Here is a 72,089-nt window from a genome sequence, read left to right as displayed (position 1 = left end):
TCCCTTCTCTCCTGCCTTTTGCCGTGCCTGCAAAAGCAGCCTGTGACCGGCATTGCAGATTCTGTTGTTAGCTTGAGGTAAACTCTAGTCCCCTGGACCACAATTGCAGCCACCTCCGCATATCTTCCATAACGACCCTTGGAAATGCACTCACAGGTAGCTGCTTTGATGCAGAGGATGTTTTTGGTAGAATTCCCAGGGATGCCTTTAAAATGAGTTTGGATTTTCAAAAATTCTAGCCATCCATCAGTGCATGGAATCTAACTCTCAGGATACCATTCATGATGTCCCAGTACAGATGGGGAGCTTTTTTCTTTATTGATGCTAATCTGCTTAACAATTATAGCTGCCTTTGAACCTGCCTTGCCTGTAGCTTTAAATTCTCACTCCCACTCTTTCTCTTTCCAAACCAGCCATTTTTCATGCATGCCCACTCTCTCTCACTATAACTCCAGTGAATAGCAGTAAGCAGTGTCCGTGCCATAGCCCAGTTGTTATGGTCACTTGAAGTTTCTTCCACAAAATTCTTACATTAGAATTCAACTTCACTCAGGTGTTTGGAACACAGGTGGAAAACAGCCAGAAAAAAAATTTTTTATTTATTTATTTATTTATTTATTTATTTGAAATGTAAGACAAGTGGTATCTAGCCCAGATTCCAGTCCAACCTTGGCTCCCCTCTGAGCCAGCGAACACAGTCTTTAGTATCTGCCTTTCTATCAGCGTCCTGTTCTTGCACGCTCCCACTGTGGTCAGAAGGGAGAGAGAAATGCCAGTTCTTAGCTTGCTTTCCTTGTTTTTCGTTTTTTCGTTTTTGTTTTTTGTTTTTTTTTTTTTTTCATTCTGAGACTCCAGTCTATAGAATGATGCCACCCACATTCAAGGTGGGTCTTCCTACCACAATTAAATATCTCTGAACATAATAGGGCAGGCAACCCATAGGGTTGTCTCTTAGACGATACCATTGCATACTCCCAACAGAGCAGATGGGTCTTTCTATCCTGAAGATTCACATATCACCACCTGACTCCAGCTATAACTAAATGGTTTTCCCTTCTCTCTTCTCCCATTTCTCCCACTGTTGAACTTCTCACCTTTGACCTCAGGCCTGTAGTAGTTCTTTACCTGGTAGAACTTATTTTAGTTCCTTCTCTGTATAGCATATACAATTGAACTCTGGGCTGGGATGATGGCTCAGTGGCTAAAGGTGCTTGCAAACAAGACTGATGGACATGAGTTTGACCCCCAGGATGGTGGAAAGAGGAAACCAACTCCTGCAAACTGTCTCCTGACCTCCATGTGTGCACTGTGACATATACATGCCCGTTCTCATACACATACGGACACACAATAAATACATAATACATGTAATGAATTCAAAGTGATTCTTCTGCACTAAAAGTGATTATACATTCAATGTGCTTTTGAACATAAAAAGTACGTAAGTCCAGGCATCCTAAGCCCCATCCCCCACATTTTCACACCACTGAGGTCATTAATACCATCAGCTCTCCACATCTGGTTTTGACACCTGTTTAAACACTTCACATATACACTTGTGTCCCTTCGCTCTAACAGAAATTAGATGAAACTGCAGACGGTTGATCTGGGCTTCCTTCCTGAGATCTAACACATGGTTCGTAGACATAGATCACGTCTCTGTTCTAGCCAGACAATGAATTGTCTCTCCCTTATCTTCCAAAGGCTCCCTTTGTCTACATCTGCTACATCTGCACGTCTGCCCAGCTCAGGCTGACCCCTCTTGCTCTTGCTTTGGCGATACCAACCAGCTTTCTGCTTCACCAGTGTCCCCTCCCTCCTGCCCGTGCTTTTGAATAGAAGATCCTTTTGTCCGGCTCACTCCTCTCCCTCAGTATATTTTCTGTAGCGATATATATAAAAAAAAGATTCCCGAGGCTGAAAACCGTACTCAGAAACATGTTTATTTTGTTCACTGTTCTGGTGACTGCAAGACCAGGGTGGGGCAGATTCCTCTGCCCAGGCTTCACAGGGGCTCCTGGCTACGTCACAGGCTGCATCACAGAACAGTAACCATCCAAATGTCTAATGAACCAAGTGCTGGTGTTACAACAGTCTACTTGAGAGAGAATCAACAGACTGAGACCAGCATCAATGCCTTTCAAAGATGGTACCTACAAACATTTAACTACATCCTAACAGACCATATCATATAACACTGCCACCCTGAAGACTAAACTCTGTCACCTGAATCTTAGGGAGCAAATTGAATCGGACCCAAAGCACTCCAAAAAGCCTGTGCTCAGTTGCTTTCCTTCCTCCTAAGGCCCTGTCACATCATAGGACCCACTGCGTTTCCTCACTCGCCGGTAGGCACTAGGAAGGCATAGAAAATGTGTTCTGGAAGGTAGCATGTAGTATAGGCACACAGTAGGCATTCAGATAGTGTTGCCTTACAGGTGATTCCACTAGACTCCTCCCAGGAACTTAGTAACAACTTGTCATCATCTGCCCCAGGGCTCTCTCTGTTTTCACTCATTCCTGGTTGATCTTTCTCTCCCCATTTATGCCCCCATCCCCCCATTTACGTGCCCCGATGGTTCCCCTCCTCTCTGACTCCCTGTGTACATGTCTACTTGTCTGCTTCTACCCCAGGTCGCTCACTCCCCTAACCCCCCCCCCCCCAATAAGTCCCCTTGTACCAGATCTGTTGCATGGCATAATTCCTTGGGGGCACACCTCGGGGGTAGCCTGCTAGGTACGCCCTCACCGCACTCTACTTCATAACAATTAGAACTTGAATAAACAGAGAGGTGGATGAATAATAAAAGAGCAAGTGCCTGGCACATACTTAGGTATTACTCTTGATGATATAAAAAAAGAAAAAAAAATCTAATCAGTAATTCCAGGTAGCTCTGCTGCCCAAATGCAACCCAAGTCAGTTCAATTGTCCCTGTCACCACAGCTTCCACCCTGGCCCGAGGGCCATGTCCCTTTGTTGGGTCACCGGGGCTTCCTTTTAAGGGAATCTTTGTGTTCCCACTCCTGTTTCAACAGAATCTGTCCCATTCCTCACACTGTCCAGACAAATCTTTAAGAATTGCTAATCAGATATTAATTCCCTGTTCAAATCCCTTGCTGGCTTTCTCCTGCACTTGGCTGAAGCCCCCACCACCCCCCACCCCAGCCTGTCAACCTTGCATGCCTTAGAAATGCAGCGACCCCACGTCCCCTGTGTTCTCATGCCCCAATTACACTGGCCATGTTATTGTCCTGGGAACCTGTTAGGCTTGTCCTGCCCCAGGGCCTTTTCATTTGCTGGTCCCCTCAGCCTGGAATAATTTTCCTTCCCATCTCCACATGGTTGGCAGCTGCTTGTCATCTGGAACAGAGCTTTAATGTCACTCCTTAACTGATCTTGAGTTTCTGAAGGTACTCATGAAGGTAGCTATGCTTTGCTTAGTGACACACCATAGAATCTCGCAGGCCCTGGAACCATTTTTACCTTTCCTACACCTCCCACTGAAACCTACAACAATTGTCTTCCCAGTGTGCAGAACAGATCCGACTACAGTAGATCGCAGTAATGAATTGCCAAGTGATTGAATGAACCTGATTTTCAGTGTGAGAGAATAGAAACCCACCTATCTTGAGGACAAACATTTTAAGTTCTGTCTCTTCTCTGGAATTGTCTAAGCTGTTGGTCTTGATGAAGATAAGAGCCTGGGGCTGGAGTGATGGCTTGGAGGTTCAGAACACTTGTTGCTCTTGAGGAGACCCCAAGTTTGGTTCCTAGCAATCAAACAGCACTAATAGGCCAGGGTGACTCCAGTTCACGGGGTCTGACGCCCTCTTCTGACCGATGTGGGCACTGCATGCATAGAGCCAATCACCCGTACGCATTAATAAAAACAAATAAATGTTTAAAACAAAATAAAGTAAGAGCATGCTTTGCTGTTTGCAGTCCTGGGCCCCGTGGGATGTAGATGGACTAATGGATATGAAAATTCACATTAAGCAGAGTAGTAGTGATGTGCGTTATTACCTCAAGCATAGGTGAATCATTTCACTGACCTGCACCGGTCTCTTTGCTCTAAAAACAAAACGGATCTTTGGCTTGTAGCCGCATTTCTACCCAGGAAATCCTTCAGGGCTTAGAGTGGAAAAGCCCTCTGAGGAAGCCGCACCGCCCACTCCCCGCCCCCAGGAAGGCCCTGCACGGAGCATCAGCATCGCCTTCATAGAGGCCTCTAGCTCAACAGCCTGAAGATCTCCTGTCTGCCGTGGGTTGAAAGCGCCTCTAACAACAGAGGCAAACGTCTGTGGGCCCCCGCTCGCTGAGGGCTCTGGATCACAGTTAATGAAAGAGCAGCACACTCTCATTATTTATTCATCAATTTTTTTTTTTTTCATGGCGTCAGACTGGCTGAAACTGGGTATAGCCCCTTCTATTTATATGTTGCAAACCACCAACCATTCTTAACCAGTGAGCCCATCAAGCATTTGTGGCTGTTTGGGCCTCGGGTTCCTTCTTGAAAATAAGTACACTGAGATGTTACAGAAATGGAAACCGAAGGGGGGAAAACAGACAAACAAACCCTTCTAGTGCGGATGGAGGGGTTATCCACATAAGATAATAAACAGATGCCCGATTCTTTACTCTGGAGCAGCCCCGAGTCCCGATTAAAGAACTCCAAAGGATCGTGAATCTCGGTGTTTCTTGTGCCCACAGAATGCTTCCATCATGCTGGCTGTGTAACGGCGTTATAATAAATGAGTTGAAACACACGGATTCATCAACACGTCCTTAACCACTTCCAGTGCCAGCACACAGGCAAAGGCAACCTGTGCTCCGCCATTGATTCCCACATTGTCTTTGATTTAACTTGCACTTCTTCCATATCAGATTTCTAAAGGTGAGGCTATGTGGTGAATATTCTATTAGATATCTTAAAAACTTTAAGTTCTCATGGCTTAATAAATACAATTTTAATATATATTGGAACGTTCTAGATGAAACTTTCTGGTCTTAATTTTGTGGTTTAGTTTTTTTCTGCTATCTCTCTATTTACCTATTAGGATTTTTACAAAGAGCAATTGCTGATTTCTGATTTTTATTCTATTTTTCATTTGGTGTACACAGTTCATAAATTTAAGAAATTTAAGTTTTTAATACATTTTAAAAAGATAATATAAAACAGAATTATCCTTTCTTTTTTTCCTGGGTGTGTGTTTACAATGACATTGCTCAAGATTTACCTTGTCTGAAAATGTACTATCATCTGTCTAGATGTGTTCCACGATTTAATCATCTCAGACCCAGATCCCTTATTGCTCCTAGCTATTAAATACAACACAATCATAGTTTCTTATATGTCTTAGAGCCAATCTTTCACAAGGTCTTTCAGATAAATTCCTAGGAGAAAACACAGTCCAGGGTGAGTGTGAAAAGGTTTTAAGGCTCTTCTAATAGAGTTTCAAATGTGTCTCAATAAAAAGAAATCCCTCTGGGTTTATGCTCAGATGTGTTACTCTCATTAGTAATTATCAAATATTTGCTGGTAGTTTTTTTTTCTTCTCTACTTCACAATGGCCTTCACATTTTTACCATTTTGGGTGTAGGACGATATAAAGATTGATTATACACTTCAATTATTCATTTAATTCTGCAAAGGAATATTGAATGATTTGGCCATTTTAAATTGATTATATCCATTTTCTTCATCAACAGTATTAACAGTCTCATGCATGTGGATCTGGTTTCCGTTCCTTTTCTTTTCTTCCTTTCACCATTAGCCTGTTACTTTCTCTTCCATTCACAATTCATCTTTATCTCAGTGTTACTATTGATGTGATAAAACACCTTGACCAAAAGTAAATTGAGGAAGAAAGGGTTTATTTGTTTCATGCTTACACACCACTGTTCACCACTGAAGGAAGTCAAGATAGGAACTCAAAACAGAGCAGGAACCTGGAAGCAGGAGCTGCTGCAGAGGCCATGGAGGGGTGCTGCTTACTGGCTTGCTCCCTGTGGCTTGTTCAGCCTGCTTTCTTGTTAGAACCCAGGACCACCAGCCCACCTACAATGAGTTGAGCCTTCCCACATCAATCACTAATCAAGACCATGCCCCACAGGTGTAGGCATACTTTTGTGAGCTACTTTATTGAGTTCATTTATCTACCATCCTTCCAACCCTTATTCCACCCTAATTCCTTCCAACTTCCCAACACTAGGTATGAGAGAAAGGCGGTTAGAGGGGAAAGAGATAGCAGATCTCTTTAGACTACTTTCTGCTGATTAGGGACATTGAGTTCCTTGCGGGCAAGTCCAGTCTTCATTGTCAGAATATCTCCAATCAGCAACCAGAAATTCAACAAACAGCAACAATCCAACAATAGCAAAAACAGCAGCAGGGGCAGCTGTGGCAGGGGCAGCTGTGGCAGGGGCAGCCGTGGCAGGGGCAGCAGCAGGGGCAGCAGCAGGGGCAGCAGCAGGGGCAGCAGCAGGGGCAGCAGCAGAGGTAGGGGCAGTAGCAGGGGCCACAGCAGCAGCAGCAGAGGTAGGGGCAGCAGCAGGGGCCACAGCAGCAGGGGCAGCAGCAGCAGGGGTGGCGGCAGCAGCAGCGGCAGCAGCCACCACAGGCCCTCTGAAGCTCTCACATTTATACCATGTCTCAAGAGTCCTTAGAACTCCAAATGTAAACTATCTGCAGCTGGCAAAACTCATGCCCGTCCTAAAGCACGAGGCAAATCACAGTGGCTGTGGACAACCTGAAGCAGCCCCACGTCTCACACTTGGGATTAAAACAAAGAAAACATTTGCATAACATAACTCGGTTTTAAAGAAACCAAAATTCTCACTACATTTCCCCCTTTTAGTACCAAAATGGCATTTTCTCTAACATGGAAACACCATATAAAATAAGAACAATTATGAGAACTATTGGGTAAGAGTTTTATTTACAATGTCCATCCACTGGCATTTGGCTACTTTGGAGTAAGTACTCCACTATCTCTCCTATCTCGCTGAGTCCAAAGTTTTGTACCTAAATCACATTCTTATTATAACCTGCAATTATCAACCTAAAAACATCCTTTAGCCCCCAAATACCACTTTCTTAGATCATTTGCAGCTTAAGCATTTGTGTCTTTATTACTACTTGTTTGTCAATTTTCTTTTTGTATCGGATAACAAGGAAAACTGTAAGACAATGATCTAGTCTCCAACCCCACCAGAGACCTGAGAAGGAAAAATTTTACCCGAGTCAACAGAAGTACGAAGCAAGCAGCTTCCAAAATTATAGAACTGACAGACTGCCGCCTACCTGGACAGTTATCCAAGGTTCCGCTGTATCAGTGGGGTATCCATCACTGGCCGACAGGCCACAAACTTTTCTGTGAGGCAGGGCTTTTAAAGGGCTGGCCTACCTTGTCTCAGCAAAGTTGGGCAGTCAACTTCCTAGTGACCTGCTTGTCCATAGTTTGGACAGCATGCTGTCAGCCGTTGAGGCCAGGGCAGCGTTTTGCCCAGTGGCCATCTTTTACCACAATTGAAACAAACGCCGGGTTGAAGTTTCTTGATGCCCATCATCTTTGGAGTGAATTGGGGTGCTGTTGTGTTTCTCTGTCAGAGAAGCCTTTTATTATTAAACCATCTTAAACGTCACATTCTGTACATCTCTGAAGTGTTTGAGGACCACCTACCTATCTAAAATGTATCTAAGTAGACAAATGTTCCTTGTTTCTAGCTATTTATATATGTAAATACTGTATTTACATATACTGGATTTGCATATACTGGAGGCTAAATAAAGCTTGCTTCTGTAATTAACAAAACCAGTACCTAGCAAGACTAAAGCTTGATTATTATGGGTGACTAACTACTAACTTCCCTTTCTTAATTATCCTAAACAGTTTACAATAGCAGCTTTCATAGAACCAGAGCTATACATTACTTTTTAAAATGAGTTGCATTCAAGTTACATGCACATATACCTTAAACAAGAGTTAAATCATGTAAACAGTATGTTGTAGCAAATATAACCTTAAATTTCTATCAATATACAATAATCCATGCCAAAATAAAGTATTTGAGACTTGTTGCTTTTTTTAGTCTGAAAAGAAATGCAATAAACCATCTTTCTTTTTTCTTTTTCAAGGAGATACAACATTCTTTTCTGTAGTTATATCCCTACTGTCCCCAAAGGCAAAGAACCATAAACACCAGTGGTTACTTTGTCAGCAACACTTAATTGCAGTTTTTCTGCCTGTTTGTTACCTCCTGTCTGACCAGGGGGGAACAGCTCGGGTTTTGTGTGTTTTTTTTTTTTTTTTTTTTTTTTCTGCTTGGCCCCACACCCCTCATTTCATTTCCCAATGGCAAGATATTACTTTATATGCCCCCCTTGGACCTACACTAGTTTGTTCAATGGCATCCCTTGCCACAGTGTGTCTGTAAACCCCGGGGAAGGCCTAGGCATTCTTTTGGAGACCCCATTGCCACCATAAATGGCTTATTTGAATCTATAGTGGAAAGTACTGTATCTCTTGTGGTTACCATATCAGGCATTTTGAGATCCGAGGCTTTTAGCCTCACAGCTTCTTTGTAAATGGCCAAATTCACCATAATTAAAGCACCTGGCATTTTGATATCTGAGACCTCTAGCTATAGCTTGTCCTATGACACTGGCCTGATGCTCATGAGAGCCAATGCCAATCATATCTCTTATACACTCATCCATTGGCACTGTGTATGCCCTTCAGTGGCCTAATAACTCTTTTACATTCAGTATTCACATCCTCAAATGCCAAGCTCTCTATTAACCCCAGTCTGGTGTTAGCGTCTGATATGGCTTTGTTTATACCAATCTTTGCAAGAAATTTGTGAAGGGTTCCTCAAAGCCTTGCAAAATCTTAGTGAATGAGGTACATCTTTTCCTGGACTCCTCAACTTTGTCCTAAGTTCTTAAATCCACCAAGCAATGCTGTTCTAGAGTGGTACCATCAAATCAAACCAGTACTTGTAGGTCAGAATCCCACCCATCACCAAGCAACTGCTCTTTTTTTAAAATTTTTATTATTTTTATTATTTTCTTTATTTACATTACAAATGCTATCCCAAAAGTTCCCTATACCCCCCCCCNCCCCTNCTCCCCTACCCACCCACTCCCACTACTTGGCCCAGGCCTTCCCTTGTGCTGGGTCATATAAAGTTTGCAAGACCAAGGGGCCTCTCTTCCCAGTGATGGCCGATTAGGCCATCTTCTGCTACATATGCAGCTAGAGACACAAGCTCAGGGGGTACTGGTTAGTTCGTATTGTTAGGAGCAACTGCTCTTTAACAGCATTCATCCCCCTTGCTCCGTTTCATTATTCAATACTCATGGCTTGGCTCTCCATTCTTGTTCATCCGTTGTTCCACAAAAACTTTGGAATGATTTTTGTCAAATCCCAGAAGCAATATCTAGGAGCAAGCTGTTGATGGAATTTATACCGAAGGCCAGCCAGTGCTCGGGCCTCGCCCTTCAAAGTGAATTTTGGGAGAATCGGTGTCTCTATTGTACTGAAGCCTTCCTTCCAGGATTTTGCCCTCTAAGCATTTGGCAAGGTCCTTTATAACCACTGGACGGGTTTTGTGCTCGACCTATGAGGAAAGAGCTATGCTGTACCTCCTCAGTAAGTGTGGTCATCCCACTTCCTTGATACTGTTTGGGTCACCTGGCGTCTTACTTTTCCTCTGAAACATCAATCCTCACTCTGTACCTTCTATGGTTTTTGTTTGATTTGTTTACTTCTGAATCCTACTTCTGTATGCAATTGTTTTTTTTTTTTTTTAAGATTTACTTATCTTTATTTTATGCACACATGCGTTTTGCCTCTTCTATGTCTGTTTACCACGTGCATGCCTGGTGCCCAGGGAAGCCAGAAAGGGGCATCAGATCTTCTGAAACTGCAATTATAGACAATTGTGAATTCAGCCCCATGTCCTCTGTAAGAGCAGCGGGTGTCTTAAGGGCTGGTCCTCCTCCCCAGCCCCTCAGCAGGATTTCTTTCAGACAAGTGAAATTTGCCTATGTCTACTTATACAAAACCGTGTTTGATTTTTACTCTGTCTTCTTTTCTCCCTTGCCTTCTCGTGTGTGTGTGTGTGTGTGTGTGTGTGTGTGTGTGTATGTGTGTTTAAAGATTAGTTGCCATTTAACGTCATGCTTTTGCTTCTACTACAGGAGAATTTCAGTTTTACACCCTTTTAAACTTACCTGCTATCATGATCTGCACTGGACGCTGCAGTTGGTGTCTCCTTGGATGAAAAGGGGACTTTCAGAATGTTTTCACTTCGATTTATCTTGCCTACAAATCTTCCCTGATTTTTATAATTACATTCTTTGATATTCAACACAGATAAATATTATTAAATCACTGTGTAGTTTTATATAAGCCTTATGCTTTCATTTTTAGAAGTATTTACATTTGTAGTCTATTTTTAATGTATTTTACTGGTTTCAGCATTATTCCACTGCCCCTGTTACTGAGTCAGGAGAGAGACACAGGACTTTAAGGGATGAAGTCCTTCACGCTAGAGCCTGGCTGAAGTCCCTTGCCAGTTAAGAAGAGAAGAATTCCAGTGCAATTAACATTTGGTGTGAAGGTTGCCTTAGAGATATTTCCAAATAAGACTTAAACAAAAGCAATGAATCATGCCTAAAGCCTGCACATATATGAAGTTGGGTATGGTCCCATTTCTTTCCCAGATGTGCATTTTCTGGATATCTCACAAACAAGATTATTACATTCTGTTTACAATGGAATTTCTATCTAGGGCTTTATCTTATCTGTCATAATCTTATCCAGTACACCCCAGGAACCACCCATGGTCATTTACATTTCTCAGTGACTTTTTGAAGATTCTGTGGTGTGTGTGTGTGTGTGTGTGTGTGTGTGTGTGTGTGTGTGTGTATAAGCAAAGCCCTGCTCTGAGAAGCCCATACACTTACCCTTTTCCTGAACAGATTTCTAGTAATCCCTGTGCTTAAATCAGTGGTTCTCAACCTGTGAATCAAGACATCTTTGCGAGGTGAGATGGACCCTGTCCCAGGGATTATCTAAAACTATCAGAAAATACTTATAATACGTAACAGTACCAGAATGGCAGTTGCAAAGTAGCAATGGAAGTAATTGTATGGTTGGGGGTCATCACATGAGGAACTGTATTAAAGGGTTTCAGCATTAGGAAGGTTGAGAACCACTGGGTTAAAAACATGCTAGAATTTCCTTGTAATAAACTGCAGCCCTGCTTCATACTGGCTGCTCTGAAGTTCTTTTCTGTGGTGACCCCGGGACTCCTGTCTTCACCTGAGTGAATGCCTTTGGAAATAACTGCTCAGGCTACTGCAGGTGACAGTTGGGAGCTGTGCCCCCCTCCCATGTCCCACAGCCACCGACAACACCCGAGGTTGGTTTACTGATCTATATCTAGGGGGTTTTTAATAAAGCATCCTATGGCTAACATTTGTGCCATCCTTCAGTGTATTACCTTGCAATTACACTCCATTACAATGAGTTAAACAGGGATCCTTGCATCACAAGCATCGTGCCTTACAGGTCCGAGAACTCCGCTCTCATCTTCTAGTGCTCAACTCGACAGAGAGAAAAATCTTACGTCACATATTTCAGAAAAGTATTTTAGAATAACGTACAGTATATAGTTCACCTCTTTGGGTTGACCCAAGAAAATTGACAGCTCTCCCCTTTATCCCTAACATACAACAATTTTATACTAAGATCTTTCTCTTTGAGATTATTTTTTTTTTAAAAAAAGAAATCTATTTTATTTATTCATTTAAGATAGAGTCTTACCAGGCAGCCACAGCTGGCCTAGCCCTCATTGTCGGGAATGTTGGTTTTAATATGGTCAGATGCCAACATTCCATTTTTAAGCAGAGCCTTTTTATCCTGTGCCTCTTGGAAGGGAGATGATTATCTGGTTCATCTTTACAAGGCAGAGGCTGGAGAGCAGCCGAGCCCCTTGGAAATATTGGGACACATTGGATTCATTAAGTATAGTCACCCAGAAGGCTGTAGGAGAGAGCCCGCTGTGATTAAAGAAGAACCTCAGACTTGTAACTGCTGTTGAACGGCAGACCTCAGGATTTAAAACCTGTTCCTTAGTATTAATCTCCACTCTGCCAAGCCCAGATCTATGGCTCTCTGCTTCCTCTAACTTATATCCAATGTTAGGGTTAAACACCCAGTTTGTCCCAGTAAGGTTCTTCCAGATCGATACACCAACTATTATTACCCTCAGACCTGAAAACACCAATTCATCCATCCACCCCCTAGGCTTCCTGACATGTCGACATCTTTGTGCTTCTGGGATGTCTTCTGAGTTTGTGCCCACCGCTCTTTTAATTGCCTTTGGTCAGACATCAGGTGAAGTCCCTTTTCTGAGTCTCTGAAATGACACGCAATCTCCCTCTTCAGCTCCCTCATCCCTGTACTCCACACCCTGATGTCTCGGGCTGGCCTCTTCAAGACACACGCATCATTGGATGATGTTGGATAGCAACTGAAGTGGAGTCTGAGGTTACCAGGGGAAGCAGCCAAGACAGTGCTGCATTGATAAGCCTGGGAATTCCACAGTCTAGGTGTATCTGATGTATTTGGATTTACAATGTTTTCCATTGAAGATGGCTTTGTTGAAGGAAGAGAATTATCCTAGAATTCTTTATGTTGTTTCTTTTCGTCCACCATCCCAGTGCTAGGATCTGAAGTTCAGGCCTTGCGCGTGCTAGGCAAGTCTCTTCCTGCACCATTCATTTCTCCAGACCTTTTGAATTTTTACTTTGTGGCAGAATCTTAGTCACTGTATCCAAGTGGGCTTTACGGTTACTCTGTAGCTCAGGCAGGCTTTGATCTTACAATCCTCCACCTTCAGCTTTCAGTTTGTTTCCTAAGTACTTGAGTCTTTTCCTTGACTCCTTTTGAATAAGTTACCAATGAAAACCAATGACTTTTGTGCTTACAGCCAAAGCCACCAGCTTGTATGGCAGCAATCTGTTAATTTGGTTATCTGAAGCTTTTGCCTTTGTCAAAGGGCATGCTGAGGATCTGCTTTATGAGGCTCACCCAGTCTAGAACTCTAGTTTGATGCCACAGCTCCTCTCCCTGGAATTACCCAGCTCTGGACGCCTTGCATCCTCCTTTCCCTTTCACATGAGGAAGACCTCCACAGGACATCCTTTCCTGCCCTGCAACTTTCTCATCGGCACTCAGTTCCCAGAGCTGCTATAGACCTCATACTTTGCAGGACACATTATTCCTCAATGCAGCTGTGAACATTAAAAAAAATAAAATAAAATAAATAAATAAATAAATAAATAAATAAATAAAAGCCCACAACACAGCTGTCAAGCATAAACCCCAGAAAGGGCCAGCAGTGTGTTTTCTAGTGGGAGAATCCAAGAAACAAAGCTATCTAAGTGTTTGTGACTAAATCTAGAGTTTCCAGTACAGTAATTAAATTCCTGTGCTGCAAAGGGTGAGAGTTTAATTATGTTCTGCTTAGACGTGCTCAGGAACAGAACTCCTAATCTTTCCTGTGACATATCAAAAGCCTTTGCTGTGCCAGGAGAAGGCACTAAATCTGACTGTCCGCTACCATAGCTGCTGTCTGCTGACTGAGTCTCTTGTCAGAAAACATGGGGTTTTCCAGGTCCTCTTCGTCTTCTCTCTGGCTCCCCTTTCCCTGATTGACCTCTCTAGGGATGGAGAAGGCTGGGTAGAACAACTGCCAGACTGAAGGCCGTGTGACTCGGAGACCCTGATGTAGTAGTGACGTGTCTCCATGCTTTGATATTATCCCCAGCAAGCAAAACTAAGGCACAAAGGGTTTGTTTTGGCCTAGGCTTCAAAGGTACAGTCCACTGTGGCAGCTGGTCACATCTGCAATCAGGAAGCAGAGATCAATGAATGTCACTGCTCCGTTTGTGCCATCTAGGACCGGGGCCTACGGAATGGTCCCACCTACATTTAGGCTTTTCCTACCTCAGCCTAATCTAGATATTCCCTTACAGGTGTTCCTGGTGCCTCATTTCCCAGAAGACTCTAAATCTTGACTCTAAATATTAACCAGCACACTTGGTGTTGTGCCTGCTGTGACCTTGGGCATCTGTGGTCTGAATTCTCAGCTTCTAGCTACAGCCGCTCTGCATGCTGCAGTCTTTTGTCTTGACCCTGGCTTCTGCCCGTCCATCATCTCTCTGCCCTGTTTGCTTCCATTCAGATGGGCACATACGATAAGCCTCAGATCCCTCCCAGGATCAGTGGAGTGCAGGAAGCCAGTGCTGAGCTGAGCTGTCACTTACCATCCCCCTGGTATGTTTGCCCTTACACTGTGATCTGCCAGACATGAAGACTGGGTAATTCTCACTGAAGCATCTCCAGGGTATGTCCAGCATCTCTTGACATTCTTGGACTTTCTGAAACCTGCCTGTCTAGATGTTTTATCTTCCTTGTTTGAGGAAAAAAAAAATAAAAAGAGAAAAGCAAGAATAGATACACATATCTGTCTCTCTTTCCTTCATACATGAGATTCTTGGTGTTCCTTAAAAGCTCCACCTCACTTCCTTGCCTCATTCATATGTTTGAACCATGTTACTTTGGGTGGTTGTAACCTTCAGGTTTATTTTCCTAAAGAGTTGCAGCGTCTCTACCATCCGTCTCTTCTTGTCATGATAAGTTAGCAGTAGCCACAGAGTTCGGGATGGTCGAGCCTGTCCCATGTCAGATGACAAAAGACAAGGATTAACCTTTTGTCATGATAACCCTGAGACAGCAGACGGAGTTTGTTATTGTCAGGCAATCCTTGAAGCTACTAAACCATGGCCCTGCATGGAAACTGTCGGTCCTGAATCTTAGGGAATGGGATATATTTTTTCATGCTTTCGCTGACCAGAAAGGACATGTGCCCTTCCTGAGGGGTATGATACATTGAGTAAGTGTCTCTGCTAACCCTTCCTGGTGCAAAGCCAAGACTAATGGGGCCTGGTTAGGTTTGAAAGTAGGATTCATTACCATCACGCACACTTTCATGTGCAATTACGTTTAGTCCACAGCATATTATTCATATGTGGCTTGCCGAGTAGACATAAGAATCTATTCTGAATCTAAATGCTAACGCCCAAGTGACAACAAGATCATCAATATGGGACAGAGTGGTGACATCAAGGGCAAAGACAAGAATGAGGTATACACTGAGCTGTTCTGTGATTTCCCCCTACCCCCCAAAGGTGTTGAAGAAGCCCTTGGACTTCTGAATGTAACCTTATTTAAAACAAGGTCCCTGCAGAGGATCCCTCAAAGACAAGGTCATCAGACCAACACTTAATCCAGCAGGACTATGTCTTTGTAGATTAGAAATTCACATGCAAATAGGCAGGTACCAATGGAAGGCAATGTGCAGAGGCAATGTGCAGAGGCAGGAGAATTCCATGTAGAGATGGAGGATTCCATGTAGAGCAGTCTATTCACAAACCTATAGAAAGGCAGGGCAGAGGCCTGGGATTCAGTCTCACTTGAAGCTACTGAAGGAACCCCTGTTACTGATGCCTTTGACCTCAGACATCTATCTGACTCCCAGAACTACAAGACAGCAATATCTTGTCTTAATTCCTCGGGCTTTTAGTAATGCAAGCTTAGTAAACATGGAGGGGTGGGCAGAAGGGTGTGATGGCTTGCATAGGAAATGCTGCCAGAGGCTTGCGTATTTCAATACTTGGTCCCTGGATGCTAGCACTATTGGGGGAATATATGGACCCTTTGGAGCTTGGGCTTGTCTGGCACTTGTAGATACAGGGCTGCAGGAATGGGACCAGAGAGTTATAGCTTAGCCTTCATGAACCAAGCTCTGTGCTTTCTAGTCCTCTAAGGTGTAAGCAAGCAATCGCCACAGTGCTCGCTAACACAGCCCAAGTCTACTACAGCTGCTGCATCCTGCCTGACCCACTCTGATGGTCAGAGCCCTCTCATGTCCATTTTTCTTCCCTTAAGTTGCATTTTGCCAGGTGATTTGTAGCAAATGCCAGAGACCGCCACTGTTAATCACATTCCTTTCTAGGGAAAAGATGGGGCTCAACATGATGAAGAATCAGTTCCCTGGGTGATGGACAGCTGGCACCACCTTACTTCCTGCAATTTGCTCTACTTGAAATACAAGGGAAGCCCATGATAACAGGAAGTCAAAGGTCCACCATGTCTTCCACCATGCAGAACCCTCCCCTGCTACATCACCCCGCTGCATTTCCTGACCCTGCTTCTTAAAACTCTTAGTTATGTGGCCCCTCCGCAGCTGTAGATTCATGAGATTTACAGCAACTTAGAACTTCTTTCCAGTGTGTCCATACTCGAAAGCAAAACCCCAGCATGAACAGCATTAGTAGACATGGCTTTTCTGGCTGCAGGATGGGGGAAGTCTCGTTTGTTCAAATCTCTGCAGACAAGGAAGCAGAGGGTTAGATTGGAAACAACTCAGAGCATGGTTTTCAGGGCATGCCTCTAGTGGCCTGTATCGGCCACCTTGGCTCTACATCCCACAGGATCCATTACTACACAAAAAAATCCACACATCACCAATTCTAGGGCCCAAGTGTTCAAACACATAAGCCTGTGGGGGAACATTTCACATCAAACCACAGCAGCCCCCAACTCTTGTATTAACTGTGTTGATTCTCTGTCCAGTGGTTAATATGTAAGGATACACATGCAGGGGGAAAACTGGAATGAATCCTTTTATAACACATGGCCACCTACACACAACAGAGGGAAGGGGCCTGCAGGACTTCTCAGGCTGTGCTTTGAGCTATGGGAAGTACCGCCATGCCTCTGCGGCTCAGAGCTGTTTCCTGTAAAATGATCCTAGTGATAAACCCCACAACCCCATCCCCAGATCGGGGATTCTGGGCAACTGAAAAGAGCGAGGGCTGTTACTATCAGAGGCCAGCGTTCACAGGGCCAAACAGTCTTTATAAATGTCCAGATGTTCAGATAAAAAAAAAAGGGGGGGGGGAGAGAAGCCTTCTCTCCAACAGGCAGAGTTGACGGCCACATAAATAGTGGCGGCGCTGCTAAATCTGTCTGCGTTTCACACCCAATAATTTCAGACACCCTTCCTGGAACCTCAACCTTAAATTGGAGTGTGATACTCAGCACAGCCGGTTCCTGTTGGCTGAGGGCAGGTGTGAACAGAGAAGAGATGGGGCTGAGCACGTCCATTGCCTTCTTCTCCTCTCCTTTGATAATCACTCAAGGCCCCTGGGCTTTTGAATCATCTGTGTTCCTGTACTTGATGCTGGCCCTGAGGTTCGGGGGCGTTGTACAAGGCCATGAAGCTTTCCAAACTCAGTGCCAGACATGAGGCTTTGAGAACACAACTTGCAAACTCTGCCCCAAGGACGGTGGCCCGGGTGCTCTTTGGTGCCTCACTATTCTGCAGAGCAATGAGTTATTTTGTGCTGCCGAAGACCCGCATGAGTTTGGAATGGTAGACTCATAAAACACTGATTTATAATTAAATTAGACCTCCAGAGAGTGTCCCCAGTTATATCTATTTGGCTTTCTCTGGCTTTTTATTTATTTTTTTGAAGGCCTCACAAACAAACTGAATGGAAATTTCACTTAAGAGATTGTTGCCATAAAAATTTTATGGGGCCATCTCAGTGGCCAGGGGACTGTTAAACATCCCTACAGGGAGAAAAGCAAACACAATTAGACACAGTAAGGTTCTCTGTTTGGAGGGCAAAAGCCAAAGTCACAGGAAAGGTCACATCCACAGACCCGTGGCAATCACGTGGCTTGAACTGGATTTTTACGATGGAAGATTCGGCTTAAAAACCTTCCAGGTTCTGGCATTCTATTTGGATTTTCCTTTCTTCTAAGCCAATAACAAACAAACACACAAACAAACAAGCCACCTAACTTCTCTCTCTTTCATTTCATTATCCCTTTCAAACTGTTTTTCACTGTAGCAAAGTAAATGTGACATGTGCCACTGTGACTGTTAAAACGTTTCTCTGGAGACATGGCCTCTATGTACAGCTCAGGCCAGCTTTGGACTCATAGACTTCTGGAATGGGGATCCCAGCATGCTCTACCACACCCCATGAGGTGACACTCATGCCTTGTGGAGCTATCACTACCACCCGTGCATCTTCCAAACTCAGCTCACAAGCCTGAAATGTCAGCGTATTAAGCGCTCAGCTCTCAGCCTTGCTTCCCCAGGCTCCTGACAAGAACGATAATACCCCCGTCTCTGTGACTCTGATTGCTCCAGTGTGCCCCGTGTGTATCCACTCTGGCTTGTCCATTGTCCTTATTCATCTCGTGTTTAGGCAGGCATGTCAGTGTAGTTTCTGACACTACTAGGGGACAGAATCTCACAGCAAACTCCTTGTTAATCTCTGGCTCTTACAAGCTGTCCACCCTGTCTTCCCCAAAGATGCCTGTGAGTTAGTATTATGGATCTATCATGCTTATTACATATCTGTAATACTTGAGAGCAGTAGTATAGATATATTGTAGATATAGCCGTTGGGAGTGAGTTCCACATCTTTGCCTTTTGATCAGTTGTGGTTTTCTAGAACAGTCTCCTTCTGTCACAAAGAGAAATTTCATTGATGAGGGGTGTGTATAAGGTCAAATATTTAGATTGTAGTTAGGGGTTAAGCTGGTTTATCAATGTATCAGTTTAGGTTATCTTCCAAGATCCATGACTTTACTTTGCCTTAGTACTTGGTTAAGTTTCCAGTACCTGGCATGGTTTCCCTCTTGTTGAGCAGGTCCTATGTACTGGCTAGTCTTGTGTGTCAACTTGACACAGCTGGAGTTATCACAAGGAAAGGAGTTTCAGTTGAAAAAAGGCCTCCATGAGACCCAGCTGTAAGGCATTTTCTCAATAAGTGATCAAGGAGGGGAATGCCCATGGTGGGTGGTGCTATCTCTGGGCTGGTAGACTTGGGTTCTATAAGAAAACAAGCTGAGCAAACCAGGGGAAGCAAGCCAGTAAGCAATATCCCTCCAAGGCCTCTGCATCAACTCCTGCTTCCTGACCTGCTTGAGTTCAGTCCTGACATCCTTTGGTGATGAACAGCAATGTGGAAGGTTTAAGATGAATAAACCCTTTCCTCCCCAGCTTGCTTCTTGGTCATGATGTTTGTGCAGGAATAGAAACCCTGACTAAGACATCCTAAGTCTAATTAGAAAGCTATTGGTTACCTACAAAGTGTGTGCCATTGCTGTGGCCTTTGTGTTATAGTGTGTGTGTCATTGCTGTGGCCTTTGTGTTATAGTGTGTGTGCCATTGCTGTGGCCTTTGTGTTATAGTGTGTGTGCCATTGCTGTGGCCTTTGTGTTATGGTGCAATGCTGGTCATGGTTGTGGTTCATAGGTGTCATAGCTGGGTAGTGCTGTTGGTTGCTTCTCTCCTTTGGAAACTTGCATGGAGCCTTCTGGTACCATGAAAGCCAGTCCTCAGGGAGGGGCCATTCAGGTCAGTTCCAGCTCAGGGATCTGTGGGCCCTGGGTCTGAAGTTCATGGTGTCTTCATTAATTGGGATTCACCTTTCACCTTTGGGGCAAACAAGGGAAATACGAATAGCCTGTAATTATCTGGGATTCTCTTCGACAGCACTGACCAACTCAAAAGAGGACTTTTCATGCCTAGTGTTGGGGATTTTGTTAAATGGTCTTTGGTTCTTAGGAGAAACAGAATAGGGAGCTCTTAAAACAAAGCCAAAAGCTTCTGCCTATATTTGACTTTCAGACTAAGCACATATATTATGCAGTCAACAAACACTTGAAAATACAGCCTCTATGCTATAAACAAACACATGTACTGTCTTTGTCCCTGAATATTTTCAATCCCTAGTTGGTTGAGTTTGCAGATGCAGAGGGCCGACTGTGCCCCGTCTGTTGCTTCTCTTACAACATCAACAGCAGATCCTTTTACTGGAGCTAATGGAGTTTTGCATTTTTAGCGACGAGATGGGAACCTCAGAGACCGTGGACAGCTATGTGACAAGAAGTGTCTGGTTGAGTGATCAAGGTGACATACATGGAAAAGCTCCTAGGGAGAGAGACTAGCACGAGCAAGTGCAGAGACCTGGGGAGTAATGGCATGTTCTTGGGGAATGACTGAGTTGTGACAATGAGGCTTAAGACTGCATCTTCAGGGGGTTCACACCTGAAAAGACATGGGAAGGAAATGCAGATGCACATGGGGGAATAACTTCGAGCCCTAGGTGAGGAGGGGACCTAATGAGGGGTAATTCTAATGGGGGGGGCAGTGAGGGGTTATAATTCTAAGCAGGGGGTGGGAGGGAACAAAGAAAGGTAATACTGAGCGTGGGGCCCAGTGTGGGGTGATTCCAAGCAGGAGGCCCAGTGAAGGGTGATTCTGAGCACGGGGCACTGTGGGGGCTGGTTCTGAGCATGGGGGCCCATGAGGGGTGATTCAAAGTCACGACCTACTTTTGTGCCTGCTAAAATCCTCAAGTCATTTTAACACTTCTAATCAGGTTGCTGCATCTAACCTCTTTCTCCATGAACGTTCACAAGTCCCCACTCTGGCAGAGGTCAAGGATGGAAAGGTGTGACTTCATCTTCTCTCCCCCATGCTTCTGTTCTGTTCTTCCTTTATCTTCTCTTTATAAAGTGTCACTTTGTTTTTACAGTTCCCAGTGTGCGGGAAGCTCTAAGTGAGTAGTGTTGCTTGAACTGAACTCAAGTCCTCCCCTTCAGTTCCTCTTCCTCTTTCTCCTCTTCCTTCTCCTTTCCTCTTCCTTCCCTTTCTTCTCCTCCTATCCCCCATCCTTGTAGCATTCACTTTACTTTCAGGAGTCTTCTCTCTGCCTAGTCTTAAGTCTTTCTAAGCCACCAGGGATATTGAATCAATTATGGTTTCTCAAGGACAAAGGCGTTTCTGTTGCCTGCATCTCAGCATCCTGATGGAAAGTATCCAGCTCTTTTGATGGAATAGATGCCCTCAGGACAGGATCCAAGGGATTCAGGACAGAATCCAAGGGCTAGAAGGTTATTCATAAGTGAATTTTCTGAAATTGAAGGTAATTTAGTGTAGCAAGTGTACTTCTCTCAGAATTCAGCACACACACACCCACCCACCCACCCACACACACACACACACACACACACACACGTATACACAAAATTTTCTGGTGAAAGTAACCTACCTGTAAGACTTTGTGTGAGATGTGTAACAGTGGTTGTTCACAAGCTCTGCACACAATCCACTTCTGTCAATGTCTCTTAATGTGCCAGAGTTGAAAGAGTGGATGACAACCTCCTACTCTGACATATGACGTAGGAGGAACAGTCTCATGCGACCAGGCCTTCAATTACAGACTCTGATATTCTATATAAAACAAAACAAAACACCACCACCCACATCTTCCGAATGCAATGGAATAAGTAACTAGTCTGTGCTGAAGAATTGCTCATTCAGACACCCTGATCCCACACCACATCACAAACATGCTGGTGGCCAGAGGTGACCTGTGTGGAAACTGAGACTAGAAAAGACAATATGAAATTTTTCAATACTTGAAAAATTGTAACAAATTTCTGGAAATTAAGCAAAATATTAATAATCTTGTGTTCCTTAATTAACCAAGCAGTGCTTGGGAACACAGGTGTGAAGGATAAAGTCCCCTATCGCTTCCAAGGGTTTTCTGACATTGTCATTTGTCTCAAGAATTTTTATACCCAGTCAGAGACTTCATCCCCTCATGGTGACCAAAGGCATAGTGAAGACATTTATAAAAGTCAGTGATGGAGATAGGGTCTTGGAAGCTGGGTTTTTCTGTGCCAAGAACTGGACTTCTTAGGATTACGTTTCTTTTTTCTTTCATTTTCTTCTTTTTATTTATTCCCTCATAAAATACATCCCAACTGCAGTTTCTGCGCCCTCTCCTCCTCCCTCCTCCCCCATCTCTCCACTCTTCCAGGTCTACCCCTCCTCTGTTTCCCCTCGAAAAAGAGCAAAGCTCCCAGGGATATCAACCAAACTAGGCTTAACAAGATGCAATAAGACTAGGTACAAACCTTAATATTAAGTCTGGACAAGGCAACTCAGTAGGAAGAAAAGGGCCCCAAGAGCAGGCAGAAGAGTCAGAGAATCCCCACTCCCACTGTTAGAAGCCCCCCAAGAACACCAAGCTATGCCACCATAACATACATACAAAGGAGCATGGGCTTAGTTGATTCTTTAAGACCATATTTCTTGACTGCTAAAAGATTCAGGTCTGCTCAACATGGAGGACTGTAGCTTTTTCATCCCAATTCAGATAAAGGTCTGTGGTCAGTACAGAACAATTAGACAGGGTAGGATTTGCGGCAGAGACTGGTAAGAACTTCTAAGGAACAAATGCCTGCCTCACCACTGGGCCAAAACAGCAGCAAGGACAGGCAAAGCTTGAGCCACAGCAGTTTGTCTCTTGTTTTTAGGTAGAACCCTCAAAAAGCTATGAGCCTCCAATGAGTTTCCATCTCTGGCTTACAGAAAGGAGCCTTGTATAACAGATGAAATAATGTGGTCTGGCTTATGAGGAAGAAGGTGCACAATGACTATATATATATATATATATATATATATATATATATATATATATAATGTTGACCAAATGGTTTCCATGTGCTTAATGAACCAGAACCTAACTAGTATGTAAACCTATTCTAGAGGTAACTCTTAGCACAAGGAGGAGTCTCAGCCAGTCACAGCAGATGAACAGCCAGCCCCTGCTAGAGGGGCTAAAAGCTGCCAAAACATAACTACATAGGTCGAATACCAGCTGCAGCCAATCAGGTTGCTTTTGCATGTTTTCCTGTTTTCTGGAATGAAGGCAGGCTATATTGGGCAGGGTATTTGAATCCATATTCTGTTCAGGTTAGTTAGTGACTTGTTTTCCTGTTCAGATAAATTCTGCTAATTCAAGCCATCTAACTGTTTTTCAAACGTTATGAGATTGGCAGGTGACTAGAGTCCTTACTCTTTCTTCAAGCCAAATGAATCCCGGGTGTCTGACAAGCTGAGTGATGAAGCTTCTTGGATGGCATGATGAAGGGGCAAGACATGACGCTTCCCTTTGGGGTAGCATATGTGTGTGTTTACATGAATGCTGTGTGTGCATCTATGTGTTCAAGTTAGGTATTTGCAAGCAATTGATATTTGCATGTGGGCACACAGCTGGGGTGTTGTACTGGATAGTTTTGTGTCAACTTGACACAGGCTGGAGTTATCACAGAGAAAAGAGCTTCAGTTGAGAAAATGCCTCCATGAGATCCAGCTGTAAGGCATTTTCTCAATTAGTGATCAAGGGGGAAAGGCCCTTGTGGGTGGGACCATCCCTGGGCTGGTAGTCTTGGGATCTATAAGAGAGCACGCTGAGCAAGCCAGGGGAAGCAAGCCAGTAAAGAACATCCCTCCATGGCCTCTGCATCAGCTCCTGCTCCCTGACCTGCTTGAGTTCCAGTCCTGACTTCCTTTGGTGATCAACAACAGTGTGGAAGTGTAAGCTGAATAAACCCTTTCCTCCCCAACTTGCTTCTTGGTCATGATGTTTGTACAAGAATAGAAACCCTGACTAAGACAGGTGTATATGCATATAGCATGTATATATGTCTGCCTGTGGTATGTGCACATATGCATCTGTATAATTTGTGAGGATGAGAGTGTGTGCATGTACACATGCATCTGTGTTTAGGAGGGGCCTTAAGTTCTATGTCAAGCACATAATTCTCATACCCCAAGCTTTCTATCCTTTTTTTTTTTTTTTTTTTGCTGCAAACCATCCCAAGCCTACTGACCCTTCAAAGCTAGGCTTGAACACGTGGACAAGATGATTCCTCCTTAGGAGTACTTCTGACCATTTTAAAAAAAATATGTCTTGGAAATGAAGACAATCATGGCTTTTCACTCCGTGTTGTTAGATTTTATATTTAAAGTAATGCAGTTACTGCTTGCGCCACGGGGCAGGGCAGCCAGGGACTGGCTGTCATCCTACAAGACTGGTGAAGTGCATGCATGTGAAGTTCATGGCCTGTGCAATGTGAGGCAATGTGGGGAAAGCATCTGAAAGTCTAATGCCTGGAGCACTTGAAAAATCAGAGCGCATGTGAGAACACCCACAATACTGCTATAAGCCCGATGGCTCAATACACAAAAACGCAGTATAGGGACCCAAATTAGAAAAAAAATTATGTAACATTATGGAAGATTACTTTCGAACTATGTGGAGCAACATTTGAGCATATGTGGATTCTATGTTTACATGTTGTCCTGTCCCTGTGATGTCCCAATATGCCAATGCAAACATCCCCAAATCCAAAACAAGACAGCAATCTGCAGCTCTTCCGGTCAAAAGCAGTTCGGGTATGGGCCATTCAACTCATGTTTTGTTACCCATTGCCCAGAGAAAAGGATGAGTGAGGACAGTTATCAGAGCAGATTCTGAAGAAGAGGAGAAGAGAGAGCAGGCTTGGCTCTTAAGTCAAGAGCAGTAGAAGCAAGTCAGACAGCGTTCTGCCTAAATACGGGAATGCCTCCCGTCACTCAGACGTGAAGCGTGCACTTCAGGTGAATCGCTTTCCTTGGAAGTCAGTCTGCCAGGGATTTGCCCTAAAGGGCTGGTCAGGGCATCACAGAGAAGCCTGACTGGGGTTCCATGGTTCCTGTCATCACCGCAGTGCTGGGGTTTGATGAATTTTCCATGCCGTGTAAATTTAAACAGGACTATGACCCACTTTTTCCCCGTCTTTTACATTTTTTTCCTGGCCTGTTAACAAAGATTTAATGACCTACTAATGCTCGAGGCGCTCTTTAAAAAACACCGTCGGATTAACACTTGGTTTCTAAAAAATTAATCTTTCTTTGGTTTGTTGCCCTTTCCCTCCGGGAAGATGCAAGGCTGGTTCATCTCCCTACCTTGGGTTTAAGAGCCCCGCCTTGGTGAAGGAAGACTGGCGTGGCACTGAGGCCCACTTCAAACATTCAAGCAACGGAGAGCTGGTGATTTTGCACTTAGGAAAGACCTTATTCCTCTAGTGTCACACCACCACACTCTCCCCTTTCCGAAGACTCTGTGCTAGCCAAGGACAGGTGGGGCTAGCTGCAGCCAGCCAGAGCCGCCGTGCCTTGTAAGATTTTCTCCCCATGGAGTTGCGTGGAGAGAGAGTCCATAGTCTCTCAAGAGAGGTAGATTTCTTCAGATTAGGGACCTGATCAGTATGCAGCATGCCTTACTCTGATTGGAAGAACATGCTGAGTTCTTCCAAGATTTGTGAAAATCTCTCTTGTAGAGGGAGGGAGGGCCTAGAGAGAGCCTGTGCTTCTTATTTGTGGAAGCATTTCAATACCCCACCCCCCTCCGCCCCTGCCCTGCTCCCTGGCCCCAAGGTAGTCACGAATTCATGGCCTTTTCTGTGCAAGGTAAAGGTTCTAACCCTAGGCTATGTCCCCAGGACAACCACAGATTACCTTTCAATCTAGTCAGCCATGATTTAGAGATCTTCAAATGAGGGAAGAATATAGGAGAGTCGTTGGGCATCTATGCAACCGTCTGCCTAGCTCTGGTAAATTCTGCAAAGATGGGAATCTACAAAATTCTCCCCTATCTTTTCCAAACGTCTAAGTATCATTCACTGCTAAACAGTCCCGGTACTTTTCTCTCCACTTCAGGTTGGAGATCCTCTTGGCTCTCTCAGAGCTCCCACAGCTGAAGAGGGGCCTGTTAAATGAAAATGTCTCTCAGTTGCCCTCCCCACCATTCCCCACCAGGCTGCATGCTTCCCAGTGGCGCCTTCATCCTTATGTTCCTCCCACGGCATGCGGTGGGAATGCTTGTTAATTGGCAGGTGGTGGGTGGTTTGTGGAATGAACAGATTCACAAATCTCTCTTGATTCCTTCACTCAACGTGTCCTCCTTCCAATCAGAGCGAGGCAGGCTGCATGCAGATCAGGTCCCTGGAGAAGGATGTTTAAACACTCCAGGCTCCAAAGCAGCTTTTCTTGTTAGCTAAGAGGAGACTTTATTGTTAGGCATCTTTGTTCTTAGAATGGTTTTTAGGCTTTTTTTTTTTTTTTCTCATTAGAAGAGCCAACATCTGCTTTAAAATCAGGTTGAAAGTAGAATGAATGTCTGGATTGTTATTGCAAGTTCCTGCAGAACTCAATGGTTTCATGGCTGTAAATGCTGATGTTCTTGGCTTTATCCCAGGCCATTGTTAGTCTTCTGTAAGTGGTCGAAGAATTTCTGAGAGAATGTAAAAGAAAGTTAGAATAAATTTAATCATATTTTGCACCCCCCCCCCATCAATGAGTAAAAGTTTCTGTACATACCTGTCACCCTAGAGAACCAAGGATGGGAAATGCACAGTGGGCAAGCACCAAGGCTACTTCTGACTAGTTGGTTAGAATTATGACAGAGGCGGTAACAATAAACCAACAAATTAACAAAAATGTGGTTTGTCCTGTGGCCGTGTATAGACACAGCTAAGTAGAACTGTGCTAGGGAATTAGAAATTTGGGTGATGGCGATCAACGGCTTGTTGGGTTCCAAAGTAATGCTTAAAGGGAAATGAGTGGTTTTATGCCTGAATCCAAATTATAGAGTTCTCAGCCAAAGTGCCACTGACTGTTGACCTTGGATTGGAGATGGAGACATAACAAGAAGGCAGGGAGATCATCCCATGCCTGTGGTCACACAAGGTTTATACAGAATATTGTCTGGCAAAATGGTAGAGTCGTAGAGTATGTGGACAGTGGAAAAGGCTTTGCATTTGGTGTCTAGAGTCCTGGGTCATTTTTCTGGCTTTGTAACCCTCCAGCTCCCTCCTCTGAGACCCTTGGCTCACCTTCCTGCCATGGAGTTTGCTCTTACAGCACAGTTCATTGTATAAACATATGTGTTCCCTTTATGTCCTCTGGGTCAGAGCTGTTCTGCTCTTTGGCCACCCAGTGCCTAGCAAGTGGCAGGCAGCAGAAGGCTCTGCATGCATTGGGGGTATGCTTTGAAATGAAGGAGTTAGAGAAGATCTTGGATTATGGTTAGTTTTAATTATCAGTTTGACACAATCTAGAATCACCAGGGAAGAGAGTCTCCAAGAAGGGAGGGTACTTTGGGTTGGTACATGGGTATACCTGTGTGGATTATAGTATGAATTTAATTGGCATGAAGGACCTAGCCCATTATGAGTGACACTATTCCCTAGGCAGGGCATTTGGAATGGTAGCAGTGGAGTAGGCATGCTTACATTTGTTTTCTATCTGTCCTTGAGTGTGAGGTGATGGCTGTCTTAAATTTCTACCTTGACTTTCTCACAATGGTGGACTTTCAGCCAGATCAACCCTTTCTTCCTAGAGCTTCTTGTCAGAATATTCATCCCAGCAACAGAAATGAAATAGAGCTAACTGCTGACCTTTCAATGTAAAGAGTCTCCAAATCAGAACTTCAAGCACAGACTTTAAATTTTAGGTTGAGTAGCTTTTTAAGGAGAAAGTTGTGTTCTGTGTAGGACCCCCCCATGTAGAGGGCAGTTACTTAGTCTCAGTGCCTGATACATACCGTCAGATTCCTGTGTCCTGTGTCAGAGACTCACTGCCCCTCTCTTGACAACCACAGTTTCTGGCAGTGGATTTCACACATCCTCTTTCTGACTATCATACTTCTTCTCATGTCTTAATATTTTTTCTCAACTCGGGCAGATTTAGTGGTTCTACTTTAGAAAGATATGCTAAATGTCTGTTTTACACACACACACACACACACACACGGAAAGGGGGAGAAGGAAAGAAAGAGAGCTTTTTACTACTCGAAATATTACCCATTTAACCTAAATGTCTTAAAGAATAGCCCTCCAATGTCTCCAATTCTCCCTCGTCTCTCTCAGCCCTCTTCAGTCTACTGCTCTCTTGCTTTGAGCCCTTAGAGCAGCACCAAATGAACTTAGGGATAGATTCTTGTGCAAACAAACAGAATTCTCTCACATTTTAAAAAGTCTCAGTTCTCAGCACATCTTCCTCAACAATATCCGTAAAAAGAAAATCAGGATTCCTTAAGGTTTCAACACCCAGCCAGCTCTCCCCTATTCATCACTCCTGTGCAAACCCACACCCACATTTGCAGCTGTCTGATTCCTCATGGCCTTTGGGATAACTTGAAGCCTACTCAACACAACCCAAAGCAGCGCATTGTATTTCTTTCTGCCACAAAACATTTTAATCCTTTCCCTCTCCCTCCTTCTCCCTCTCCCTCTCCCTCTCCCTCTCCCCCCACTCTGTGTGTGTGTGTGTGTGTGTGTACGCGCGCGCACGTGCATATGCGCACACCTGCGCATTTTGTGCACACATGCATGCACGTGTGCTTATGGAGGTCTTTGACCATAGCCCAGTTATCCTTGAATATTGAATTATTCAAGCATGATTTCTTCTTTCCTGTAGCCTCCTGAAGTTATTTGTCCTTTTCTTCAAGTATCTTTTGTAGATATGGCTTCATGATCAGAAATTTCTATAGCCTGTTTTGTTTTGTTTTTTTAATCAGAAACATTTTTTATGTTTCCTTAAAGGATGGCAGTTTTTCTGGGTATAGTAATTTATGTTGGTAGTTGTGTTTCAGATCTTGAAATACATTATTACAGATCCTCCTGGTTTTTACTGGTTTTGATTCAGAATGTGCTGTTATTTTCATGCACCTGTCTCTGTGTGAGATTCAGTGTTTTCTGAAAAAAAAATAATAGACTTGCTTTATTCTGTATATTTAGTATTTTAATTATACTATGAGAAGGGCTTCTTTTCTTGTCTGGTTGATGTTCTAAATGTCTACTGTGCCTGAATGGGTACTTACTTCATTCTTTACACTTGACAACTTTTTTGCTATGATTTTATTGAGAAATATTTTCAATGTCGTTATCATACAGGTCTTCTCCTTGTATAGATATGATTCACAGACTTGGTCTTTTCTTAGTGTCCCATTAGAGTTCTCATGCTCTGTTCACACTTCCTTATCAGTTCATCTCTGTTGTCTGAATGTCCCAACTCCTCTACTTTGTTTGACGTCCTGATATTTAGAATGGATTACCACAACACATTCTGTGGGGAAGGTTTTCCATGGAGCCCTCAGTTTGACTGGCTGAGGTTTTTATTTCCAGCATTTCAGTGTGTAGCATTTTTATCTCTTTATTGAATTCTGCTTTTATTTTCTTAGTCACTTTCTTATTTTATCCAGCTGTTTATGTTCTCTCAGAATTTATTTAGGAATTTGTGTCTGCTTTGATTTCTTTGAATATAATTATAGCAATTCATTTGAATTTTTAGGGATTTCATTTAAGTAATTCTAATTGGAGGACTTTAGTTAAGAACTAGCAAGTTTGGGTGGAGTCAAATTGCCTTGGTTTTCGACATTTATTGTGGTTTTGTTTGTTTTTTGAATTGAGTCTACTATTGAGGCTAGGTTGTTGGTTAATATTTTTAAATACAATGATTATTCTTTAACTGAAATTTTGTGGTGATGAAATATGTAGGTTTAGGGTTTTTTTTTCAAAACCTACTTTTAATAAGGGTTCTTAAATGCTTTAATCTCCCTTGCAGCCCACCTGCCACACTAGAGGTAATGGAAAAGAAAGGTTACTAGAAGATGGGGGAAATGGACCTGTTTAGAAATTGTTCTTTAGAGTGAATCCAATCTATATTTCAGAATATCAGCAGTGGCAGCTCCATTTAGAAGAAGTCGGCTATATGCTGTTTAAAAGTAGTTTCTTGGGGGTGATTTTACTCTCTAATCCTCAGGATAAAAGAAGTCTAATTCAGTTGTGTTAGGATAGCAAATATGCATCGGCAGCAGTGGCATAGACTAGCAGAAACAGCCAGGACTCTGCTGAATTGTCAGCCGGATCAACCAGGACCAGCAGGGACACCAGGGGAAGTTCTCTGCTGTGCCTCTCTCAGTGAAGTGAAAATCAGCCTAAGACAGCTGGGGGATGAATGAAGAGCATTGCGAAGCTGTGCCAGCCTGCCATCAGTGTCTGCTAAGTTCTATTTAGGTTTTCTCTGAACATCAAATGTCCTTCCATGAATTTTACCTCCAAGGATCTTGCTTCGGCAAAACAGCATGTGAGTCTGTCTTAGTAAAACTCCAGATGAGTCTGTATCAGCTGACATGTCCAGAAACTTCCACTCCACTCTGCCAATTGGCCTAAGTCCTTGGAAATCGTAAGAAGCTGCCAGAACACCACCAGAAGATTTTAGTGCACTCGTCTCTATGGATGACCAGATAAGAATGGCAAGGTGTAATACCATCCGCCATCGTCCACCATCTGTTGGATTATATTTATATTCCTCCTAAACATCATGCATCCTTTCATGTGTCTGCTTTAGCAAAACATCATTTCACCTGTGTCTGCTTTGGCCAAACATACTTTCACCTGCATACCCCAGCGAAACATCATTTGACAGAACGAACTTTCTAAAGAAACCAGAAGTTTCCACTTCACAAATGAGAATAGATTTTCCCCTTTCCTCTCCTAGGCTACACTTGGGGGCCAACAAGCTCAACCCTCACTTCCCTGGGAGTAGAATGCTCTCCACAGTAAAGTCAGAATGGAAAGTGTGATGAGGTCAAATAAAAACAAACAAATGTTAAATGCCAATCATTTTAAAAATAAGAAGACAGCGATAGTGCCATGTGCAATAATACGTTAGTTACTGTAAGTATGGGTGGAAAGCAAAAGGCAGAACAAAAACAGTGATTATTATTGGGCTGGTAGAGAAAATAGTAGGAGATGAGGCAGGGAAGAGAAGGGAACTGAAGGGCTTGGGAAGGTGGAAATAGGGAAGTTTGGGCTAAAAGTAGATGACAAGATAAAAGTGGATAGTGCAATCAGAAAACCCCAAACAGGTCCAGTTATCAAGAGGGTGAGGCGAGGACACTCTGCAAGCAGGCCAGCCTGTGTTCCTTGGGAAGGCTTATCAAAAATGTGATCAAAAGTATAGGGGAATGGATAAATAAGACGAGGAACAAAGAGAAAGAGGGGGAGATGATAAGAAGATATCAGGGCAGAATAGATTACTACATATTGGATAATAAAGGAGGAATTCAGTGAGAGAGGAGAGAGATGTGTGGGCACAGATCTCGCAACACAGCCTATCTGGCTCCATCTTTGATTCACTTAGAGCTCCTCCTCAGGTCCCAGATGCCCTCCCACCCACTGGGCCATCCTTTGCAAGGTCTCATCTTTGGTTCCCACCACGTGTGGCCCTTCCCAGGTCAGGTCACAGGTCCTGCAGAGTCCTGACAAGAGAGCTGGCATGTTCCTGATGGAACCTCCTAAGGCTTGGCACCAGCATTTCCTACAGACTCTGACCAGGCTCCACCTCACTAAGAACCCTGAGACTCAGAGCTCCTTCCCCTCCATCAGGAGGTGCTCTGTGCTCTGAGTCTCCTGAGAGTGGTTCTCAGAGGGTCTGGGGTCAATGATCTGTCTTAGCAGCTGTCCCCTGAAGGTGCCGTCTCGCTGGTCTTCTGTTGGGTGTCAGGTAAGTGTGTTTTCTAGTGTCTCCTCATTTCTGCCATGGCATACAGATTTTGTCTCTTCCACTTAAGATGACCACTATTGAAAATACATTAGAAAAGGGCAGAACCTTTTGACTTTCAGGCCAGTTGATTTGAGGTTGAGTCAGCCTATGGTGGAGGGGGCCTCAACGTTGTAAGCTTTAGTCTGAGGCAATGTTGAGTATTTTTACATGGGTCAATAATTGGCAGACTCTTTTTTTTCTTTTATTTCTTGAATGGGGACAAAATATCTTTTTCTTATAAGCTTTTGATGAATCAAATTTTGCATGTAAAACCCACAGCACAGTACCTTCTTCCAATTACTTTTATCTATCACTGTTTTTCACGGATAACCACATCCTGGCTTTGGCAGTTGCCAAGGAAGAGTTACAGCCTTAACTCAATTGTCTACAAAGAAAACATCAAGTGCATCATTTGAGACCATTCTCGGCTTGAGATCGTTTGAACTGCATAGACGCGTGCGTGCGACTTTATCAGAATAATGCCTGCAGATCAGATTCAAAAGGATTTGGTTTCACTTTAAACTCAAGTCACGGGAACACCTGCAAAATGAAAGGGCGTGCAAAAGCGGTTATTGAGAGGAGTTGTTTATAAGAACTAAGATCGGCCTCCTACAAGAAGCTCGGATACTTTTCTGGACTTAAAATGACTCTTCTGGGATAATGTTTTGATAAGTTGAGTGGTTGTGAATTAGGACCATGTGGGAATATCTTCTCTGCAAAAGGGACTTCGATGCTTAAGTATAATGGAAAAAAGATGCTCAGGGCAGATGCATTTCAAGCTTTGACTGACACAGAACATGTAGCATCGCATAAACGTAAGTGCCATTGCGATTCAACTTATCCTCGGCGCCTGGAATGCTCTATGCCACAGGCCACTTTGCTCACAGACACATGAGAAAAACACACCTTTCGTGTTGTCAGAAAAACAGAGTAAAACAGGTTTTACCCCTTAGGTGACAAAACAATTTGCTCTTGCCACTGTATCCATTTACATCCTTGCTGAATGCCTAATGCTTCCCACATGCTTTTTATTCAAGCAGGTTCTCTGAGGCAGGCAGATTAGTAGATAATCAAATTTCGACTTTACAGTAGACTGTGTACTACGCGCAGGGCCCCTCCTGTGTCTTATGCTCCATTGTGTTATGTTCACAAATGAGACATAAATCCATATCTCTCCTGTAGACCAGCACACTGAGAACATCTTAGTGAGTACACAGCACCGTAACCTGATATTTTTCAGCAACTGTAAAGTCATTTTCATCAAGTCGTTTATTCCAGCTGTCCTATCTTGTATGCATCTGCTGTTGACAAATCTCACCTTAATAATAATGATACTGAACTTCTTCCAGGATCTTTAAAGGGAAGGGTTAATTCTCAAGTGGATCATCCACAAGCTGGCAACAGTGAGAGAAGACCTGGTTTAAGCCCCCCACCACTCTGGGACTCCAGAGATAACTCAGCAGTTAAGAGCATTTGTTTCTCTTGCAGAGGACCCAGTAGGGTTCCCAGCAATCACACTGGGAGACTCAGAACTTCCTGTAACTTCAGTTCAGTTTTAGGGGGTCTGATGACCTTTTCCAGCCTTCACATGCACCTACAAACACATGGTGCACACAGACACACACACACACACACACACACACACACACTCCTCACTTCTTTCCTAACACTTTATGAACTTGCACAATACTATACACGTTATCAACGGGTTTGATTTAACAGTAGCTTTGGATTCAGTTACTTTACCTATATGATTTTATTTCATGGTTTATTGTAAAGATCAACTGGAAAACAACAGTGGCATTTTGACAAAGCAGAATGCATACTGCAAGCTTGAGTGCCATTAACATCTAGATACATAGAACTGCATAGAATAAAGTCGTACTGTAAAATTACCATTGTTCTCCTATTTGAAACGCAGAGCAGACACACGGTGACATCTGTTACCTTTCCATGATGAAAGGGGTGGGAGGGTGAACTTGATTGCTTAAATTACGCAAGGAAATCTACAGAACACAACAATGACTTTCATTTCTAGATGGACTGGTCCATCTCTGCGATGATTTATCCGAATATAGCAACACTCAACTGTAGTATATCTTCTAGACAGTGCATATCTCATTATTTTGCAGCATCCCAGGAAGGTTTTCTGGGAAATGAGGTTGAGTTACGGCTGGTTGTGTGGGCACGGTCATTTTCATCTGCTGTCAGGGGGTGCTGGAGAGTGAGGAGTCACAAGGGCACTGTATTTTGTGTCCTAGGAGATTGTCCTGTGATAAATGATCACTGCATAGGGATCAGAGACTGAACTAATCAGTTGCTGGAGGAGGCTATTGATGCACACCCATTGCTCTCGCAGCGGGGAAACAGGGAAGGAGCCTAAGGAACATCTCCTTTGAAGAGCAGGCGATTACCCAGTTATAGAGGGGGAGGAGGCAGCAGCTGCCACCACCTCTGAACCTTTGATAAGTAACCTGACATCTGGGGATGTTTCCTCGACTGTTTGTGCAATGGACATCCCAGATGCCAGCAGTATCTATGAGGATCTTAAATAGATTAGGAATAATAGAACAGAGACCATCTGGATGCATTGCAGGAGATGACTTTATCAGGGGACCCAAGGGTGCTGGATGGCACTTTTAGGGTCTATCTAAAAACTGTTTTCTCAAAATTGTTGGAAGACACTCCCTGGAGATGACAGCTGTCCCAAGCAGCTGGCTCCAAAGGGCTGGAATCACCGTTGTCTTTGACCTGGAGTGTACCTTCCTTCCTTCAGCCCCAGAGATACAAATTCTTCCCCAGGGGAATCATTTCTTTGCACACATAACTTCCCTGCCCTTGCTTCAAAAAGGAGCTACTTGTTCTTTATATCCCATCTCTTGCCACGGAAGGCAAGCATTTGAGGTGCGTGAAAGGTATGGGCTAGGGACAGGGAAAAGAGCTGCCTCCCAGACTTGGCTTTCTGCCCTGCCTTCCAGCTGGGCTTGCCCAGATTCCTTCTGTGTGGAAGGCTGGTGGATCAACAAGTGGGGCCTTTTGGAGTGGGAGGATAATTGGGGGTAGGTCTAGGCAATGCTCACATTCCCAGCCACACCTTGGAAAGGACAGCAGGTGAGGACAAGCTGGTCCCACCCTCTCTTATGGTCCCCTTCCAGATCCACCCAGGCAACGCTGAAAGAAACTGGCACCCAAGGATCAGAGGGGCCCGCCCTGCTTGTTTTTCATCTGAGGTAGTGAAGTGGATCCTGTGTCCTCACAGCTGCCCCAAGTCTCTCATTTATCCGCTGGTTTGAGGAGCAATACACACAACTCTCCTTTAAGGCTACACCACTAGGTGAAAGGCTGTACCCAGCTCAGGATGACCATTGTAATCATGGAGTGCCACCCCCAGGAGTGTTTGTCTTATTATGTGACCCCCTAAAAAAGACCTTCATTTTTCACATATTCAAAGGAAATGCACACTGTTTAAATTCACACAAAAATGTCATTACTCCCTGGAGAAAAATATGCTTGACATTTTGAAGCAGAATCATTAAGTCTTTCTCTCACAGTAGCTACGCATCACTTTCCACTAACAGAATGTTTCATTTTGTTTTTACTTTTACTCCTCTTGTACTGGTGTGTGTGTGTGTGTGTGTGTGTGTGTGTGTGTGTGTGTGTGTGTGTGGGCCGTGTGTGTGTGTGTTTGATATTTATGTGGTAAGTGGTATGTGTGTGGTATGTGTGTGGTATATGTGTGGTGTGTGTGGTGTGTGTGTGTGTGTGTGTGTGTGTGTGTGAGGTATATGTGTGGTATGATATGTGCTGTGGTATGTGGTGTGTATATGGTGTGTGTGTGTTTGTGTGTGTGTGTGCGGTATGTATGTGGTGTGTGGTGTGTCTGTGGTATTTATGTGGAAGGTGTGTGATGTGTATGTGGAGGGTGCATGTGTGGTGTGTATATAGTATATGTGTGTGTATTTATGTGTATGGTGTATATGTTGTGAGTGTGGTGTAGGGTGGTGTGTGTGTGGGTGTGTATGTGCTCGTGCACAGTTGACCCAAATTCTGGTCATCGGAGAAGAGGAAACCTCTATTCAGATAATTCACACATTCGATTGGTCTGAGGCAATTCTGTGGGTTCATTTTCTTGATGGATAGTAGATGTGGGAGAGCTCAGCCCAGCCACCCCTGGGCAGGTTGTCCTGGGTTACATAAGAAATATGCTGAGTGAGCTACAGAGTGCAAGCCAGCAAGCAGCACCCCTCCATGGATCCTCCATGGACCCTCCATGGATCCTCCATGGACCCTCCATGGATCCTGCCTCTGCTCTCGATTGAGTTCCTGCTCTGACTTCCCACCGTGACAGAGTGTGACCATGAAATAGAAGCTCAACAACCCCTTTCCTTTCCTAGTTGTTGTTTTCATTCATTCATTCATTCATTCATTCATTCATTCACTTACTTACTAACTTTGTGTCAGCATTTTATTACAGCAACACAAAACAAACTAATATAGAGCTTTGTAGCAAAGAGTGAGTGTTGCTGAGATGCACCTGACTCTGTTGGGTTTGGGGAGAGCTGTGGAAGGAACTGTTGAGCTGGAAAAAGCTGCTGAGGGCTTAGAGCTTGGCGGAATGTTCTGCAGGAACTTGGAGGACTAGAACGCCAGGAGAAACGAAGATGGACTGGTCTGGGAAATGTGTGAGTTTCACAAGGGCGACCCATCTGTCAGTACCATTCGTATGGTATTCTGAATTCAGGATCAGTGAAAAATGGAACCTTCTATTCTTTCCTGGGACAAAGGATGCTGGTCTTCTGCGGCTTAGAAATCAGTTGTGGTTGCTAAGAGACCAGCATCCGTGAGGTGCAGTCTGCTGGAAGTGTTTCTTCAGGGTCAGCACACGGAAGTTGTGGTCCAGGGAGGCCAAGGCTCCACCTCCAGCTGGATACAGTGTAAAAGAGTCTCCCACGTGCTACTGGTTATGGAGGTGTTAGGGAGTCAAAGAAGGCGAACAACCGAAGCCTGGCACTGTGAGAATCCAGGAAAAGCCATTGGTGAAAAACGAAGCCACAGTAGCACTGGGAAGCCCAAGTTTGGGGTACCATGAAGCTATGATAGAGTCAGAGTCCTGGAACAGAGGCTAAGAGGCTTTTGGGGAAGGTGCACCTCAGTTATAGTGGAGACTCATGGAGCTTTCTATAGAACCGTGTATTGCACAGCACTGACTTGACTATTTTATTTTCCAATATTAACAACTGAACCCAGACCTTGGGGCATGCTGTGGCAGGGTTCCTGCATGGGGACACACCCCTATCACTCTCCCGCTAACCCTTCATATCCTTTTCTTTGAGACAGTTGTCTCACTCAGAGGTCTAAGTTGGCCTGGAACTCACTGTGACAACCCAGGCTGGCCTGGAACTCATAGCCATCACTCCTGCCTCTGCCTCCTGAGTGGGATTATAGGTGCGAGCTACCATGCCCTTCTCCCAGTCTTTTCTGATTTCTTCATTTATTTATTTATTGTTATTTTTTTGAGAAGATGCTTCACAGCATAGCCCAGGCTATCCTGGAACTGACTATGCAGTCCAGGCTAAGCATCTGGCATAGTTGGGATTACAGATCTATGCAACCCTACCCAGGCTATTACTGTTTTCATAACCAACTCCTAAAGACATTTTCCCCCAGAAATGAAGTGCATATTTTGAACCTATAGCTTATTAAATATGGCTCATATATGAACTCAGTTAACTATCAGTCCAGTAAAGACAAGGACAATTTATCACTTAAAAGGACTCCCCAGACCTCTGCCTGTCTGGCCTCTTTCTATTGTTCCATCTGGGTTCTGCCTTCTCTTATAGTCTCGTGTAAATGGAATCACATCCTATGTGGGGCTTTGATAATCATTTATGTCATTTTGCTCCTTGGCTCTTTACTTGGGACAAGCAGTAATCCACTGTGTAAATACCCACTTTGGTTAGTTTAAAGGATCTATTTCTATATCGAAATCCCATGGAAGGTTGCAAACTCTCCAATGCAGCCTTTGTACCTCATAGAGCCTTAGCACAATGCATGTATTAAATAACTGTGTCTTGGATCGATGAATGAACAGGCCTACTGTGGGGACCTACCTCTCTCTTGGCTGGATTTATAGCTCCCTGTTGAGATGCAGACAAGATCTGGACCCTGGAAACATTAGCACAAGCAGATGATGTGGAGTTGTATATAAATAGTTGATATGTTTATTCCCTTGGGCAGGGTCCTCGTGGATTTTCCTTCTGACCCTGGGAAATGCAGGGGGACAGTGAGAGGATTGGCAGAAGCCAGGAAGGGAGGGAGATTGGTCTGAGGGTGAGGCCGGAAGGAGTGGACCCTTTGTTAAAGGAAAGCACTCCAGGCCTTGGGCTCAGGTTTTACTACCCAGGTCACTTCGGGATAAGTAATTTTATGCCCTCAAATCCCATCATAAATTTAAAACACAAAACAGGGAAGGGCCTTAGCTCTCAGATGCTGGCAGACCCATTTTATACCGTTAACCAAGAGAAATAAACTGTCCACGCAGCTCCAAAACTCTATCTCCGCGGCCTACCGTGTTTACTTGGAAGAGTTGGGATTTGTGAGAAATATCCCCAGAATGTGCCTGCGACCCTCTTTTTGCTCGTGAGCTGGTTGTCACTGTTGGGCGATGCTGGTCCCCGAGAGCAGGCCCGCGTCGAGAGACCAAGCACCATGAGGCTGGGCTGGCTAAACAGGCTCTCAGACCATGCGGAGATGACGCTTCCATCATGGCCTCTCACCAGCAGCTGCAGAGAGGAGGCTGTGGTCCCAAGGCCATGCAGTCCAGGGACAGACAGATGCCTGCAGGCTTTGCTCTCCTCAACTTCCTAGGGGGCTGGTGGGGGAAATGTTGGAAGTGTATGCTTCCCCCTCTGCCAGTGAGGGCGTGGCACCTGCTCTTATCATTGTTAATTTTTATTTGATAGCTTATTTATTGTTGAAACGAGAAGCAGTGGATTCTTGAAATGCTTATAAAAGTATATTTTTTATTACTTTGTTTTTATTGAACTAGGGTCTTACTAGGGAGGTACACTGGCCTTGAACATGCAGTCGCCCTGCCTCATCTTCCTAAGTGCTGGGATACAGGTGCATGTCCCCACGTGTGGCCTTAAGGATAACATTGGAACTTCCCAGAATACACATTCCCCTGTAGCATTTTTTTTTTCCTTTTAGATGCGGGAGGAAAATCCAGGTTTCTTCTGAAACGAAAGCACAACTTGGTGTCCAAGAAAGCTCTGTGCATTGCTCCCGTTTCTGCTGTTATAAAGAACTAATTACCTGAGGTGAGGTAATATATGGGAAAAGAGGTTTGTTTTGCTTAACATTTCACAGGGCTAGGTTGAAGAATCATGGCACTGACTCTCATGGCTGTATCAGCTTGTGGAAGTGTTTGTGAGAGGAAACATCAAGAAAGGAGAAAGGAAGTTGGAGCTTGGGGGTGGAGTAGTAAAATCCAGCCTTAGATCCCACCTCTCAAAGATCTCACTTCCTCTTAAAGGTACTACACTGGAACCAAGCCTGCAACACCTGAACCTTTGAGGAGTGGCCACATCTGAACCATAGCCGTGTCATCTGCTGTTTCAGTACAGTTATATGCCCATTTCTGTGTTATATACGCAGTCTCCTGGGACCTTTTCCTTGGGCTGTGCTTGACATCCTTGAAGGCCATAAAATATTTTGGAGAAAGCACTCAAACCTCCCACGTGGACAGGGATTCGTTTATTACTTTTCCAATATGATCGGGTGCTGCAATGATAATATGAAATTAAATAGATGAAGCTGCCTTTCATCTTAAGGGAGCTACTATGGCAGAAGGTGGCAGACTGTGCACCAGTCTCTCGATTTCTAGTATCTTTACCTGTATAGGGAAAAGAGCCAAAGTAAGAATTTTGTGACCCTAGTTCTGTGTCTAGCTAAGATGGTGGGTCTTGCTGCCCAAAGAGGGGACAACTGTGAGAAATACTGAGTAAACGTGGGTGGGTGGGTGATAGGGAGGTTTCCTAGGGCTTATCTGCTTAACTGTCACTGTCTCACCATGGGACACACAGGAGCCTGTCTCCATACCTGCTGTATCATGATCTCTGGCCCAGGAGTTCTCAGGAGGGAAACTGAGCAATACTGAAGTCTTACACATATGGGAGCCCGAGAACACATGGGGCAAGTTAACTACTGCAGATACTGGGCAAAGCAAAGAAAGATGGTGTCAGCCTCTCGTGTCTCAATCCCAGAAACATGGAACATGAACAAGGAAGCCTAGCAAACTAGAGAAAACTGTGTGTGGAAATGTTAAAAGTTGAAACAAGGCAAAGAGCAGACTACAGAGGTAGCAGGATGGTTGTAACAGAAGAAGAATTCACTAAGTTACATGACAGAGGAAATGTTTTCAGGTAGGAGATGGAAAAAGAAGGGGACATAAAACACCAGGGAAAGCCAGAGGCCAGGTAATAGAAGTCTCAAAACTGGAGAGGACATGTCAGAAATGCCTCAAGGGTTTGGAGGGATGTCTCAGTGGTTAAGATTTTGTTTGGTTCCCAGCACCCCAGGTCACATGGCTCACAACTGTCTGTAATTCTAGCCCCAAGGAAACCTGATGCCTCCAGCCTTAACAGACACTTACACTCATGCACACACACCCTGAACCCCCCACTCCCACATATATACATAATTCTAAAATAATAAAAATTTTAAAAGAGGGAGATTTAAAAAAATACCATTTTGCCTAGATAGGTTGTGGGAAAATATAAGAATATTTTTCTTAGATTATAAACAATAGTGATAACAGCAAAACCCAAAGATGTTGTTAAGAAAAAGCTGATCTATATAGATGAATCAGACTGTCATCACAATTTTCAAGGAAAATAGAACAAGAAGAGAGAAGAAGAAATGAGGAAGAAGAGGAGGAGGAGGAGAAAAGAGGGGAAAAAGAGAAATGAAGAGAAAAAGAAAAGGGAAATAGAAGAGAGAAGTAGTAGTAGAAGAGGAATAAGGAGGAGAAGGAGGACAAGAAGAAGAAGGACAAGGAGAACAAGAACAAGAAGGAGAACAACAAGAAGAAGAAGAACAAGGAGAATAAGAACAAGAAGAACAAGAAGGAGAACCTAAAGAAGAACAAGAAAAACAAGAACAAGAAGAAGAGAAAAGATGAAGAACACAGACTACATGAAGTCAGTGGCAGTGTGCCAAGGAATCACTGATCTGTGCTGCAAACTCAAGATCACAACTAAAAGGACAGGGGACTGGGTGACTTCGCTCAATATACTCTTAAACCGTCCTCGTCCTATGACTGAAGTAGTGACCGCCGACCCAGCTCTGCATCACCCAGAGCTGGCTGGAAGTGCAGAACTGAAGCCCTTTCTGCTCTGTGGAATCAGAATGTATATGGAAGACAATCTATGGTTTCGGCATCACTTGTCCCTAGCACACTCTTCTTGGAAAGTGAGTGAGCCTACAACAATGTCCTGCTTCACGGGCTGATGGCCATCTGTGACTGCCACGGCCTAACTCACACCTTTGTGGACCATGCTGCTTCAGACCCTGGGACAAGTCTGATGGCTGTGTGTGCTAGCGTGTCTCCTCCCATACATGTACATTAGTGTCAGTATTTAACTTGCACGTGTGGGCGTTTTCGCTCTCACACATATGGGACTGGACAATGCCAGCAGCCAGGGTCATCTTAGACACTTCAGTGGTCAGCATCATTTTTGCACTGTGGTGTCAGATGAGTCTGGTATAAGGTCAAGGATTTTCAAAATTGTGGAGAATGGGTGGCTCACTCAGCAAAGAGTGAAGTAATTGTGTAGGTACCTATAGCGGTTATAGTTGGAACCATGCAACTCTTCTGGTTCCACAAGGCATCCAGGACGTGGGCTTCTGAATCAGAGAGAACATGTCTTTGTGTTTGGTCACTGGTTAGCAAATATGACCATTCTTCTGTGTGTGTGTAGGTTCCACGGCCACAAATTTAACTAATTTTAAAAATATACATCTGTATTGAACATGTGTGGAGTTTTTCTTGTCATAGTTTCCTAAGCAATAAAACATCTATATAAAAGGCTTTTTATATACATAAACTGTGTCAAACTGATTCTCCGTGTATAGGAATATGTGTGTAAGTTACATCCAAGCAGCATACCATATATGCAAAGAACTTGAGCATCTTTCTATGCTGGAATCTGCAAGGTGTTCAGTAACAATCTTCTGGGCAAAGGAATAAGCTGCATTTATTGAATACCTATTGTGTCCCACTCATCAATGCCAAGTATGGTGTAAAAGCACCTTTGTCTGTTTTTAAGTACAGCTCTTAGTGTTTGACCCATGGAATTCTGGGAGAAGGGAATGAGATAGTTTGTGAACATTTGTATCAGATCACATTAAAGTCACCTAATTCACGTTTGTATTAGTCTTTGCCCTCCATCCTCAACAATTCCACTAGTCTCTTCTTCCTAGCTAATAAGACATTTGCTTCTCAGGTGATCAAGGACACCTGAGCCTTCCTGGTTCAGGTCATTCAGAAGGCCATGCTGGAGCTCTGAAAGAAGCACTGCGTGAGTGTGTGTGTGTGTGTGTGTGTGTGTGTGTGTGTGTGTGTGTGTGTGTGTCTCAGACAGCCCTGGACCTTCACCCAAGATGCTGTGGTTTGCCTTTCCTCCACAGAGAGCAGGAGAGCGGGAGAGCAGGAGAGCAGGAGAATGGCTTGCATGTCTTTACCTTCCTGGATCTATCCCAGCAGAAGGAGATTATAGCAGGCAGAAAGCGAGAAGCCACAGCTTTAAAATCTAAATTCATTTAGATATCATTTTACTCTGAAAATGAATTTAACTGATCTTGGAAAGAAAGAAATGAAGAGAAAGCAAAAAGGAAGAGGGAAGAAGAAAAGAAGATGGTGTTAGAAAAGAGAGAAAGTACAAAAGAGGGTGGAGTGGTCTCACTCCCCCTGCCCTGGGCCTTGGCAGCCCAACAAAGCAGATTCTCAAACCAGGCCCTTAAATTCCAATGTGCAGCACACCGCCTACTCCATACCTTGTTCCCTAGGCTTGAGCTCTGGGCAAATCTGTCCTCATTAGGGGTGTTAAGGACAACATTGGTGTTTGTAGGGGCATGCATGCATGTGGAAGATTGTCTACAGCAGAGGCACATTATTGATATGTTTAAGTGCGCGCGCGCACACACACACACACACACACACACACACAGAGTAATATCTCTGTCATGCAAAGAAAAGACAAAACCATCCAGAGTTTGTTCCTTCCTTCCTCCTGTGTCCATCTTTCTTTCTTCTGTCATCTCCTTTCTCTGAAATCCCCAAACACTGATAACACTCTAAAAGTGCCATTGCATGTAATTCCCTCAGGGAGAAGGAAGGAAGGAAATCTTTGTCCTGGTGGCCTCAGGACACATCTTGTTTGGCAATTACTGCTCTAGAGCACACATGCAAATCACTTCAGGGAACTGACTAACCCAACTGGGTGTCTTCTGTTGGAGCTGACTTGGGGATTTACTTCCTGACTTCTGAAGGGGCTTCCAAGCTTCAGGAGTGGAGAACTTCTCACAGAGAGCAGCATTCAGATTTAAAAGGCTTTTCTTGCCAGGCGATCATTTCCAGACTTGCCCACGCAGAAGAGCTTGGGGGAAGAGTGGAACAGAAGGTGGTAATTTGCTAAGAAAGGAAGGAAAAACAATAATATTTATCTGATTACATTGTCTCATGTTCTAGTAGGGGGTAAATTACAGGCCTGATGACTTCAGTGTTGAGGGCTTGTCCCAGAAGGTTTCCTGTGCTGGGGGCTTTGCTGTTAAAGGGAACAGCACAGAGGAGGCCCTTCTTATTGTCACCACTGTGGTGTCATATGTGAGGCGAGTCTCCAGAAGGACCATTCAGCTTCACACCTGTTTCTTATGCTCATTTTACACTGCCCCCCAAAGTGAACAACAAAACAAGAAAGGAAGATGCTACTGGATTGCTCCCAACCAGAGAGAGCAGGGTGACCGGTTCAAAGTCCCCCCACAATGGGTCGTTTTTTTCATCTTTCCAACCTCCAGGTGGCATTAGCATCACTAATGCTCTATACATGAGGGAATGGGCTTTCTGTCCCCACTACCTGACAAAGGATCCTCCGGACTTAGGAGTAACAAAGTCCTCTGTGTCTTGAGGGTCAGGCTATAGTTGATGACCATGGCCCCATGAATGCATCTGCCCACCCATCCCCAGAGTCCCCCACCTTACTCCCCTGGGAATCTATACTCAGTAAGGACAGAGACTTAGAGCAATGACCAATTTGAACTTGACTCTAGCTTGCACCAAGAGGGATCTGAGGGATTGTTTAGCACTTCAGCCTTCACATTCTTCACTCTTCAGTCAGGGAGCATCATTTATCCCTTTCGTGACATTGTGAAGATCAAATGCTTAGAGAATAAAAGCTAGTGAGCAAAGTACCAGTGTACAACCAGAGGCCCAGGCTGGCCTGTGTGACACTGCTCCAACCGAGATGTCCCACGGGACTCATGTGTGGACCTCAATGCAAGACTATGTTCCCAATCACCCTACCGCCTTTTTCAGGAGAGGGGAGAAGGGGAAGCTGGAAGAGAAGTAATAGACATGGTGACCCCAGCATCTAATGTCAGTGTTCTGAAGCAGGTGGGTTGGGATTTTTGAGTCTAGCCTGTTTCAAAAACAAACCAATGACAAAAAGAGCACCAGAATTAACCAAAATGAGCCCTGCAGCTCACATCCAGGCACCAACACTTCACACTTGGCTCACCGTGAGTCAGTTACCCCTTCCCTGTCTACCTCACAGTGTTGAAGGAATTCAAAAGAACAGAGAGGCAGCGGGCATTTCAACCACAAGATGCTTTCCATTAGAGCTGAATTACCTTGACAGTAACCATTCGTGGTCCATTCAGCAATATATATTTCTTTTGAAGGATCCTCTAAGGCAGTGGTTCTCAACCTGTGGATTATGACCTCTTTGGGGGGGTGTCAAATGACCCTTTCACAGGGGTCACCTAAGACCATCAGAAAGCACAGATATTCACATTATGATTCATAACGATGGCAAAATTACAATTATGAAGTAGCAACGAAAATAACTTCATGGTTGGGGCTCAGCACAGCATGAGTAACGCGTTAAAGGGTCGCAGCATCAGGAAGGGAGGATCTCTGCTCTAGGGATTACTATTGGAAAACCTTCACCCCAAAGCAGGTCAGGACTTTCTTCGCTCGGAGAGACTGCTCCATGTCCTTACCCTGTGCTCAGGGCTCTGGGAGTCTCTGACTCTTCCTAGAGGGGTTTCTAGCTTGGGGGTATTAAAGGAGAGAACCAGACCCTTCCTCCACCCCAGCAGATGATAAATGCTTTCCAGACACAGCTGCCCATCTTCAAATAAAGCGGTCCCCATGACCAGGTATTTGTGAAAGGTTAATTGAAGGTGAGGTCCAAGCTTGCAGGCAAGCTCGGCCTGCGGCGTGATTGCTCTTGCTGAGATCCTCCAACTCTTCATCTCGCTCCTGCCTCCACTCATCTGATGATAAAATGCCAGCTCTCTATTACTGGCATCCGACCTTTAAATGGCAAAGAGCCACTTTGTCATCAAATAGAGTCGTGAGCAGTCACAAAGGAGGAGACGGCACCAGAATACTAACTCACAGAAAGCTAGCACACGGGAAACTCCATTGACTTGAGCAGGACTTCCTACTGGAGAATAAGGGAAGGCAAGACTTTAGACTTCCACTCTGGTTCCTTGTGGCAACACGGAATCCTTTTCTGACATCCCACAGCTTCTCAATCCAGCACAGCTTGTTTTCTGTCAGGACTGGAGTTTTGTTTGTCTGTTTGTTTGTTTCTTCTTTCTTGTTTTTTGAGACAGTCTTAATCTGGAACTCACTGTGCAGCTAGCTTACACTGGCCTAAAACTCACAGTAATCCTGCTGCCTCTGTCTCCCAGCTGCTGGGATTACAGATGTGCCAGATCACATTCAACACCCCCCTCCCCCATTTTGTTCTGTTTTATTTTGGTTTTAGGTTTTTCAAGACATGGATTCTCTGTGTAGCCTTGGCTGTTCTGGAACCCACTGTATAAACCAGGCTGGCCTCAAACTCAGAAATTTGCCTGCCTCTGCCTCCCAAGTTCTGCAATTAAAGGCATGCAACACCACGCCCAGCTACACTCAACTTTTAATTTTGCCATCCCTTCCTCGATTCATGAGGTTATTGGCTTAGCCCACATACCCCTCAATATGAACATTAAAAATGCTCTTGTGCTTGAATGTCTACTGCAGGATTCCGTCAGGCAGGAGATGCAGTGCTATGACAGTCAGGAGTCAGAGTGAATAGTGCCTTCAACTTGCCAGCTGTTCTGCCAAGCCACTTAACCTTTGCGTATCCCTGCTCTCTCCTAGCTGTAACTTGGAATGAGTTTAATGGCATCACCTCAACTCCTAATGGGACCATGCTCAGGAATAACTAATGCCAAACCTTGTAAAACACATGGGAAAGTATGAAGCAAGACACGCAACGCTGATCTTGAATGGACTTTTCTGCATGGCTGAGGCATGGAGAGAAAAAGAAGGCGGAGAAGGAGGGGAAGGGGACAAACCCCAAACAACCAAATCTTTTTGTCTTTGTACATCAGAACTAGGGGCACCACTGCCTTTAGTCTCTTCCACTTTCTGTGCTCACCTCTACATGCAGGGAATTGCAGCAAAGAAGACTTTATTTTAGGAGATGTTGAATTCAGTGTTTAGAATCGTGGCTTGAGGTCCCAGCATTTAAACCTGGGCTAAAACATCTTCAAATCATTGCACACAAAGACCTGCATTCACCTCGCCACACTAAGCAGGAGTCGAGAAGATGTAACATTATAAGAAATAGCACCTACATTTACGACCTAAAATATGTTAAAGAAATGACAATAACAGACATGCAAAATTGTACAGAGGGAAGGTAAACTTCTATCATACAGACTGTCAATCTGTGGAAGTTGGGAGATTGAAAATTCCCCAATAAGGAGAGTTGTTAGGATAACAAGGCGCTCAAATTGACCCAAAGCTTGTAGGTGGATGAACTGGGGCGGGAGAGTAGGGCGGATGCTTGTACCTGGGAGAGAGGAGATGTTGAAGAGGGGGTGGAGCCACAAGGGGTGGAAACTGAGTTAGGAAGACGAGTTCTAGAGAGGAGTGAGGGCCTGTGGTTTAGGACTGAGACAGAGGGGGAACTTGACATCAGCCCTGGCTACCTTATTTTACGTAAAAGATTTAGTTAAAATGCTTAAAAGCACCATGCCTTCCCCTCACGTCCTGATAGAGGTTGGTGCTTCAGAAGTCTGTAGGGAATGGGGATCAGACTCAGTCAGTCAGCCTTTGATTACCATTTCTGAAAGATCTGCTTCATAGAGTCAACGTTTCCAGCAAGCCACTGTACTTTTCAAAATTTACATATATTTTAACTGATACATAAAACCGTAAGTCGTATATATTTGTAAAATACCACAAAGTGATTTGATGCATGCATATACTCTATGATTTTCTAGTCAGTGTAAATAGGTCTAATTCCTTGAACATATCCATCATTTCTGATGTTTTTTTTTTTTTTTTACCTTATTGTGATATCAATGGCTTCATTTATAGCCATGGTACTATGAAACAGTACACTGGACTATCTCTCACAACAGTAGTCCCACTGGCCTGTGTTTCTCTCTCCCTCTCTCCAGGACCTTCCCAACAGTTGGTATTCACCATTCTGTGCTCCTCTGTGAGGTTCAGCATGGTAGATTAGAGGCATTCAGATCAGTGGATGGGCCTCAGTCTTTTTAGGTGTGCACTCACATTATGTAAGAGACAATGAATGGTGCAGTGTTTGGAAGGCTAAGGAAGGATGGCCAGTTGGAGACCATCCTGGGATGTATGGTAAGTTTGAGGCTAGCATAGAACAAATAGTGAGATTATTTTTGTTTGTTTGTTTGTAGAAAAAGTCAAATTGCTGATCTACAAAGCAGAATGTCAAGGGAAAAATTAGAAAAGTGCTTCTGACCCGGAACTCAATGACAACTTTTATGAAGAAAGCAGCATTTAAGCTACAATTGAAGAGACAGTGATGGTGTCACAGGGCAGAAATGGTGGATGGCAGAGCAGCAGGAGTCAGGGAGATGGCTGAAATAAAACCACAGCCCTGATGGCAAGGACCTAGCACCATGTCCTGTTTCATTAAAGCAAGGTTAGAGTGAAGAGCAGTGATCAGCAAATGGGAAAGCTGAGGATAGAGTTGTTGAGAAATAGGTTTTAGCCGGTGGCAAAAACAAAACCAACCAACCAACCAACCAACCAACCAACCAACCAGAAAAACCAGACAAGAAAAAACAAAACCAAATTTTAGATAGATGAATAATATTTAAATAATAGAATACTAAGCACAATATGGAATATGGAACCTAAGGAACACAGCCTGACAAAACAAAAGACATAAACTACACCTGAACCCTCAGTGACAACAGAGACACTTCTGAGTCACTTCTGTCACTGAGACACTTCAGGTCTCTGGAAAATTGTCAGTTTACAGTTATGTTTGTGACTCCACTCAAAACCGTACATCGAGCAAAGATATTTTCTGAGAAGAACAAACGAGCTGATGGGTGGAGGCCCACATGGCAGTGATGTCACAAGCTTGTGCTTCAGGAAGGCAGGTGCGATTCCATGGGAAGGCGAGTCAGGTGACTGTGACAAACCAGCTGGCAGAAGCTCCTTAATGGTAGGGAATTTATTTCAGCTCATAGCTTCAGCTGTTGCAACTCATTAGAGTAGGGGAGGTGTTCTACATCTGTGTGTTCTCAGTCTGTGGTGGTCACATTACAGTGCCAGACAGAAAGCATAGATAGGGGCTCAGGCCAAAAGTGGAACTGAGCAGTCTTCTTAGTGGCCAATGGACTTGCCAGCTGTTCTTACAAGGATAAGGGCCAACATCTTTCCCAAACTGCACCACCGTTTGGTTACCAATCGATCAAACATATGAACCCATAGAAGCGTGGTCACATTCACATCACAACATTTCACCCTTTGTCCCCTAGGCTCTCCTGTCCATCTTATATCATGACATATATTCTGCCCAATCTTAACAGGTTCCAGGCTGTTCAAAAGTTACTAAGGCCCTTCTGATGCACGAGACAAACTCTTAACCCATAAAATCAAACAGCAAATTACATACTCCCAACATACAACCTCGCACAGTAAATCTTCCCTTTGGGAGGAATAGGAGGATAGCAAGGAAAAAAACCACACCAAAGCAAGTCCAAACTCTAGCAGGACAAAGACCAAAGTCTGTATGTAGCTCCAGGCCTAATGTTCAGGGCTTGTGGAGGCATCACCTGGGCTCCAGTGGACTTGGATGACATTGTCATTGACAGAGTCACAGGTGACTCCACTGTGGCAATGGTGACTTTTCTCTTGGGTTTGCTTCATTTGGTGCCTGGAGCTCTCCCTAGTAGATATACTACATTGGTGGCATTTCCACTATCCTGGATTCTTGTTGCAGCTTAGACATCACCCTCACAACTGTACATTTTGGTCTCTTCTATGGATTTAGCAACATCACACATTTGCCTGTCTCATGACATTGTCGGAACCTTGGTATAAGTTCCATGACCCACTTAACAACTGCCTTTTTTATTCCTGCAAACCAACATTATGTGAAAGATGCCAAGCTCTGTTGGCAATTTGCAAAGTTTCAAAGATCCTTTGAACCATGGCTGTGTCAGCTACCAAGTGTCCGTGAAGCTCAACTGAGGAGAACATTTCTCTATGAAGTTCTACATACAGAAGAAACTCTGGAGGCTTTGTGTTCTTGTGAACTCTCTTTATAAATGGACGTGTTTTATTTTTTAAAGTGCATTTTAAGTTTTATAGCTTTATACTCTTTAACTCAACAATCCTGTTGTCCCAGTGCAGAGTGAAAAGCTTTCTATGATGCTAATCTGATAATCGACAACACTTAGTCTGAGGCCATTTTGTCCTTTGCTTTAAATGCACCCAAGCTTCTTTCCCAGACAATCTGGACAGATGCTACATGCTTCTGCTCAAATGTTTGCTTTGAATTCCTGCTGGAAACCTGGCAGAGGAAGTGGACAGCGACCACGCCACAACCTGCATGCAACAGTGTCTTAAAATCTAGCTTCACTCAGTTTTAACACTATGAGCATAATGTGAGCCAGATTCTTTGCCGGAAGGAAGCTGAATTCTCTGTATCCTAGGTCCTACTTCAATCCTGTCTGTCCCTTATGAAACCTCATGACCAGGGCCTTTGTGTAGTAACATGTTAAGCAAAGCCTTTTCATCTGGCTTTATCTTACATAGCATTATACCTCCAGGATGTATGTTTTCATCAGAACTATGGTCTTTTTATGGTAAGACAGAAGGGACTGAAGACTATAGCATCAAGGTTAATGTACAAAAGAGGCCAGTGTTCAGAAAGAGACTGGAAACCCTTCCTCAGTCTGGGCTTCAAATACACACAGTGTGTATACAGGGAAAGCTTGCAGTGCAGGAAAGGTAGAAAGAAGCAGGTGCTGTATAAATGCGTCTCACAAACGGTCACAACCTTATGGCTCAGCACTTTGGAGACTTTCCCTCAGCTCTTTAACCCACTCCTATTCTCAGAAGTATTCACTTGTTACCATTCGGAGTTCTTACCTGTATGGTTCAAAAAGCTTCTTTAACAATGTGCTGTGGCCTCTTTGCTTCTCCGTTCTCTAGCTCTAAACTCTTCCACATTCCTCCCATAAAGCAGTGCAAAAAGCCCATGAACTATATGGTCAGGTTGTCATGGCAGTGATCTCACTTCTTGGTGACAGTTTTCTGCATTAATTGTATTCTCGTTGCTATGACAAATTACCTGACATGAAGAAGGGTGAAGGGATTCATTTGTCCTGTGGTATAAGAGGTACCATTTATCATGGCAAGGACAGTATGGGAGCGAGGGGGTATTTGGTTCATGGTGGCAAGGGGCTGAGCTGGCCATATTGTAGTGGCAGGTGGGAAGCCAAGAGCTTGCTTGGGCCAGAAGTGGACCTTCAGAGATCTGCCTCTGGTGGTTTATGTTTGCCAGGTACACCGCAGAGGTTTCAAGACCTCACAAAACAGTAGCATGAACTGAGACCCACATGGTCAAATGTGTGAGCCTGTGGGGGACTTTTCACTTTCAACCTGCAGGAGCAGGGAGAGAAAATGGTATTCACTGGGGAAGAGCTTGAATAGTTGCTGTCAACATAATAAGGACAGCAATGACATCTCATTTATCTAGTTAAGAGAACAGAATTAAGCTACTGGACGATGATACTTTTTTGTTTTGTTTTGTTTTTTTGAGACAGGGTTTCTCTGTTTAGCCCTGGCTGTCCTGGAACTCACTTTGTAGACCAGGCTGGCTGCTTGTGGACGTTGTACATCGTGGTGCGCACTAGGCTCCGCACCACGATGTACAACGTCCACAAGCAGATTATTCCAGATGAATTTGCCCTAAGTTTGATTATTTCCTGCCTTCTACTCCTCTTAGGTGAATTTNCTTCCTTTAGTTCTAGGGNTTCTAGTTGTTCTGTCAGGTTACTAGTATGTGCTCTCTCTAGTTTCTTTTTGGAGGCACCCAGGGCTATGAATTTTCCTCTTATGACTGCCTTCATTGTAACCCATATGTTTTGGTATGTTGTGGCTTCATTTTCATTAAACTCTAAAAAGTCTTTAATTTCTTTCTTTATTTCATCCTTGACCAAGTTAACATTGAGAAGAGTGTTGTTCAGTTTCCACGCGTGTGTTGGCTTTCTATTGTTTATGCTGTTTTTGAAGATCAGCCTTAGTCCGTGGTGATCTGATAGAATGCATGGGATAAGTATTTCTTTTTAAAGAGAAGTAAAAATAACATAGAACGATTCTATACATGTTTAATAGTATGTCAATGATGGTCACAACAACATTTCTAACCAGTAATTGTGAAAAAAATGGAACTCGCATGGCAATATCTCAGTAATTTTGATAAAAGGAAGAAAAGAAGGAAGATACCTTAAGTTGTGGTTTGCTCCTGAAGCAGAACTTGAAATAACACCTCCTATACAGTAGCTGATTCAAGAAGTGCCTCAGAGAGCTGGCAGCCTGGAGAGTAGGGCAGAGAGCATTGATAAAGCCAGCCTGAGGCTGCACTCGCTATGACATCCTTTAAACCCCTCAGAAATACGGAAGGAGCTGCTCCAGGGCCATCTACCCAAGGGATGGAAGAGTTGAGCGCTGTTCTACCCATGGAGCAGAAAGTGCTGGCTGCATCACCAGCTTGGCTGTGTGCATGTGTCTCTCAGAGGCTCATAGTGACAATTGTGATGCTCTAATGGGAACAGTCAAAGACAGATGGAGAAGCAGCCATGCACTGCTGCCATGTTACACCTGTGTAGAGCTGGTCATCCTGACCACAACTGGAGTCAAGTCAACATGATGTCAATCTAGGTGCAAGAGATGGAAGACAGATGCACACACAGGAAGTCAAATTAGGACAGTAGAAATAAATGTATGCAATTTTTCCATAATTCCCAACAAAGGCAAATTGCTCAACTCTCGTTATAAGACTTGCATTAAAAGGTAACATTAGTTCTAAAGTCTGATATTTTCTAGAGATCCATTGGCCATGGGGGTGCAAAGGAGGCAGAATAAAGGATAGGGAAGCACCGCCCATCATCCCATTTCCCCAGGCTTTTGTCAATAGAGCCCACAGGGCCTAATGGGTGGGGGTCTAACCTATCTTTTCCCACTGGACTTCAGAGAAACTACAAGAGGGATTAGAAGTCAACTTACAAGTGAAGAGACTGAGACAAAGGAGGAGAGACACGTCACTACCGTTCATTAGCTCCTCATTTGACCAGTTTCTCCACTCTGCCATTTGGGCACAAAGACAATTCAGCTAATATATAAATGAATAGTAGTGGTAGGATTTCGGTGAAATTGCACTTACCTTACCACGGCAGTCTGATTTGGCTGTCGTTTGCTGATCTCTGAAACACCACAAAGAAAGCCACACAATAGTGTCTTCGTCCATGCCACGCATGTTCAGAGTCCATCTCAGCCGCACATTCTGCAGGATATGGGGATCCATCTCAGACCATGATCTGAGGGACACTTGGTCCATCACAGTCTACACTGAGAGTGAAGGGGAAACTGGAAACATGCTGGCTTTTCTGTTCCTCCGTGACCTTTTCAAACCCAACGTTGTTCCTGCTATTTCCACGCTGCCTCTCTGGGTGCCATGACAGTCACATGTTGTGGGTGCCATGCTGAAGGGAGAAGTGGGTCACTCAACAAAGTCAGGTAAATTCCTGGGCTCCTCTTTCCCTGCAGTTCCCTACTTGTCCGGCTTCTGTAAACATCCGGAGCAGTCTCCTTCCGGTGAACGCCGTTTGTTCCATTGTAGACGGACATGAAAGAGACCACCCAAAGCCTCCAGCGAGCGTAGTCACCATTTGTCCAGAATTATGGACGTTTCCTCGTTTTTAACTCATATACAGTTTCTAATGCTGCCACAAGGATCACAGAGTTCTTTTAAGAGAGGGAGGGTGGGGGGAGGGGAAGTATCCAGTCTGGCCACATGAATAACTCTGTCATCCATGTTCTGGGGGTGACGCCCCCTGCAGACATGACAAAGGGTATTTTATGTCTGTTCCAATACAAAAACTGGCACTCTTGGAGCTGAAAGGAGCAGAACTGTCCATTGTTGCCCACCCCCTTCTGTCCCTTGGTGCTACTTCTTAAATTCCAGGCTCTACTTAAAAGTGCATTGTTTTTTGTTTTTGGGGTTTTTTTTTTTTTTTTTGAAAAGCTGAAACAAGACAAAGCAAACTCCAGTGCTCGCAGCCCCACGACAGACAACAACAGGGGCGTGAGTAGCAGAAGCCTTCAGAGATGACAACTGCTAGGGACCTTCCTGAGAAACTGTCACTAGGACAGGGCCATAGGCTCCAATCCATCTCCTCCTCCTCTTTCTCCTTTTATTGGCACTTACAGGTCTGGCAGTTTGATGAGAGAATGGTGGATTATTTAGAAGCTCTTCCGTTACTGCTACAGTTTGGTTTGATAAAAAGCCTTTATCGGGTGTTAGCTATAGCCTTGGCTCCTGTAAGGATGGAGGAGGAGGAAAATTCCATCTGCCGCTTCCTCCAGGAAGAGGAGGAGGCTCAGGAGAGACGCAAGGATGACATTTGTCTCTTTGTCCCTGGAAGCTCAGTCAGTCCCATTTACCTTTTACTTATCCAAGGGAGGAAGGCGGGAATTATCCCAAGGTAGAGTTACTGAAGGAGAGCCTCCAGGAGGCCTGTGGAGAAATTGAGGGCAGGGTTAACCTGAGAAGGAAGGTCTGGGGGAGAAACTATGTTGGTTCTTGATGAGTATGGAATGGGAGCCCATGAGTAAAGGCAGTCTGCCCTATGACTACATTTAAAACAAAAACAAAGGTCAGGAGATTAACTTTCCCTTCCCAGTGCCATTAGATCTTTGAAGGAATAAGAAGAGTTTCCTGGACAAAAATGCACAAGAACGACCCTCCTCCCAGCCTGCCGCCTTTGATGTGGCCAAACTCAGTTACCCAAAGAAAATTATTATTTTTTCAATGCTGGGAAGGGAACTGGGGATTCCACATAAGCTAGGCTCCTGTTCCACTCTGTCAAAGAGCAGCTCTCCTTAAGGGGAAAAATCTTAAGGTTTTAATGGAAAGTCTTAGCAAACTTCACCAGATGATGGAGACAGATGAGATGTCAGCACACCCCCCCCCCCAGAGGTGACTTGATGAGAACTTCTCCTCGGCAGGTGGAGGGAGGGATTCTAAAACAGAACAAAACAACAAACAAACAAAAAACCAAAACAAACACAAAAACTGAAGACAAACACTATTTATTGAGCAATACTGTCTAAAAATACCCAATCAGAGTCCCTCAGACTGTCCAGGCCACAGAAGGCAAAGGTGAGAGAGAAATGGGAAAAATAGCCACACATTACAGTCTAGAAGCTATGATGATTCATGCCATGGAGCATCTGGAATGACAGCTCGACAGAAAAACACCAACTAGGAAAACCTGAGTGGCTCTGTCACTGGTACAGCCAGAAAGTCACCAAAGCTTTGTCCTGGACCACAGGCCTGTCTATCAGACTTGTCCCTAGCTTGGTGCTATTGTGAGGGGTGGGAACCTCTGGGAGTAAGACAGATCATTTAGGGTATACCCTTAAAGATGTCGGGGCCCTGACCCCTTCCTCTCTCATCCACCCAGTCACAGGTGATCAGCTTATTCCCCCAGTCCTCCTCCATGGTATGTTACCTACCCATAGCTCAGAGGAACAGGGACCAACCCACTGTGGACCAAAGGTGAGAGCCAGAACAAACCTTTTCTCTTTACACGTTTATCACCTCTGTTATGCTGTTATACCAATAGAACAAGAACCCACACAATGTACCCACACAAGGATGCAGCTGCAGGCTCCATCCAGAGACAACTCCCTGCATCCTGCTGGACTCTGCAGGCAATCCTAGCTGGCTCGGACCAACAGGATGACTTCAGGGTGTGCTTCTGTTTCTTACCCAATGAACGCCATCGGGCTAAAGTCAAAGTGTACCTGCCTCCTTAAGCACTTCCTATCCCTAGATTCAGAGACCAGGAGAACTCTCATCCATGGGGAGGATGCACTTTGCCTTTGACCCAGAAGATACCATGCAAGCTCTCTGCTCTAGTCTGGAGTGGGGCACCAGTAGAGCAGAGGATTGGTGGGCACAAGGACCTTATCCTCCGGATACCCAGCTTGTTTTAGGAGGCTCTTGGCTCTTTAAAACTGTCCAGACTGCAGGCCATACCCACCACCTTTTCTAAATATCATTGTACAATGGAATCATTGCATCAACCTTCAAAAGTCTCTGGTTTTGTGTGCATTCTTTCAAAGTATATTTTTAGCTTGAGTAATTATACTGAATCTGTTAAAAGGTAGTCACAAGGTTCATCCTTTGTCATAATGTCTCTCTGCTTTACATAGGTCACAGGGCATACCCCTCACAATGACTCTAAAACCCTGCACAAGCAACTACTTAACTGCTTTTCTGATCACACCCTTTGCCCTTTCTTTCTTTCTTTTTTTTTTTTCAAGATTTATTTATTTATTATATGTAAGTACACTGTAGCTGTCTTCAGACACTCCAGAAGAGGGAGTCAGATCTTGTTACGGATGGTTATGAGCCACCATGTGGTTGCTGGGATTTGAACTCCGGACCTTCGGAAGAGCAGTCGGGTGCTCTTACCCACTGAGCCATCTCACCAGCTGCCCTGTCTTTCTTGCTTGCTCACTTTTGTATGGTACATCGACCTGCTTGCTAGTCTCCAAACACACCAGGAGTTCTACCACCCCAGGGCCTTTGCATCTGCCATTTCTCTTTCTTAAACACTCCTATTTCAGAAAATTGTGTCTCTGTCACTCCTGTGTCCTTCAGGGATCTTTGGTATTAAAGTATTTAAATTTATAAATAATTACATACCTCTACGCTCCAGCTCCCTCTACTTTAACAGTTTGTTAGCATTCTATGAAGTTTCTTTACAAGTTACATTTGTTATTTGTCACTACTAATAATAAAAAAAAAAATCAAGCAGATGAAATTTCACAGAGCAGAGGCTCTCTGTGCATAGTCTGCTGGAGTAGCCCCACTTGCAGTAGGAACTGAAAAGTGCTTTTGATGAACAGGTGGATGATGCTTCGAACAGAAGTTTAAAAAGACAAAGAGAAGAGGAGCCTTGCACTTCTTAATGAAATGCATTACATACACGGGCTTGACTACCAGTGAACGGAGAGACAGTGTGGTACACAGCACCTCTTCATTAGCATGGGACTCTCCTAGCTGCACAGCTGTACATAGTGACACAGTCTCCTGTGCAATGGAATCAAGGCCAATATAAATCTCCTACCCATTGATTGGCTTTATGTAAGTCTTACTTTAGCCAATACTAAGATTATACACATATGTTTTGTGCGCACGCGCGCGCGTGCGCGTGCGTGTACGTGCATATGTGTGTGTGTGTGTGTGTGTGTGTGTGTGTGTGTGTGTGTGTGTGTGTGTAGCCATAAAACAAAAGCTTCAAACTGACACAGGCACACCTGCAATGATAATTATTTCAGGCAAAGGAGAAGTAGCCTTAAATTGTAGAGTTTCAGGTCAATGAGCAAAACATAACTAAATTTATCTAGTATTCAAGGAAATAAAAGCTAGACTGTGTTATTCTGTGTTCTATTGTTACCTTTAAAATGATTAAAGTGATGTATTACAAAATTATTAGTAAGGTAGGTGCACCAATATTTAATACCTTCAGATTAGAGAACCTCATTATACAGACATTTATTCCAAGGACACAGTTGTAGTGACCTTAAATAACTGAGAGACCTCCGATATTCATAAATGCTACACTCACAGCCTCCAAACTGGAAAATGATTTGCGCGCACACATCCATCTTAGTTCAGCACAGCCTACTGAGAGGTCAGGCAGGTGATCGATGGGTACTTATGATTCAATCCCACCCCTACTCCTCCACAGTAACATCATTTGTACACAACAATTAATTGTGCTAAGTGTTTTACACAAAGGGACCATAGAAACACATTCAAGATTTCAGGAGAGGCCAGAAGCTCCATGTAACTGAAAGATAAGTTTCCTTGGTAGGGCATGGAATGGGTGTGTCTGGAGTTTTAAAAAAAAAAAGTTTGGTGCCTGTCTATTTGGGGAGCATTGGAAAGATTCTGGGTACAGAAATGGTCGCAAATATGATTTAAATTTTTTTCTAGGGTTGGTGAGTTGGCTGGCAAGATGGTCTTGCTGTCAAACCCAATGGCCTGTGTTTGATCCCTGGGATTCACATGATGGTGAGACCCCACTCATGCAGGTGGTCCTCTGACCTTAACATGCCAACATGCCATGTCATGTACATGTACCCACCTCCCACACTCTATAAATGGATTTCATTGTTGAAATAGTTGAGTCTGAGCTTCTCACCTTTCCCCATTATAGGCACAGGCAACATCCGACCAGGTTAGAGAAGGGGCCGGCAGTCTGAGAGAGGATGAGAAGAACATCCAGGGAACTTTTGAAGTGGTCTGATAATAGCAGTACAAAAAGTCACCTTCCCCCTACCCCCAGGTCTCTTCTAAAACCATCAAGAGAGCTGGGATTCACTTTCATATTAAATTGGACTACAACCTAGATAATTCAGGCACCTGTCCTCAGCAAACGCCCTTTTGCTGTTTGCAGGCCTTTGTTTATTCTTCTTAAATATTTAGCAAGATAGCATGCATTTTTAATAATTCCCACCACTTCTCATGATAGGCTTCCAGGATTGCAGGGTGTGTGTGTGTGTGTGTGTGTGTGTGTGTGTGTGTGTGCAAGTACTCTTGACTTCAGAAGTCACCAGTGCCACCTCCATCATAGCTCCATATTCCAATTGTTATCACACACGGAGAACAGTATCCAGTAGTCTTTTTTGATCACTTGCCCAGGCTTCAAAATGTGCCTTTGAAACAGAAGGCACATCTGGAAAAGAATGACTTCCAGGCCATACCAGGCCCCACAGGATGATGGGACCCACTGCAGCCCACAGCTGCCTGAGCTCACCAAGGCAGGGGCACTGCCCACATCTTCAGGATGAGTCTCCGTTAAGCAGCTGTGCAAGTGTGTCCCACAGCACTGAGCCCATGGTAGCAGACACTGTTGCTTAAAAGACAATATTTTGTGTGTTTCTGCTTTGGGGTTTGAGGATTTAATTCCTTAAATATGAGGAGCTAGGCACAAAGTAAGTGACTCTAACATCCCTCCTCCCTTCCCACTGTTCATCTGGCTAATGTCCCTGAGAAGTGTAGGTTACTAGGAGGCTGGATGCAAGACAAAAAGCTTATGAGCATGCTGATAGCCCAAGCAACTCCTCCTTTATGCAAATGAGGTGAGCAGCCCCTACAGCAGACTTCCACACAGGCTATAGGAAAAAGAACCTGGCTAATTCTTTTAATCATTAGCTTTTATTTCATATGTATGTATGAGTGTTTTGCCTTCAAGTGTGTCTATGCACCACTGTCAGCCTGGTGCCCATGGAAGCCAGAGAGGATGTCAGATTCCCTGGAATAGGAGTTACAAACTAGTGTGAGCTGCCATGTGGATGCTAGGAACTGAGCCTTGGTCTGGAAAAGTACCCAGTGCTCTTACCCACTGAGCCAACTCTGTGATGCTTACTATTCATTGTCACCTTGATGGGTACTGTTCCTCAGACATCCCTACCTTGTTTTGTGAGACGGAGTCTCTCACTGTCCCCGAACTCTTTAAAAATGTCTGGTTGGCTTGCCAGAAAGCCAAAGTTACCCACCTGTCTCTACCTCCACAGCACTGAGGGTCTAAGGGCATGCTTCTTTATGTGGATGATTCTAGGGATCAAGCTCGGGTTCTCAGGACTGTGTGACAAGGACTTTACCCATGGAGCCATCTCCCTAAACCATCAGCTATGAAGAAACAAGCTGCCAGACTGCAAGAAGCAGCCAAAGGCATGGTGTGGTCTTGTTAGAGGAACTGTGTCACTGTGGCGGTAGGCAATGAGACCCTCCTCCTAACCACATGGGAGTCATAGTCTGCTAGCATCTTTCAAATGAAGATGTAGAACTCTCAGCTCCTCCTGCACTGTGCCTGCCTGGATGTTGCCATGCTCCCACCTTGATGATAATGGACTGAACCTCTGAACCTGTAAGCCAGCCCTAAATCAATGTTGTCCTTATAAGAGTTAGTTGCCTGGTCATGGTGTCTGCTCACAGCAGTGAAACCCTAACTAAGACATCATCTTTCTGACTTCTGTAGTACATACACTGCTCAGCTAGATTGCCTTCCACACTTCTCTTACAGTTACTTTGTTTTTGTTTGTTTTGACCCCTCTGACTCACTTCATTCCATAGCCAGTCTTTGAATTTGCTTACCACTCCTTCTGCTCCATCTAGACTACTTGAGCCCCTCCAGTGAATTTTCTCCTGGTTATTGGGTTCTTGGCTTCCTGATTCACTTGTATTTTATACAGTGATGTTTCTTATGTATCTTTGTTAAAATGAGCACATGGCTTATTCATTAATCTCCTTATAAGGATTAATTTAATTATGTCAGGTACATCATATAGCTTCTGTTCTCATCTATGCATTAGGAAAACAACACACATCCCTCGGTCTTTACAGACTGACTTTTATCAGCTAATAAACTAAGGAATCATCTATATTGAGAGAGGAGAAAGGAATGAGATGAATGGTATGTACCAGCTATGGATGCTACTCCTGTTGTCAGATGCTAGGCTGTGTTAGACTCATGTGGGCTATAGGGATGGAAAGGGACAGTAGCTCTGTGGTCAGTCCTGAGGAATCTGGTTACTAGCTGTATGATCAACTGTTTGCTTTCTTTGAGGAAAGAGGAGAACAGGGGTCCTTTTCATCTAGTGTCTCTGTGCTAAGAAGAAGATTTCTGGTATCACCATCCCATGCCTCTGTTCTTTCCTGTGTATCTGGATTTCTCAGTTTGCTGAGATCTCTAACACTGACAAGATGATGCTGAGTCCTCTGTGGAGTACCTGCCTTGCCCTCCTGCCCTGAGGGGCTTGGAAAGCAGATTTGTTTGTTTGTGTTGTCTGTTGTCTGGCATGATCTCTGGGAAGAGTATTGCCTCCATCTCTGGGCCAGCTTCAGTGATTCAGACGTTTCCCTGATGTTCAGAAAGTTCAGTTATTTTTCTGTTCTTACAAAGGCAATTTGGCCAGTCCTTGCAGGTGAAATACTAAGGGGGTGAAGAGGGTCTGAGACACAATTTTGGTGAAGCCCTGCGTCTGTCTGTCCAACACCCCTGAGTTCTTTGATCCTGTTTTGCTTTCAGGAGCTGTGTGGTATTCTCTGAGGACAGTGTTGTCATCACAATTTTGCAATGGAGGTGTTTCTATTATTGAAATGCAGAACTTGGAGAACACTGTTGGTGGAAGACAAAGGGGAAAAGGGGACTACTGAAGAAGTAAAACTATCCAGAATCATACAGAAAAATATTGATAAATGTAAAACATAAATGGTATTTTAATGTTAATTAATAATCCTATTAGTTATTAATATGACCCAGGCAGCCCCCAGCAATTGAGGCAGAGTTCTATGGATTCTTTAAAATCAGCTTTAGCACAATTATTGGGCAAATCACCCCTAATCTATTTTTCTATATGCTAGACTGTTCCTTTCCCAGCTGTACCCCCCACGTACTTGTTGTTTGAGTATGGACAGGTTTCTGCTTCATCAGTCTGTCCTCAGGGATATTTCACTCATTCACATGCTCCTGCCCCATCACATCTAAGGGAGACCTCCTTCCTCTCTCTTCCTCCTCTTTCTCTCCTTGTGGTCCCTACCTAGGACCCTGAGTCTGGCAACCTAGCCCTACCTACCTCTATTCTCCCCAGTAATTGGCTGTCAGCCATATCTATTTAACCAATCAGAGAATAAGACAAGGAAAGTGTACACCTCACTTGGTGTATCTGAGGATCTGTTTAAGGGGCAACCAGATCATGGGGGTCAGTATTTAGCATTTGAATACACAGAAGCACCAAAACTGCCCCCAACAGATAAGCTTTGCTTAATTATTAAAAAGATTTCTGTGCTTCCAAAGTGCCAGGAACAGTTACAGAGGACGAATGGAAAAGTAACAAATCAAAAGTAAGTCAAATCAACCACATCCACAATAAATTGAGCAATACAAGTAAAAAGAAAGAAAAGTAAATATACAACATGGATAAGTCACATCAATAAAGCTTTAGCAGAAGTAGGAAAAGAAATAATTTATAAATATGGAGAAAAAAAGGTTTTATTTCACAAGTGATGGGGAAAATAAGTATTGAAACAATAGTTTGATGCCCATCAGCAATATATTTTAAGATTGATCACACTAACTGCTTTGAAACACATAACAGAAAGTAATTTCAATCTTCTATTTACTGCTAGTTAATTTAAATCAGTATAATGACACCAGAGAATCAGATGATAGTTAGTAAAGTTGAAAATCTGTATAATTCATAGACTTACTTCCAGATACACAAGAGAAACTTCTGGGCGAGGATGTTCATTATGAAGGAGGAAAAGTTAGAAACAACGGGTCCATCAACAGGGGAGTAGAAAACAAAACGTCATGTAGTCATAGAGTGGAATTTTACACAGTGTAGGCAGAAGTAGAGTACATCTTTACCCACTGATACAGAGAAGTCTAACGACAACAGGCTCTAAGGGTGGGGTGGGGGGTTAATGTACATGTGTGATGGGAGACTAGAGGCAGAGTGCTGAGACAGCCTGGCACACCCACAGGGGTGAGGTGTAGAGAGGCGAGAGAGATGAGAGGGAAGCAGGGCTGGGGCCAGCAGCCAAAACCAAGTGTGATGAAAATGCCATTAGAAAATACTTTATTCTGTGTGCTAATTAAAATAAGAACAAAATATGAAGAAAATCAATTTTAAAAAGATGAAGACAATCACATCTGACATTCTACTTAATTCCAAGTGAAACAAATGATTGCGTATAGTTATTTGACAAATCTGTATATAAAGACATAGCTGTGTTAACCCAACCTATGAGTAGAATCGTGTTTTTATAAGGATGGTGGTACCGGAGCAGAGGAAAACAGAGAGGCTTCAGTGGAGGTCACTAATGAATACTGTCACTGAAGAAAAATGCTCTCTTCAGTCCCTGCTGTCTCAGCCAAACAGAGCCTGCTTCTCCTACTGAAACCTGCAGTTACCAAACAAAAGAAGGAGAACACTGTCTTTTTTTTTTTTTTTTTTTTTTTTTTTTGCCTTCTCTCTGGCATTTTAAGGTTAAAGGATTTGCTATAAAACTTTACATTCTATGATGTCCTTTCGTGACCATTTATTTCTGCACTAGTCACGAGAGAGCTTTCTGTTGTTGGTCCCTCTGACCTTTCACTTCTCCCATCTCACATGCCCCTCTGAGAAATACACCCTTGTCAGCTACCAAAAAACAGAGTTTTTAAGCCTATGTGGCTTATTTATTTATTTATTTATTTATTTATTTATTTATAATGTGGTACTGGGCGTTGAACCCAGAGCCTAGCACTTAAGAGTACAGTAGCTGAAGAAGAAGCTGGGGGAAAGAAAGTCCTACGTTAAGTGTCTACTGCATGGATTTTCACCTCCGAGGAGAAGAACTCATGGGAGCTTTCTACTCTGCCTTCCTTGCTCGTTTTGAACAAGGACAGCTGAAGAGTAGTGTGCGAGATGTGAATCAAGAGCATCTATAAAGTGCATCTCTCTGTGATGCTGGTCCCATCTCTGGATGCTTTATAGCCATAGAACACGACCAGCATATTAATGGCACAGATTTATTACTACAAATGAACACTCCATTGGAGCTTATGAGAAGAGGTACGTGCTGAGTCAGGTTGTAGAGATGGATAACTGACATGAAGGACTAAGCCAATTAGCAGGCCCACCTCACCCTCAGAGCTTTAGTGGATTAACTTCAATGAGTAACAGCCACATCCCTGCATCCTAAGTGAGCTTGGGGGCACAGCGATGTTTTGGATGAGAGACATGGACCACATATCCCACAGAAAGCTGCCTGAATCATTTCTCAGCCAACTCACCTAGATGGTATGCTTTAAGAATTTTTCTGTTTTTTATTGTGAACATATTTTATCATCAATAAAAAAATATTTGGAAACCAGGGAATGGACCAGTCAAAATCTCACTTTCAAACAAAATTCTCTTTCTAGCTCTATATGATTTGTAAATTAAGCTGATACAGTTATAATGCTAATAAAAAATACACTATAATGCATAGCTATAATGCTACTTATGGGAGTGCAGCATGCCCATGAAGTCAGTTCCCTGTCGCAGTTACACTGGAACCATGGTTGCTGGGGCAAGCACCATGGCTGTATTGATGTGGTCCTCAGAGGCAGAGGAAAATAGCAATATGGTGAATCCTGCACTGTGCTATGGTTTGAGAGTCAATTATTCCTCATCAGACTCATGTAGCGAACTCCTAGTGCTCTGATGTGACACTTTGGGTAGGATGTGAAACCTTTGGTAGGAGGTAGGGTGGGGCTTGAGGTTTACAGCGGGCACCACTTACAGTTGAATCTCTGCTTCCTGATCTGCCCAGTTGTGAGCAAGCTTTCTTGGCCAAGGCTAGGAGCCACTCCCACTGCCACGCCTTCTCCACGGTGGTGGACTGGGTCAAGATACCTGTGGTAGGGTGTTGCCATCAGGGAGTTTGCCACGGCAATGAAAAAAAAAAAAAACTAAGTAATGCACTCTGGATCTTAGGTTTCTGTAAGGATGTAGCTCTTGTTGTGTCTACTCCTACATCAAAGGTCACAGCAGCAGTCACATCTCTACCTGTGGAGGTGTGATGCCACCAGATGTGTGGAGGAAAGAAAGGGTCGAGTATTTTCAATATTCCAGTGACTTCCACTAGGACATTCTAAGGTTTGAGGCCACCGAGGAACGAAGTTTCATGAAAGCAAATGAACAAACAAACAAACAAAAATGTGGTCTATACACCCTACACAAAAGAAGAATGAGGTAATTGACTTCTTTAGATTAAAGGACCCTCCCAGCTCCAGAGTTTCACTTCCATTACCACCCTGAGCCCACTGATTTCAATGCCTTGTGTTGGTCCTTCCTGAGTCTTCACCTAAAAAATAAGTGGAATTTCCAGAAACAAATCTGTCCAGCATCAGTCAAGGTCTCAGCCACAGAAAGTGTCTCAGTCCACTACTGGCAAGCGCTGAGCCAACTCTTAGGGAAAACACCAAGTCTCCATTCACTGGTCACTAAGTTTATGAGGGCCCCCTTCAAATCAGATAGCAATCAAAAAGTGGCTCACCCTCCTGTTAGCCAGTAAATGAAAGGCTTCTTGTGGCTAGAGATAGTTTCAAACTTGAATCTCCTCAGAAAGAATCAGGGACATGAAAGAATCGATGCACATGAGCTAAGCAGGAGCAGCCAGCTTGACCACCACACTCAGGATACTTAAGGAGTTTGAGTCACATAAGCAGAGCTACTTGGATCTGCCTTCCACTCTGCGTGCACTTGCCCACCCTTTCCCCAACATGGTCATGTCTCCCCGTTGCCTTTTTAGTTAACTGATATTTGCAAATGGTCACGCACTGGCCCATGCTTGAGTTAACTGGCTCAGCCACTGTTGGTCTGTGAGGGTCAGCTCTGGAGTGCAGGACCTTCCCTTTTAGGGTCAGTGATTGGCCGTGTTCAGTACTGAGTCAGGTAGGGATACGCGTGGGGCGAGACAGACAGAAACATAGATAGATGCCAAGAGACATTTCTTGATTGACTTTTCTGGGTCACTCACTTGCTTTGGTCTTGCTATGGTAGGCGTGTGTGTGTGTGTGTGTGTGTGTGTGTGTCCACGCTCATGCATGTGCGTGCTTGTGTATGTGCCCTGGTATTCATGCATAGTCAGAGGGTAACTTTATGTTTGAGGCAGGGTCTCTTTGTCATTCACTATTGTGCACACCAGGCTGACTTGCCCAGGACCTTACGGGATTCTTGTGTTTTCACCTTGGATCACACCACGGGAATACTGGGCTTCCCACTGTGTACTCTCATGCCCAGCTTCGCGTTGTTCCGGGGATCTGAAACCAGGTCCTCATGCTTCCATGGCAAGCACTTCGCCTGCTGAAGCATGTCCTCAGCCCCCTTTGGGGGGTTTTGAGCAGCAAAGGGGTCTTGTTTAAATCTCTCGGTGAGCATGCGCAGTCTCTGAGCTAAGCCATGTGCCCTGAACACAGAACAGCCACTAAGGGAGTCACTGACGCATTCAAATGCTTCTTACCAACTCTACACCAAACTGATGAAGCCATTAGCAAGAGCTACAGTTAAGAGGAAGGTGAAGATGATGTTTGGCTAATTTATTTTGAAGTATTAAGAAATTGATACCACTCTCTTTTCAGCTTCACAGGAGACTGTGCCAAGAGCTTTCCAGTAAGTCTCACTAAAAGTGACCCAACTGGCCACCATTCTGAGCCAGGTCCTGCTTGACCTCGGCAGACAAAACGAACCCAGTGTGGGATTAGTGCAGAGGATGGCTTCCTGCTCAAAATACCATTAGCCCCAATTTCAGGCCTTTGCAAACAGCACTTAGGGCCTCTGTGAGCCATTAGAAGGCTTTTTAAGCCTGACAATGAACCAGACAGTAGTCATTGCTATAAATCCCAGGGATGAGCTGGCTGCATTAGGACCCAAATTACAGGCTTGGGGAAAGTATTTGCTAAGAATCCTGCTAACATATACTGTTGGTTGGACAGAACCTCAGGAACTTTAATCTAATTATGATAAAAGCAAATTCCTGAGGGGAATGAGGGTATGAGAGCGGCGTCTGTTGGGTTTCTTTGAACAAGGAAAAAGAATTCCGTGACCGGTTTATTGGCCTAGTAAAAAAAAAGAAGAGTCAATACAGAAGTCAGTGATAGCCCACTTCTGGTCAGAGAACCCAGGGGTCAGAGTGCCTCCCAGTTGTCTCTGAAGGAGATTGGATTTTGGGAGGAGAGAAGAAGGTACCAATCAGTGTTCTGGTTGACAAATAGAGCAAGAATGGAATGTAAAGAAATGGCACTTCTCCTAATGCAATTTCATCCCGCTAAAATGTTTATTGAACCCAAATGTGTGAAATCATTTATAAATGCACATTTCCAAACAATTACAGAAAATGTCACACTTGCAGTCCCTTTGGGTTTGGACACATGGAACGCATTGTTTATCAGGACCCAAGCGCTAGCTGAGAACACGGACTCTGAGGTGGGTAGGAAGGCCAAGCGAAGCAGACTGGAAAGGGCTCAGCCCCTGGCTGCTACCCGTGGCTTTGGCACTGGAGAGAACCTGGTGTCGATCCTAATCAGCTCTCACTGATGTATCCAAGGACATGTCAGATATATTTAAATGGTTCTTCTTGAATCTGAAGCCAGTGTCTGTCGCTGTCTGCTTCCTTTCTCCTTGTAGAAAAACTAGATAAATGTCTTGGAGTCACTCAAAGAAGAAGTGGGAACGAGACATCAGTCCTTCCTGCACTTCCTGGAGTCATATAATTAAATGACACCTAGGAGCGCAAGTGTCTGTCTGACACAGTGAGTAGCAACCCAGTCCTCCCACAACACGGCATGGGGGCCGAGACCATCTGGGATGGCTCTGGAAGCAGACGTGATTTGGAAAGGTTAAGTGGGGGAAGTGATTGGGCCTGAATGGACGAGGCCATGGCTGCCGCAGCATAGAGTGTGGTGTGTACTCGCTCTGACCTCCCAGCTCGGGCCTCCCTGTGGTTAATTCCCACCCGAGGTGTAGGCACTCCTGAGCCAAGCACCTCAAGTCCAGCACAGTCTCATAGCAACCCAGGACAGAGACTGAGCCGCCTCCCCCACTTCCTTCCCCATGCCTTATGTTATAGGCTGTGGAGAAAGTAACAGTGCTTGTCTCCTGCCATTCTTTGAAAGCTCTTCAGGACATTCTGCCCCTTGGTTGGGGGTCCCTGGCCTTCCACTTACAAACCTCTCACTCTTGATCCATCAGAACACGTGCATTTTTTTTTTTTATCACCTCTGCATACTGGTGGGTTGTCTTTCTGTCTTGTTGGAAGAGGCTGCCCCTCCCATCACAATTAATTTTATTCTGCCAATTGAATCCAACCATGACTGACTTCATCCTCTCGATGGAAGAATAAAGCCACATTTTCCTGGACCTCAGTTCACCACATCGGCTACTTTCGACGGCCAGGAATGCACTTGAACGTTGTCTCAGTCCATTTTGTGTTGCTGCAATAAAATACCACACACTGAGAAAGTCCTAAGAAAAGGGAGAGATTTCTTTAACTCCTGGCTCTGGAGGCTGGGAAATCTGAGAGTGGCGCCATCATCTAAGGGGAGCTTCATGTGTGGGTCCCCGTGATGCATCATAACACAGCAGGAGAAACAGAAACATCACCTTGCAGAAGGGATAGCCACAGAAACTCAGCTTGCACAGGGCTCTTCCTGAAGGTCCTGCCATCCCTCTGCACTGTTATATTGGAAGCAAACTACACATGAGACTTGGATTGAACAAACCACAACACAATTCAACCCTCCATTTCATCACACCAGAAAGCTTTGCTTCTTATTGGAGAATGGTTTTGAGCTGGGCTTATTTGCAGGAAACAAGAGAGAGAAAGTAGACTCGCAAATGACAGATCTGGTAGTAGGATCGCATCACTTGGAATCTCTTATTGGACTCTCCAACCTACTCCACAACTTCATCAGTGTTTCCTGCACTATGGCTACAATAGCATCAGGAAATTTAGAAGATATCTTACTGTCTAGTAGAGCAGATTTTACTCTCAAATGTTCTCCCAATCTAGGAGTTCTCAACCTCGGGTTGTGAACCCTTTTGGTAAACCTCTATCTCCAAAAATATGTATATTATGATTCCTATAGAAGCAAGATTAGAGTTATGAAGTAAAAATGAAAATAATTCTATGGTTGGGGGTCAGCACAACATGAGGAACTGTATCAAAGGGTCGCAGCACTAGGAAGGTTGGGAACCACTGGCCAAATCCATCATTGGTTTTGTTTGTTTGTTTTTGAAGCTACCAAACTATCAGTTTCCACTAAATCGAGTCATTATGGTTCTGAAGGTGAGAAGTTCTCAGACAATGCATTGGAAAGGCCATGGTTTTTTCCCTGAGGACTTCCCACCCCTGAATATTCTCCATTTCCCTTTGACTTCAGTTTGTTGATGACCCTTCCCACCATTCCACTTCCCCCTTAGCCTAGGATCATTCAATACTCTCGCTTTGAGCACAGCCTCTGGGTCTTTACTTGGGATTCTAAGGACACCAGCCATCAGGTTTCAGGCCCACCCTATCCACTACAGCATCCTTGTGACTAATGACAGCTGTAGAGAACTTATTTACGAAGTGACAGCCCACTGTGAGATTCTACACAGATGCGACTTCTCAGAGTGTTGCTGTGCAAGCCAGTAAAGAGCTGTCTTTCTGTCAGCTACCTGTGGGCAGAGAACTAGAGAGCGCCAGGCTGAAACTGCTGAATGCTTCTGTTCCTACCTGTGATGTCATGCTGATGACATGTGTCCTTTCATACTCAATGACTTTTCCTCTCCATCTTTCTACTCCTCCCCACTGTGGTGTGGAGAGAGGAGGAGGCGGAGGCGGGGCTGTTTGTAGGGCATCACATGGTAGACAAGAGAGCAGAGTCTGCCTTACTTCCTCTGCCAGTCTTAGCCAAGGACTGACTGAACTATCATCTTGGCACTGCCTATTCTGTGTTTCTGCCCCCAGGATGCCTCTGCCCTTCACATTCAGTTTCTACAGAAGATACTAAGGGCTGTCAACTTCCATTCCATTCCCCTTACCTTTCCTGTCTCTCTCTATCCCATCCCATAAATGTCTGTTCCTGGGGTGCTTGTGTATCTATCCCCTGCCCAAGCACCAGGAAAGCCTGTTTTCAGAGCAAAATGCCCAATGCTTGTTTTATATCATTTACACAAATCAATCCCAGGAGGCCACTGGTCTCTTCACGTCCTCTTCTGTTACTTGCTCCCTAACATGTGATTGTCTAAAGTATATTTCCCAGAGCACCTTGGACCAACATCGTGCTCTTTGATAGCTACATAGTAGTCACAAACAGGTGGCCCATGGGTCCAACAAAGGCATCTCAGTTCTTAATATGACAATGATGTGGCAGGGCTTAACAAAAATGTGTGGGCCTGGTGTCCTTTGACTTCCTATCACTTTATGCCAGCGTGGATCCTGCCACAAACACCCATGCTCAGTCCTGGGCATGCTTGAGTTTACTGTCCAATTAGAGGCTCAGAGTTAACTCTACCATCTTCCCACAGGAGCTGCTCTTTGAATCCCTGAAATCCCAAACATTCTAGCCTGTGACTTTATAGTTATTAGGTCTCCTGTGAACACTACTTCCTTTCCTTTTGGGTAGGGATTGTATTACATTTCTCACTGATTAAAAAAATTATTATTTGGGACTCCCCCCCTCCCCAGAGCACCTTCTAGGTGGTCGGTCATGTCAAGACAAAGCTGATTCTCTGTCTGTCAGATACTAATTGAAGTGGATGGGAAATCAAGTTTCATGCTTTCTATGAGAGGGGTGTGGCCACAGAAATAGCTGCTAATTTTTCGTGTGAAGAGTAAAAGGGTTATGTGGTCTAAATCCATGGCAGGAATGTAGAAAAGATTTTCCCATGAAGCAAGGAGTCTTGACGAATTTCAGAGTACACCTGGTGTTGAGTAACTGGCATTCACTCATATACATATATATATATATATATATATATATATATATATATATATATATATGAGAGAGAGAGAGAGAGAGAGAGAGAGAGAGAGAGAGAGAGAGAGAGAGAGAGAGAGAGAGAGAGAGAGAGAGAGAGAGAGAGACCCTAGCCTTTCTCAGAAGCCCCAAGGAAAGTCTAAAGGAACATTAGTTCTATGTCCTTGCCTAAGGGCAGACTTGGCAAGACCTATCTGCTCTGAGCCTGGGGCCACGGTTTTAAAGGCACTAAGGCTTTAGTTCTTGGCAGCTTGTCTTTCCCCCTGAAAAGACTGAATTTATCAGTGCCAAGGCTGCTGTGTGCTCTATCAGGACACCCTTGAGATATTCTGTGTTCCTCTCGTTCAACATTGCTTGATTAGCTTCTTAAGGACTTTGTTCCTTTTGTCCCCTAAAAACTGCATATGACAGGCTACATTTCTTAGTAAGTTTGCTTGGCATAAGATACAGCTTGTGCAAGACCTTGTGCAAGACCTCCCACTCCCAGCGTTTCTGTCTTCTTTACCTTCTCATCTCCTGGCACTGCCCACCTAGGACTCCGTCACTGAAGAATGCTTTATACACCAGAGAGAACTGAAGAGAGGGAGCACAAGCCTGTTTGTGGATGCACTGTAGCTAACAATCTCTGTTCTCAATGTGGTTATTATAATAAAAGGAAGGAAAGGCATACCTGGACAGACAGACAATACTGTGTTTCTGTTATGGGCACCAGAAAGATGGAAGAGAATCCAAACCTTTTCAGTTTCTCTAAAGAAGATACTGTCTACCAAAAATGGATCAAAGACAGTAAGAAGCCGAGGACCAAAGCACCCAAGGTTTAGCATTCTGTAACCATACATTCTGCAACACAAAGCCCAATCTATTGCTCTGAAGAAACAACAATGGGGGACCTGTAGAAAATCATAAAGTTTGGCCAAGAGAATGAAGGAAGCCAGAGAAAACGTCCAGATGAGATTGCCACAAGATAGGTGGAGGCTGCCCTCACTGAGAGCTTTTATTTCTGAGATCAGGTAAAAATACGTATTTAAGTGTAACAAATAAATTATCAGGCCTTGAGTCTCAAAAAAACAAAAAAACAAAATACAAAAGCAAAACAAAACAAAAAACATCTTTTGGGCTGTTGAGATGGCTCACCAGGTAATTGTGTGACACTAAACCCAGGGAGATATGAACAAATGTAGTTCCAGATGGGTGACCCATGACAGACCAAATTACAGACAGATACTACCAAAATCCAACTTGATAAACCAATGAGTTACATTGGGGTTACTTAGAGGAATATGGGTGAGCAGTTACTTATAGGAGCAGAAACAACAAATGCATCACCAGAGCCCATCCTAGTATATCATGAAAGCTGGAAACCTGGAGTACACTGCACAGCCTGCAAGTAGCTCAATAAGTTGGAGAAATTCTCTTTCAGGCAGGTCATGTGAGAGTCTCTTCCATGTAGTTCAGTTGATCTCTGCTTCTTTTAGGTGTCTAGGCTGGTCTGAGCCTCCCCTAGCTCAGCTTGTCTAAGAATGTTTCTCTATTGTCTTTCCAGCTTATATATGCCTGGAGAGGGGAGGCTCTTGTGAATCCTGTTAATTTCAGGGACTTCCTGAAGACTTGTTGTTTGTTTGAAGAGTTGTTCATTTTTCTTTCTGAGCTTAAGGAGCTTTCCTGCAAGATGAAATGCTTCACCTTTCTTTAGGGCATCTTATGTTTTAATAACAACTTTCTCTCCAAGGTGTATGGGTTTTATCATGGAGGAAATTGCTAGAACAAGGAGGCACTGACTGACAAGCCTGATAACCTGAGTTAGATTGATAAGTTCCACCTGGTTGAAGGAGATAACAAATTTCCACCAGTAGACTTCTGAAATTCAAACATGTACCATTGCATGTGTGTGTCACAATAAATAGATGCATATGTAATAATTTTAAAGTCTTTTTTCCCTACTACAGCTATTAAGTTGTTTGTGTGGGAGAATGCTCCCCTTGTTCAGTATTTGCCATTCGATTACTTCCAAATTGCAAAAGATAATGTAGTTTCATTTAATTGTCAATTTTCTTTTATGGCTGTTGAT

This window comes from Mus pahari, chromosome 14, assembly GCF_900095145.1.
Source record: "Mus pahari chromosome 14, PAHARI_EIJ_v1.1, whole genome shotgun sequence".
In the NCBI taxonomy this organism is placed as follows: domain Eukaryota; kingdom Metazoa; phylum Chordata; class Mammalia; order Rodentia; family Muridae; genus Mus; species Mus pahari.
Note: the sequence above shows the minus strand (reverse complement) of the source record.